This window comes from Chionomys nivalis, chromosome 5, assembly GCF_950005125.1.
Source record: "Chionomys nivalis chromosome 5, mChiNiv1.1, whole genome shotgun sequence".
Taxonomy (NCBI): Eukaryota; Metazoa; Chordata; class Mammalia; order Rodentia; family Cricetidae; genus Chionomys; species Chionomys nivalis.
Genome location: NC_080090.1, coordinates 5,665,073 through 5,737,161, shown reverse-complemented (window position 1 = coordinate 5,737,161; position 72,089 = coordinate 5,665,073). Strand labels below are relative to the sequence as shown.

Here is a 72,089-nt window from a genome sequence, read left to right as displayed (position 1 = left end):
AACAAACAATAGACTTTTGGCCTTGGGGAGAACAGTATAAGAATACTCCAAGAATATGGATGGGGTAGGAACATGTTAAATATTGACCTTGACATAAGAAAAAAAGAGTAGGAAATAGGGTTATGAAAGTTTCAAATGGATATGTTTTAAGTTCTGGGAAATGTTTAAGACAAAGTTTTATGGGATGGATGTGGTATTACAAACGTGGCCATGAAAAATGAGAAACAGCTTCTTCAGACTGCAACACCTGATTAAATAATCGTTAAGTCTGTGTTGGCAGATTCCAGGCTGGATTCTCTCCTGGGTCTCAATCGGTCAACAGCAACCACGTAAAGTGAGCAACGCAGCCAGCACGAATACCATTTTATCAGTGGAAATGCCGAGACTCAGAGATGCTTGTCTGAGTATAAGCTAGTAGCACCAACCTTAGGAAAGCTACACTAGGCATAGTTTTGAAATCTGAGGAATATTCTGGAAGATGATACCTGGAGCTTTCCCCTAAGGAGTATGTCAGAACAAAAATGCTTATTTTCAGACTGATCATTTTTTCTTAGAATGTTTTATTGTGATGTCAGTCTGAAGAAGAAATTGATAAACATGGATTGGATAAGGATACTCACTTTGGAAAGTTGGTCACAGCAGAACTATGAAGGCTGTGGTTACTGTAAGGCTGTCAATGTGCAATGTCCCCATGGGAATACAGGTTTAAACAATTTGACTTTTTTAGAAATATGAATTGGTTTTCTTGTACAATGCCTCTCATTTTAGCCTTGTTGGCTCATTTCAACATGGTGAGTGTGCAGAATATGACCTATGGGTTGTAATGGCCTTGGAAATTAGGAAGTTCATGCAGGATTTGTCTTTTGAAGAAGCTCAGTTTATTCACATAAACATTCCTTATAATATCATGTTAATATAAATGTTCCTTAATCAGGCTTGATTCCAATCAAAGGTAATCCAAAGGAGTGCAACTCCTGGGTCCCCTGTGGAGTTTGCTTCATGGAAGAAGGCATCTCCATATAAAGCTTTCAGAGATGTCTGGCCCTTGCATATAAGGGGCACATATATGGGACTATCACTTATTTTTGTGGCATACATAAATATGCTTGGAACCATTTCCAGGCATCTGGTGAATGGTGTGGGATATGACTCTGCACCCCACGCCAAAGAGGTTCTGATTGACATTCTGCAAACTGAGTTCTTAGAGTTTCTACCTTCTAGGAAAAGCTTCAGTGTAGTGGGGAGCTCCGGGCTGTGTTCCTAACGCCCCAGCTCCTGGTCGCCTGGCTAGCTCATGCCCCAAAATAACAACACACAAACTGTATTCTTTTAAACACTGCTTGGCCAATTACCTCTAGCCCTTACAGGCTAATTCTCATATCCCAATCAACCCATCTCTAATAATCTGTGTAGCACCAGTCTTACCAGGAAAGATTCAGCATGTCTGACCTGGCGGCTTGCTTCAACATGTCTGCCCTGGAGAGGAGTGGCATGGCATCTGAGCTAACTTCCTCTTCCTCCCAGCATTCTGTTCTGTTTACTCCACCCACCTATGTTCTAACCTATGAGGGCCAAGCAGTTTCTTTATTTTTTAACGAATGACCTTCCTCCATCATTTCCCCTTTTTCTATTTAAACAAAAAAAAAAAGGAAGGCTTTAACTTTAACATAGCAAAATTACATATAACAAAACAGTTAGAAAGCATGAATTACAGTTACAATATTTACATCTACTTTATCTTTTATCATAACAAAGGAAAACTATAACTATAACTAACTATCTATTCTTCAACTCCACCAAAAACTCCAGAAGGATATAATACTACCTAAGTAAACAGGAAATAAGCAACTTCTAAAACTCTAGAAATGACAGAGACATCTTGCTGCCTGGACAGTCACCCAAAGTTCCTCTATACCGTTGGGGCATCCATCTTCAGCCTACAGACCCTTAGTATCCAGAGACATTTCCATGAAGCAGGAAATTTCAAAGGCAGTTAAGTCACTATCTGCTGTGTCCTGCAGAATGTCTCACAGACTCCTTCATGAATCAGGAACCCCGAAAGATCATCTCAACTTTAGGCAAGTTCAGCAGTCCTCTCTCTGCAGGTTCTCTGTGTTCAGTTTATGCAATAGTCCAGGCAAGAGCAGTTTCTTGTCCAAATGGCTATCAAACTCCATAAGGTGCCTCTTTGATGCCCATCTTCCTCTTGAAGTAGATTGGTGCTGCCAGGAGCAGACGTGTCTCATTGTCATGAAAAACCCTAAGTTATTAAAACACTTAAAATGCCATATTTTATAATCTTTGAAAGATATGAAGAATGCCTATCTAAAATATATGTATGTACATCTAGAAAATCTAACTAACATGACTACAAACTTGACTATTATTAATGATTATCTATTAACAACCTATATACGTTACATTTTTAAATGAACTACACGATCACAATACCTTAATCAAGATCAGAAATACATACATACATATAACAAAATTGACCTTAAATCTCTATCAATTAAGCAAAATCTGTACTAATGCAAATTATTCATACCTATATCATATCCCCTTTAAATGTTAAAGAACATTTATAAACAATATTTGGGAATATGGACATAGTTATTTCTCTCCAAACTGCTTCCTGCTGAATGGGGGCACTGTTAATCAGGGCTTTCATGGTATAACCTGTCTGCTAGGTTCATCTCAGTAGGCAGTTGAGCAAAGTAATTTCTGAAGATGTTCACAGCAACCTTTCAGGAGGGCGTGGTCTATCATACCATATTGGGATAAAAGTAATCCACAGGGTTTCAACCTCTGTGAAAACAAAAGAGGAAACTCCTTTCCAAAGCATCATGTCCTTAGATCCAAATTTTAAAGTCAAGGTATTTTCAAAATATCTATGTTGGATTAGTTCAGTAGCATTTATAAACAAATATCTTTTAGTAGCTGTTGCTCCTTCCTCAGCATTCAAACAATTCAAACAGAGCATAATAGCATAAAGTATCAAGATTCTCATTGTATTTTCCATCTTTGTGCAGCTTTGTTTTAATCTCTATTTAGTTTATTTTTACTTTTATTTTTTGCTTTTTGAGACAGGTTCTCTGTATATTTTTGTCCTGGAATAACTCTGTAGACCAGGCTGTCCTTGAACTCTCAGAGATCCGTCTGTCTCTGCCTCCCAGGCATTGGGATTAAAGGCGTATGCTTCCACACCTTGAAGTCACAGAGGTCAATCTCCCTCTGCCTTCCAAGTGTTGGGATTAAAGGTGTGTCCTACCACACCCAACTACTCTCTTTCTTTTTTTTTTACTTTTAAGAACTTTAACTTTTAGCTTGCATATATTTTTAAACACACTGTAAATCATGTAAAGGTTTTCTTTGTCTTTGAATCTCTTTTTACTGTATATCTCTCTTTTTTCTGACCACACGAGCCTTTAAATTACTGAGCAATATGGGTAGGATTAAAGCCATGGCTTTGACGGCTGGATCATTCCTTAGCTTTCTGTGCCATTCCAGCCTTGTGGCTGAAGTACCCGCCAGAGTCCTGTTCATAGCCACAACTCTACAATGTTTCAAGGTCCTTGCCAGCAAGCAAGCTGCAACAGTATTAAGCAACACTCAAAAGCTCCAAAGTCAGGACCGCCTGCTTGAAAGTCAGAGTTTTCCCTGGCTGGACGGCCCAGAAAACCGGCATTTTTAAACGGCGCAGATTTTTTCCTGCTACGGCTGAAAACAAACAAGCATACAGCCAGCTTTTATCAATACCATTTAAGTGTTTCATGGCAGGACCTCTTAATGAGCTGCAGGGTTTTGCAGCTGAAGCTGAGTCAGGAAGCCTCTCTTAAATGAGAGCGCTTGCTTGCCTCTAGCAGGCAGAGCAGACCCAAGAAATTGCTGCTACCAAGAAAACATGCTGTACTCTATTCTTTCCCAAAATTTCTCAGGCTTTCTGTAGATTCAGTGCCCCATGTCTGGGCGCCAGACATGGCACCTGAGCTAACTTCCTCTTCCTCCCAGCATTCTGTTCTGTTTACTCCACCCACCTATGTTCTAACCTATGAGGGCCAAGCAGTTTCTTTATTTTTTAACCAATGACCTTCCTCCATCACTTCAGGACACACAGCTCATCAGGCCCACCCAGGTGACTTAGAAGGTTTCCAGGTGCGGTGTGTTCACCAGGAGTTCCGAGGGCAGGCAAGGGAATTGCCTTAGATATCAGTGTGTTCCTGTGAACGCATAAGAAAAATTCCATGGCAGGTCCTCCAGATAAATAAACCCAACAAGGACTCATTACTCAATAGATTCTGCCTTGCTAGCTCCTGGAACGCTGGTGGAACCTCAACATTCATTCACTCAGAGGGGTCTACAGGGAAAAGATCCAACGTTCCCTGTTCAATTACAATCCTACACTCAAAATGGTTGCCATTCGTTTTTATTTTATTTCGTTTTTCTTTTAAAATCATAGAAGTTCCGGAAAAAAAATAAATTTCGCAATTAAAATCTACAATGCAAGCCATAACATTTTATAGGTCCCCTTTATTTGCTGAAGGCCATCACATAATTTATATAAATAATGTATAAATATTTAGTGATTTCTTTTGGGAAATAAAGCTGACTTTATTTCATTTTTATTTTAAAATCATTGTTATCCAGACCTGGTGGGGCGCATCCTAAAATCTCAACACTTGAAAGATGGAAGCATTAGAATCTAGGGTTCACCTCCAAACCCAGTGCAGATTTGGGCATGGCCTCCAGAGCCCCCATATCTAGGCTGTTACTCCATGCTTCAGCACGCCTACAGTAACATACTTTCTTTAGACTCTGTTCGAATCCATAAGATCAAACACTTTGGCTTCTGTTTTCAGGGGAGGGCTTTTACAATCTAGGATTGCACGTATCAGTAGACAGATCAAAACTTCTCAGATGGAGTACAGAAATTTGGCCGAAGTCATCAACAGAAAAGATGCTAAAAGCCCTCAGCTGTTGCAGAAGGAAGTTAGGTTCCCGACGTTCTCTGCCATCCTGCTCCCTGGGTCTCCTCTCCCAGAGGGAGTGTATGAAAAGTGTTAAGAGCTAATAAAACTGTGTGAAGTGCCAGGCACCGACTCTGTTCAAAGCACCAGACGTCATGACTTCTTGTGCCATTCTCTTTGCCAGTCACTCAGAAGGAGAACATCGTGGGAAGAGGAGCCTGGGAAGACCACAGAGGAAGGATGGGGGTGGTGGTGTTCTTGCCTGGAGTAGTCTATTCCATTGCATGAAGGCAGCCAGGATGGCGGTTTTCGAATTTATTGTAGAAAAGAAACACACATAATGCAGAGGACTGTAATACTCGTCTTCTCCCTGTCTCGCTCATTTCATCTTGATCTTTCCAAGAAATACCACACTGTGCTCAGCCAAATATTCAGATCAAACTCAGCCTCCACGGATGTGGGAATGAGGCGAGAAGGGGTGGACTAGGAGAAGCTGAAAGGGGGGATGTTTGATGAGGAGAAGGCAGACCACCTCAAAGTTTCTCCAAGGCAACCCCGGCCCTGGAGAAAAGGCAGAAAATGAGTTGCAGCACAGACATTAATCTAGCTGGGTGAGAGAGGCAGCTTTTGGCAAAAGAACTGAGCATGCTTGTTTTATAAAGAGAGAGGGGTGATAAGGAGGGAGAGAGAAGAGGAGAGGAGAGGGGAGGGGAGGGGAAGAGAGGGTAGGGGAGGGGAGGAGGGGAGGGAAAGAGATGATGGGAGGGAGGGGAGGGGAAGAGAGGGGATGGGAGGGGAGGGGACAACGGAAGGGGAGGAGAGGAAAAGAGAGTGTGGGCTGCTCACAGGTGCACTTTACAAGTTTTTCCATTTCACAAGTTTTTAAAATATTATTACAACGGGACACTGGAGTCATTTGGACTTCTGTTTAAATTCCCTGGTTTTTCTACTAAAATATCCTTTTGCCAGAGGAAAATATGAGTCTCAGTAATTATGACCTTTAGTTTTCAGGGGTTAGCCAACAACAACAACAACAAAAATCAATGGCTTGTTTTTTAGGGATCTGGTTGTTATTTGTATAACTATGGCTGGTGAAATGGTTTAAATTTGTCGCATTTGTGTGATGTGTACTGTTTATTTACTACCATTTGAAGAACTAAATAAGAATTCTTTGGTAGGATATTTACAAGTATGTTAGAAATTCTTTTGATGTCAATGTAATAGGGTAACATTTTAATGATTTTAAATTAATTTTAAATTAATTACTAAGGGTATATAATTTCCCAGTATTTTCTTTTACTTCTAAGTATCTATCTATCTATCTATCTATCTATCTATCTATCTATCTATCATCTATCTATCTATCTATCAATCTATCTATCTATCTATCTATCTATCATCTATCTATCTATCATCTATCTATCTATCTATCTATCTATCTATCTATCTATCTATCTATCATCTATCTATCTATCATCTATCTATCTATCTATCTATCTATCTATCTATCATCTATCTATCTATCTATCTATCTATCATCTATCTATCTATCTATCCATCCATCTATCATCTATCTATCTATCTATCTATCTATCTATCTATCTATCTATCATCCATCCTATTAGTTCTTTGAGAATTTCACATAATGTACTTTGATACGTCTCAACTCCTTTCCAAACTTTTCCTAGACCCACCACCGCTTCTCTACACATATAATGTGTCGTTTTAAGTTGTTAACACATCAAGTGCAGTTTGTGCTGTATGTATATTCTCGGATGTGTGGCTATCCACTGGAGCATTGTCAGCTTCCTAGGGCTAGACAGGCTCTGAGAGAAAATGGACTTTCTCCATTCCAGCGGCTGTCAGTTGCCAGTAGCTCCTTGGCCAAGGATGGCACTTCATATCTGACTCCCCTCTCCATGCTTGGATTTGGGTTGGCTGGAGCTTGCGTGGGGCCTTGTATAGACTGTCACACCCACTGTGGGTTCATACATAGAGCTGCCCTGCTGTGTACAGAAGATACCGTTTCTGATAGTCATCCACCACCTCGGTTTCTGTACTTTTTCTGCTCCTTCTTCCTCAAAGACCAATGGGCCTTGGGAAGAGGAGGTGAGGTATAGATGTCCCATCTAAGGCCTGGCATTAGGCAGTCTTACCCTCTGAACTTTGGCCCATGATGGGTTTCTATGTTAATCACAAATAGGAACTTCTCTGATGAGGGTTGAACGCTGGAGTAGTCCATGGGGATAATGAGCCATTAGGAGTCGGTTTCATATAATGTCCACCTAGCAGAATAATGACAGCAAGTCCTTCCCTAGGCCCTGTGACTTGTCGGTCCACAGGTTTCATAGTTTCTTGACCCAATTATAGGGCCAAGTAAGGGTTTCACTTTGTGGGGAGAGCTGTAAATCCAGCCAGAAAGGGCTTGGTTACTCGCACGGATGCATGCGTCAGTGGGCGTGTCTTGCCAGGCCAGTCATTTCTGCATGCACAGGCATTCACATCTAGGTAAGATTGGTGGTGACTTTTCTCCTCCAGTAGCATGCAGAGCTTCTTTAAGTGTCATGAAAGCTAACTAGTCAGGATGAGGCTCTTACCAGCTTCATCTCTCAATGTTCTATGACCCAAGTATGTGATGCCTTCAGCAAGGGGGTCTCACTGTCAAGTTATGGAGGGTAACAGATAGCATTGAAAATAGCCTGTAATGGTTGGGAAGTCCGTGAGTCCTCACTAGCCAGCAGCTTCAAAAGAAGTAACACATTCCTGGCACTGGGATTGTTGGTTGTTAGCCTATGGTGTCTAGTAGGGAAAATTTCATCCTATTATACAGTAACGTAAACTTTTTTTGTATATGTTACACACACACACATACACACACATGCACATAATATTTTTTATATATGGAAGCTTCTACAGTGGTAAGTTTTTATATGAGTTTTACTACAGGTTTTTAATGTTAGCTATCCCTTCCCACGTTCTTTCCTCTACTTTGCCCTCCCCTCCCCACTGCAATTAAACACTTTGTGTTCTATTATTCCCCTGAGCTCATTTTCCTTCCATTGAAAGGTGCCTAGATGTCCAGAAACTGACAAATAGATATTGGAAAGGTGGTCATATATTTATTTACACAATGTAGTATTATTCAGCCATTAAGAAAAATGAAATTATGAAATTCACAGGTAAATGGACAGAACTGGAAGCAATCATTCTGAGTGAGGTAATCCAGACTCAGAAAGACAAATATGTTTTCTCTTATTTGTGAATATTAGCTACGACTGGGCAGATATATGTATATATTTCATTTGGAATACCCATTGAGACCAGGGAATTTTCCAGTGTTTTCTGTACCGTCCTTGTCACTTTCATCATGTGGGGAATTCTCACTGACCACTCTATCTCTAGTCAGAGAATCAAATCTTCCATACTCTCATCTTTTAGAAGGACTAAAGGAAGAAAACCAACCTATAGCTCTTAGGTGTTAAACGGTCCAAATTCATGGCAAAATGTATATTTGAAGGCTACGAATGTCTGGATTTGAGAGATTTCCTAAATATTGTTCAAATTTATAAAGATGAGCTTCTAAAGATGAAACATTTTTTTCCTGGCTTTTACCATATGAGGAAAAGGGAAAGAGGTAGAAAGTTAACAAACGAGCTAGAATTCAGAATAGGTTTCCCCGCTTCTGCTCCAGCAGCCCTCACTTTGGGGGACACGAGGATGAGGTTCAGGAACTGTCCACAGAAGAGTGTGGTTTCACCAGGAACAGTGTCTTCTGGGTGCACTAAAGGATGGGAGAATCGGCTAAGAACTCAGTAGTGAACCCTGTAGGTCCATGACTGGGCCTATCAGCCATCAACCATCTATGAAGACCGATGTTCTATCTGTCGGGATGCTGTGGACCCCAGCAAGAATCATCAGTCATTTACGAGGGTTACACATCAACCAGATGATGTACAAGCAAAATGAGTAAGTCCAGTTCTCTTAACGCAAGGGACCTGACAAACACAGTGATTTAGTTAGACATATTTATGCTTGTGCACCCAGTTGGAAGGAAAAGGTAAACACAATTGGATATTTCTTTTCTTTCCAGCTCTATCCTTAATCACTTGCCATTATTACTGAGACAAATGGCTTCTAAGATGAGTACTTACACGACAGATGTGTATACACTATGAGTTCCCTGATTCAGGAGTCCAGGATTTACTTCAAAGAATACTTCACTGCTTCCAAATGGGCTGACAAACACCCTTGCCCTTCACAGAGGTGGTAAGGCAGGGGGAAAATGGAAAAGGACACATTTTTTTTTCTTGAAAGGAGAAAACTACATGGGAAGAAAGTCAACAAATTATTAAGAATCTGTTCTTTGAATTTGGAAGAACACATAGTCAGCCTTCTATTGAAAATATCAGAAACTCACTTCATGCATGCGTTTTAATTCAAAACTAATTAAACTGAATTGAATGTATAGGAAAACTTGGTTAATATTATCTTAGAAATACATAATACAGGATGTCAATCTACAGCTGGAGGCAGAGGGCTCTAACACAGTCTGAAGGAGCCAGAAAGTCTTTTTAAAAATCATCTGGATCATTTTCCCTAAATTCTTTGTCATTCAGTAGCATGGAGGGAGAGCAGGATATAAACTTGCAATAATTTCTGGATTATTTAGCACTCTGAATACAAGAGTCATTGATACAAAAATGGAGTGGAAAGATTCTAGGTATCAGACACCCAGACATCTGCTGAAAGATAGTGTCTTCTACACATGACAAAGCGGTGTGTCCATGAAAATTTAGTGATGTGGTCACCTAAACAAGATCTGTATACCGACAACACCAGTTGGCACTCCAAAGTGGATGGGGGAAGTATTTCAAGGCTCTACTCTTAGCTTAAAATCTACAAGTAATTATTGGCTGCTGGAGGAAGGAGAATCAGCCTTTTCTAGGGATGAGCGGCCTGATAGATTATCCAACCCCAAATCAGTCTTAAACATATGAACCTATGAGCAACTAAATGGATTCAGTAGAACCTACACACACACACATGCATGTGCACACACACACACACATGCATGCTCACAAATGTAATAATAAAGAGGAGAGGCCATGAATTTGAGAAGGAGTGGGGGGCATGGAAGAGTGTTGGAGAGGGGAGAAGGTGGGGTGGAAGTGATTTAGACAAAGTATTCCTGTATGAAATTCTCAAAAACAATCTAAATATAAGTATTTTGATGGCTATAAAAGGGTTAAGACTGCAGGAGGATGCCTTGAGGGTAGATTATAGGAAAGTTTGTAAGACCTGACTTGTAAGAGGGGCCTGGGAGTCACCAGGAAGGCAGGCTCCTGGGCCATAATACAATCACGGCCTGAGACAGCCCTGACAGCCATAGACAATCTTCTGGGATTATTGAAAGCTGTTCCTGGAAGAAGAGAGTGAAACAGATCCCTAGAATGTCAGAACTTCCCAGAAAAAGGATTTAGTCTTTTACTGGATGAAAGCCAGTGACCTGGAGAACCAATGAAATCTTTTTCTGTCTTCAAAATCTGAGATTTATGAGGCAGTGACAAAAATTTCACAAATATGCACCAGGTTTGACAAATTTGCCGTCAGTGAAACCAGTCGATCCTCTCAACAAGCGAAAGCTGAACCACTTTCAGTGGCCCGAGATATTCATGTTTTTACTAAATGTGCCTTTGTAAGATTCCTTTGATTCTTAGCTCTAGCACTGTTTCGTTCTGGGATGCACTTTGATGGCAGAAAACCATAACAGACTGGAAACTTTGGATGCTGATGAAGCTTGGAAGCAAGCATATTTGGGAGGCAATGAGCTTCTTCTGCAACAAAAATTTACTTTGCCTTCTTAGAGGGTGGAGTGGGGATTCCTGGAGGTGTGTGGTCAGAAACCAGGACCCTTGTGGCAGTTGGAGGTCATCCTCAGGACAGAGAGAGCCAGACCTGAGATTTCAACATCTGCACGAGACCATCTTGGGTCTTGGTTATGTTTCTCTTTCTCTCTCTCTCTCTCTCTCTCTCTCTCTCTCTCTCTGTTTCTCTTTCCCACTCTCCCTCATCCTCTTTGTGTGTGTTTGCGTGTGTGTGTGTGTGTGTGTGTGTGTATGTGTGTGTGCACGTGTATGTGAAGGCCAAGGGTCAATAATGTATGTCTTCCTTAATCATCCTGCTCTATTTTCTTGAGATAGCGTCTTGCACAGCACACGAGCTTGCTGGCTTATCAAGAGTGTGAGCGAGCAGTAAGCGTTGTTTCTACTTCTGTTTCTGTTTCTCTAGGGTTGGCATTACAGGTATACCTTGCCCTACTCAGCTGCTTTCAGATGGATTCTAGGCATCCAGACTTAGATTCCCATGCTTACATGGCAAGTGCTACACAGACTGAGCTGCCTCTCAGCCTCATGGGTGCGTTTTTTAAAAGAACTCAGACTCTGGAGGTCCTCCTCAGGCCTCCAATCTCAATCTGTGGGGAGTTAAAGATACCATCAGTATTTAAAAAATTTTGGGAGATTATTTTGCATACCCTACATTTGTAAAGTAAATATACAGATTAAAATGATAACAGTCCACATTTTGTTTGTTTGTTTGTTTGTTTAGATTTTTGAGCCAGGGTTCAGTCTAGCCTGGAACTCACTATGAAGGTCATACTAGTTTTGAGCCCTCAAAGATCCTGGCACTTTAGCCTCTGTAGTGTTGGAATTACAGGCATGAGTCACTTCACTCAGGGTCCAGTGCACAGCGTGGTACTGTTCTACCACTGGACGACATACTCAGTGCAAGCAACATTTTATGTTTAATTCCCTGGTGGGGGGGGGGGTCTGGGAACTGGACTTGGGTTCTCTGCAAGAGCAACCTGCTCCTTGACTGCTGAGCCATCTCTCTGCCCACAGGTGACACCCAATTGAACAGTTCAGCCATGACAATTCTCTTTAATGTTTCATATCACACGGTAAACATTGAGAAGATGGCAAGGTCGCGGGTCTGAGCAGAGATGCAGAGTTGGCTCTGCGTGCTGCTGTGAGGAGTATGCAGTTTATTCCATCTTAGTAATTATCTGGAACACGTCTATTTGACAGCCTGTCCTTTTCTTTCTCTTCTTTTGCCTTTTCTTACTCATTCCCCTTTTTGGAGACTTTCAGAAATATTCAGTTTAAATCTCAAAGATGCATCCTTACACTTCACTGGTTTATTCAATACTTGTTCATACATGTTCAGTCCGTAAAGACAGCGTCTATTGTAAACAGGTGTGCAAGTGTGAGAACAAAGACCACTGAGCAGCGGAAGAAATGCTGCCGTCCGGAAGCACCGGGAAACTGTTGGCAGATATCCCCTGTATGTGAAGTGACTGTGGCTTCTAGAATCGATTTCAGAGAACTGGCTAATCTCATTATTTAGTCAGGGTAAACTCGGTATAGCACGGTTTCGAATTTACACGTGAGTATGCAATGGCAGCCACAATAAGCAGTTAGGGCTCACGTCCTCTGAGTGTCAGGTAGCTCAAACCAAGCTGCCCTGTCTAAGAGCCCTGTGAACATAGTAACTTCCTATAGCTGTCTTTTGGGATCCTCTTGTGAGTGGAAGAATCTTTCAGCCCTCTATTTGAAGAAGTTTCATCCCTGTCGGCATGTCGTAAGGCCCAAACTATCTGACTCCATCCATTCGTTTGGTCCGGTGACCAAGGCTCCACAATGAACCGCACCATGCAAACACTGTGTGGGCTAGCTAGCTGGGTGATCTTAAGATAAGGGGTGCTTGGTCATTCAGCTGTAGGAACACAGAGCACAATGGACAGTGGAGTTGCCGACCCATACTGATCACATCTAGTGCAGCAGATTCTTAGAGATAATAGGCCAGGCCTAAAGGAACAGATAACAGTGAGACAAAGAGACAAAGGCCACCTTTGCCCAAGTTCTGTGGAAGTCTGGGTATGGTTTTTCCAGACTCCACACACTAAATGTCTACAGTTAGAAAACTACATTTGTTATTTCTTCCAGCATTGTGTTGCAAACAACAACAAAACAACCAAACAGCAGCAACAACAAAAACCCCGACCTTCACGGTTAAAGCGTGCTTATCATCTGGCCTGCACTCCTTGTCCTGAGGCCTTTGTCTATACTCAGTTCTTCTAGCAGAGAGCTACAAACATCTTCATTCATAAAATCTCCTCTCTTGCAGACCCTACCACATTCCAAACTCTCACCTCACCTATTGAGTCTCCTTGCATATTTCCGTACAGAATTTGTACACCCTCCATCGTGTAGGCTCTCGATGTCAGCCTGGCATGCTTCTGTGGTGGACTCACGCTCTCTTTTTGATGTATTTACTCGTCTCTGCCTTCCGTACACATCCGCTCATCAATTCTGTCTTTCCACTCCCAGGGCCGCTGGGGAGAACGGCTTATAAACGAGCAAAAGAACTGAGGCTGGGAGCTCCAGGCCAAGGGCACTTAATCATGGGTCGGGAACGAGAGGGAAGTTAGAGAGTGTGACCTAGATTCTAAACTAAGAAACCAAGGTCATCTGGCAGCCGGGACAGCCGTCCTTGCAGATAGCTGCTTATGGTAGCAAATTTCCTTTTTAGGTTTGGGGCTCCTGAGGCAGTTATCGTTGGTCCACTGGCAAATATTTTCCCTATGGTAACTTGACCTTGGCTTGGGATGGACATCAGGAACTTTAACCTTACACCACAGAGCAGTAGGTCTCAACCTATGGGTCATGACCCCTTTGGGGTGGGTGAATGACCCTTCCACAGGGGTCACCTAGACCATCAGAAAACACACATATTGACATTATAGTTCATAACAGTAGCAAATTTACAGTTATGAAGTAGCAACGGGAATATTTGAATGGCTAGTGGTTGCCACAGCCTGGGGAACTGAATTAAAGGGCTGCAGCCTTAGGACGGTGTCCCATTCTACAGATGCATTCAAGGAGTTAAGCAAATTCCCAGAGTCACACAGTAAGTGGCAAGGATAATATATCCACAGCTCGGACAAATAATTATGCCGATAATTCCAAGTGCCAGGGCACTTTGGTGTTGGTATATATTGATGAGCTTACCTGCCTTCCAAAGTGCCATTACTGATAGAATCTGTGATGGTCTAGAGTTCTAACACAAAAGGACAGGGCAGGTAACCTGTTCATCTATGCAATTGTGAATCCTGTAGCTGGTCTGGGAGGTGACCCATGCACAAGCAGGAAGACCTGACTCCAATCTCCAAATCTCCTTGTAAAACCCCAGCAATACTGGTTTGCACTTGTAACCCCAGAGATGTAGATGCAGGGAGAGAGGGCTCCTGGTGCTCAATGGCCGGCTGCTCTAGCCATATCTATGAGCTTTGGGTCTCAGCGAGAGACCCTGTCTCAAAACACAAGATGAGTTTCACCCGAGGAATGACATCTGAGGTTGACCTCTGTGTTCCATACCTATACATGCACACACCCATCCCCACACATATTCACTTGCACATACCTGAATATGCACACACATAAAGAAGATCCTCTGGTCCTAGAGTAGTATATAAGTGTTTTTTCTTGGTGTGGGAAGATAAGAGCACAACAATAAACATCTATTGCTATAGAAAAGACAAAACATTGTGATTTGTATACTTAAATGTAAATATACGTGGGCAAATTTTTACTAAATCTCATATGAAATCTAGAAAGAAATGTATCACAAAGGTAAGTGGTTATCTGTAGGTATAGGGAGGAAAGTTTGTTTTTCATTTGTGTTTAAATGTGTTTTTCTAGGCTTAATAAAATCATCACAGATTGTTTGGTTTCTAAAATTATGTATGGTCTGAATACAGAGATTGTCTCTAAAAATAAATGTTTTTTTTTAAAGTGAGTTCTTTTGTGTTAAGATGACAGAAGGCTTAGTTATGAAATATTATGAAATATTGAACTAGCAACCATCAAGGAAAATACTCTTTGTGCCTGTGGGAAACCCTAGGGAAAGACCCAGGAGTTGGGTGATATCCCTGGATACAGTGCACTGTGCAGACTTGCTGGGCCCAGTATCGGAGCTAAGGCATTCCCTTTTCCTAGACATTCTATCTTGTAAGAGATGGAAACAATCGGTCTAAATTTAACTGATTGGAAAACAGGAAGAAACTTAGACAAGCCCATTGTATAAAGAAACTGTAACCTAGGAAAGACACAAAAGCCCATTTTCTTCTGGAATGCTCACAATGGAAACTTCTCAAGGCACAGAAAGTATCCCTGCCACTGAGCCTTTATATTACTCTGGGAAGGCTTTTGAATTCTCTCAACTGTAAAAGAATGAACCTGTTGCTTTTAGGCTTGGGTACTCATGGTGGGAGTAACGAACACCGTGGAAGGGGCCTTTAGGGTTGCGGGAGATGAAGGGGTGGTGATGAGCTCATCGTGGCTGTGGTGTTATCTGTTCCCTGCCTTCTTGTGGAACTCAGACAGCTGTGGATCCAAACCAACACTTACCTGAGATTACAGCATACGTAGGGATCTCTACTGAGTCCAACTCCATATCCTGTTACAGGTTTAAAGATGATTTCCAGAACCACCCTATTCCATTAAATTGCCTGGAGTACAACCATTCTGGATATCCTTTTATTGCCCCAAGTTTAACATGTCAGCATTTTCTAAGACCCTCTGCCCCTGCTCCCAGCCTTTAATTCCTATATTTTCTTTGGATTACATCTCTTGTAGCAAGAATAACAAATATATAATATATTATATATTATACATATATATTTAATATATGTTACCCCAAAGCTATTTGTGGAATGAATTACCACAACAATCTCCATGAAGACCTACCTCCTCTTGGACCATTACACCTATACAATGAGCTATCAAATCAATGTTGTTAATCCTAGGAAGATTGGGGAAGGCTACATGGAGGCAATGAGCAAAAGGATGGATTCTGCACAGGAGAACATGCCCAGGACATGGAACTCTCAGCTAAGGAAAGCTTTATCATCTGACACACAGGGAGAGACCGGAGGTTCTGTGTGCAGGAGTCATGTTAATAGGCAACATTGGTGGACGACATTTTTGTTTTTATTGCCGTTACAGTCCCTTTTCATAATTTTACATCTCCAAGCACCTGCCTGGCCAAGTGCTTCTTGACCGGCGCGTTGGCTCTTTCTCTCGCTCCTGCACACTAAGGTCAGGCCATGGAGGGCAAATCCTCACCTTGTCTGCTGGACTCACCTTGTTCTTTGTGGAGCACCACATTCTTCCTGACATTTACAGTGGGTTGCTCATTTGCATTTTTTTTTCATAACTTTGTCTTTGAGTTACAGTTCTAAATTCCTGGAGGAGACTGGGGTCAAGGCACGACACAGTACATGAGGCATCTTATTTCTGTTCAGAGTTGACCTGGCAGAACTCTCTCATATCTCTGCAATTGCATTTTTTTTTGGGAAATGAATGTCATAGCTAACATGTACTTCTCTCTCTCCTTCATGTGTGTGTGTGCACATGTGTGCACCTGCATGTGTATGTGCATGGTGCATTCTTGAGAGTATGCCCAATCATGAGGAAGTCAGAGAAGGGCGTCTTTTGTCTGCTACTCTCAACCTTGTTACCTTGAGACAGAGTGTCTCCCTGAATTGGAAGCTGGCACTGTTGTTAGACTGGCTGGAGAGACAGTTCCTGGGATCCACCTGTCTCTGTCTCCCCAAAATTGCAGTTGTAGGCATGGGCAACCATGCCAGGCTTTTTACATGGGTGCTGGTGATTCAAACTCTGATCCTCATTGGTAGGGCAGAGATTTGATTCCAAGTTGATACTTTCTTTAGTTGCTGTCTAGGGATATTGTTTACAATAGAAGATAGTCAAGGAATTGGGATATAGCCCCAGAAACTGGTTCGACATCAGTCCCCCACGAAGGATTTTGTCTGACATGGACAGAAGTGGTTTTCCTCTGCTGGTTGGTGGTGTCTGATAGGAGCATTGTCAACTGTGAGGTAAAAGAAGGGTAGTGGCAGAAGCATCCTCGCCCTCCTGTTGACATGTGTGATATGTTTGACCTTCTTTGGGTTGGAGATAATTATGATTTTAGTTCTTCACCATATCTCCACAGAAGATAGAAACAACAGCTTTCAGGACTGGAGAGATGGTGGTTACAGCACGTGTTAAGGTGGTCACTTCCTTCCTAGCGTCCATATCTGGCAGCTCCTAACTGCCCATGATTCCAGCTCCAGAGGACTAAAAATCCTCTTCTGTTTGCCACAGGCACCTGCACCTGGCTTGCAGGACACACACCACACACACACACACACACACACACACACACACACACACACACAAATAAAAAATAACAAATAATTTAGCATCCTTTCCAGTCTACCTCAGGCATCTGTACTTGGCATTTGGAGAACACACACAGACCCACATATATGCACACAAATGAGAAAACATAGAGATAAATCCTTTAAAAACTCTAACATTTAAAAGGAAAAGTACAAAGCCGGGCGGTGGTGGTGCACGCCTTTAATCCCAGCACTTGGGAGGCAGAAGCAGGCGGATCTCTATGAGTTCGAGACCAGCCTGGTCTACAAGAGCTAGTTCCAGGACAGGCTCCAAAACCACAGAGAAACCCTGTCTCGAAAAACCAAAAAAAAAAAAAAAAAAAAAAAAAAAGGAAAAGTACACTGAATAGTGGTATATAAATAGATTTTCTATAATACCCAAAGGAAAGAAATGCCAACTTGTTTACAACTCTGTTTCAATGTGAGACACAGTCCAAAATTGCAGAAAAGACAGCATTCATACATTGCCATAAGCAAGGATCTTTAAAGGAACAGCAGCCGTTTAATAATGGCATTTAAAACAATCCAAGGGAAGCAGAGTGTGACATGAGACTCCACACCCTTGGTTCCAAGTCTCAGGATCCACATGCACGAGGCAGGCACCTGTTTCGGCACACAGCTGAATATGCACCACCTTCCCTCTGCCTTTGGACTGACACTGATGAAGCTACAGGGCCAGCCCACCCTCCACTAGCTTTTCTACTTGTGCAGACTGTGGACTAATAAGCCCTACATCTTTTGGATGAGGGGGGGAATAGAGATATTTTTAAGGCTTGTACTTTCCACAGGAAGTCTCAATGCACCATGGACAGATGATTTTGATTTTGTGGGACGTGGTGGGCCTTTAATGTCTCCAGCTTTGGAGGATGTTAGATTCCAAGACTCCTTCACTATCCTAAAGAAACAGTAATAAAATATGCTTCAGGATTCAATTAGTGTAGTTTCAGAAGCAGAGCTGGATGAACTATGGGGGGGGGCAAGATATGACCCAAACTTTCACCTGAATAAAAGTGAATCCAAGCTGAACTTTTGTTAACGTTCATAATATGAAGGTGTAGAAACTTTCTTCCCAAAAAGATCTTCTAATTTCACATTTTCCATCACCTTCCTGCATCTGTGGGTAGGAAGAGGAGGTCTGAATTGAAATGGAAAGATTAGATTCCCTCTGTTCACCAGCACTGGTCATCAATAGACTCAAACAAGTGCTCCAGCCTACCTCTGAGGCCATAAACTGATGGAGGAGTTACTTTCATTTAATAAAGAAACTGCCTTGGCCCATTTATAGGCCAGCCCTTAGGTGGGTGGAGTAAACAGAGAGAATGCTGGGAGAAAGAAGCCAAGTGAGGAGTCGCCATGATTCTCCCACTCCAGACAGACGCAGGTTAAGATCTTTCCTGGTAAGCCAGCTCGTGGTACTACACAGAATATTAGAAATGGGTTAGATCAATATGTAAGAGCTAGCCAATAAGAGGCTGGAACTAATGGGCCAGGCAGTGATTAAAAGAATACAGTTTCCGTGTAATTATTTTGGTGCATAAGCTAGCCATGCGGGCAGCCGAGTGCCTAGGAACTTAGCCCTCCGCTCATATTACAACAGAGTGGCACCCAGCGTGGTAATGAACACCATGTAAAAGCTGAGAGGGCTTAAAAAGGACACAGAGAGAATTTAAGACAGCTTTTTGCTGTTTCTGGGTTGCGTGCCGCAAAGAAATTGTCCTGACTCAGCAACAGGAAAAAACTGGCTGTTTTAAAATGCCGGCTTTCTGGGCTGTGCTGCCATCGCGATCTCTGTCTGGCTCCTGCAGGAGACAGAGCTTTTGAATGGAGCATTTGGAGTAAAGTGCTACGATTTGTTTGATGGCAACTAGACTCACTGTGTGCCTAAAAGGAAGTCATTTTGTGCTGCGGCTCAGAGGCACAAGCAGCTCCACCATTCTACTGGTGCAATATGCAAGGATCAGAGGCACGAGCGGCTCCACCATGTTGGACTGGGCGGGGCAAGCAAGCAGTACCTGTTTTTGTTAGCGATTTAAAAGCACAAAACAAAGTGCTCCTGGATAGTAAAAAAATTACAGATTCACAATAGAACTGATTCAGACACTGTTGGATGAATGTACGTAGGCTTGAGAGAGAGAAAAAAATATATATAAAAAATAAAGTTAATGCCCTTAAAAAAAGGGGGATAAAGTCTTTAAAGAGACAGAGTACAGATAGTTATAGATTAAAAGAAATAAAGAAAAATAAGCCACGTAAAAATGGAAAATTCACAGAGAGTCTGGATTCTTTGTATTATTGTGTTTTCTTTAAAATTTTTGACTGTAAAGGAGCTAAGTGCAGAGAGACATTTCATTATATGGGCTGCCAAGCTAAACCAGAATGGATACAAAGGTATTATGATTTCAGAATATGGGTCTAAGGATATGATACTTTGGAGAGGGTCTTCTTTTGTTTTCACAGAGGACGAGACCCTGTTAATTGCTTCTATCCCAATATGGTATGATAGACCACGCCCTCCTGAAAGGTTACTGTGAACACCTTCAGAAAATTACTTCACTCAACTGCCGACTGAGATGACCCTGACACACAGGTTACACCATGAAAGATCTGAATACAGCGCCCCCATTCAGCAGGAAGCAGTTTGGAGAGAAAAAAACTGCGCCCATATTCCCAAATATTGTTTATGAATATTCTTTTACATTTAAAGGGGGATATGATATAGATATGAATAATTTGCATTGGTATAGATTTTAAGGTCAATTTTGTTATATGTATACGTATTTCTGATCTTGATTAAGGTATTGTGATTGTGTAGTTCATTTAAAAATGTAATGTATAATTAGGAAATATAGGTTGCTAATGGATAATCATAAATAATAGTCAAGCTTGTAGTCATGTTAGTTAGATTTTCTAGATGTGCATAGATATATTTCAGATAGGCATTCTTCATATCTTTCAAAGGCTACAGAATATGGCATTTAAGTGTTTTAATAACTTAGGGCTTTTCATGACAATGAGACACGTCTGCTCCTGGCAGCACCAATCTACTTCAAGAGGATGATGGGCATCGAAGAGGCTCCTTATGGAGTTTGATAGCCATTTGGGCAAGAAACTGCTCTTGCCTGGACTGTTGCATAAACTGGACACAGAGAACCCTCAGAGAGAGGACTACTGAACTTGCCTAAAGGTGAGATGGTCTTTCGGGGTTCCTGATTCATGAAAGAGTCTGCGAGACATTCTGCAGGACACAGCAGAAAGTGACTGAACTGTCTTTGGAATTTCCTGCTTCATGAAAATGTCTGCTGGATACTACGGGCCTGAAGGCTGAAGATGGATGCCCCAACAGTACAAAAGAACTTTGGGTGACTGTCCAGGCAGCAAGATGTCTCTGTCATTTCTAGAGTTTTGGATTTCTTGTTTACTTAGGTAATATTATATCCTTCTGGAGTCTTTGATGGAGTTGAAGAATGGATAGATAGTTATAGTTTTCCTTAGTTATGATAAGAGATAAAATAGATATAAATATTGTAACTGTAATTCTTGCTTGATAACCATTTTGTTATATGTAATTTTACTATGTTAAAGTTAAAGCCTTTCTTTTTTGTTTAAACAAAAAAAGGGGAAATGATGGAGGAGTTACTTTCATTTAATAAAGAAACTGCCTTGGCCCATTTATAGGCCAGCCCTTAGGTGGGTGGAGTAAACAGAGAGAATGCTGGGAGAAAGAAGCCAAGTGAGGAGTCGCCATGATTCTCCCACTCCAGACAGACGCAGGTTAAGATCTTTCCTGGTAAGCCAGCTCGTGGTACTACACAGAATATTAGAAATGGGTTAGATCAATATGTAAGAGCTAGCCAATAAGAGGCTGGAACTAATGGGCCAGGCAGTGATTAAAAGAATACAGTTTCCGTGTAATTATTTTGGTGCATAAGCTAGCCACGTGGGCGGCTGGGTGCTGGGGACACAGCCCCGCCGCTCTTATTACAACAATAAACTCTATTTAGTCATAAGAATTCATTTGGTTAATGAATCTCTATGGCAGTTTCTTCTTTAATGCCAAGGTCTTGCCCATCCTAAACAGACACTTGTCGCTGAAGTATGCCATCAGCCCAATCCTCTACCTCAACAATGTGTTCTGAATCAAACTTTCAAAATATTCACATACAGACACCCCTTAAAATTTCTTTTTGTCTGCAGAACAATTTTTCTTGTCCTTGGAACTGGCTGTATATGAACTGGAGTGAACCAGGTATATGCTGCTGTCTAGTGCATCAGTGAAACTCAGTGTGGATTTTCTCTTAAGGTTTCTGAATAGTAAGTGACTAATTTATTTTCATAATTCCTGTAGTTTTGTCTGTTGGCAGTAGACTGAGCTATAAGGCAACTTGCCTATGTTCTATGATCCTTCTGTGGCATTGGAATGCAGAGACTGTTACACACAGTTACAAGGGAATCTGTACATGCAATGATTTCGTTGAGATAAGGCCCATGGGATGGTCAGTTACAAAGGAAGCAAGGGATCACAGCAGAAGACATATCTGGTGACTTCCAGCCTAGAGGTAAGTTTCTGACAACATTTGTTTGAGCACATTATTTCTCTTTGTGGAAGCAAAAGGCGAGCCTCTTCATCCCTTTGTGAACTGCTGTCGCGTACAGTCAGTCACGGTGTATGTGAGCTGTGCCATGCTACATTCTGGTGGGCTAGGTGTGCCAGACACCGATGGAAATAAGAACTAGTTCCTCATCAGTTAGTGCATATTTTTGCCAGAAAACTCGAGATAATTCAAGGAAGACCTTGATTCTCTCGGGTGTTCGTTGATATCTATTTTTCTCTGTGCTTTGACAATAAAGAATCCAAGGTGTGATCAGAAATGGTAGAGATAAAAAAGAAAATAGAGCCAAGAAGTGAGAGAGAGACAGACCGTCTTCTGGGGACTGGCACTTTCATGACCACATGGTCTGTGGGGCACCATGGGAGGAGAGGACAACTGAGTATGACCTAAGCCAGAGAGGCTGAGGTTGTGTTCTCTGGCCGGCGTCAAGATGGGTGGTGATGTATCCCAACGCTTTAGTAGTCTTCATTGCAATGACTTTATTAAGCTTCAGGGAGGGTGTGGGCAAAGATGAGTGGTCCATTTGAAGTAAAGGAAGACAGTGCTTGATGGAGGAGGGACCAGAGAGATGGAACACTAGCATCTTACTCAAAGAACTAAGTTCCAGGAAGAGAACCACAGCAGATCTTTCTCTGCCTTCTCTTTGGAACACTGAGTGAGCATGTAGTAAATTTCATAGAAAATATATATGACAGACGTTACTCAACACAAACCTGTGTATTCTATGTTGTTTTATGTCTCTGATTGCTTAATTGCTTTTTAGGGCCTCCCTTGGCAGATGCTGGCCTGGAGTTCACTATGAAGCCTAGATTGGACTCATAATGCCTACCCCTGCCTACTAAGTGCTGCTGTTGTAGACACACACTACTATATCCAGCTTAAATTTTTATATATTCAAAAAATAGATTTATTTATTTATTTATTTTGTATACAATGTTCACCTGCAGGACAGAAGAGGGCATCAAATCTCATTGTAGATAGTTGTGAGCCACCATGTGGTCCTCGGAATTGAACTCAGGACCTTTGGAAGAACAGCCAGTGCTTTTAATCTGTGAGTCATATCTCCAGTCTTGAAAAACAAAAAACAAAAACAAAAAAAGAGTTTGCTTTGAAAAGCCTGTATCCATTCCACATCACACACTAGTGTTCTCTATCTCACTTCTCTTTGTTTCTTAAGACTCATCTTAAATCCATATTAGTTTTTCCTATTAAATACCAACTATGCTTGAAAATAAAACTGAAAGGTGTCTGTTCACTATCTGCGATCAATAACATCTTATAACTTGATGATAAATCTGCAAATGTAAATTTTAATGAGGCTCCACAGTGATTGGGGGATTCAATAAATTACTCTCTGTACTTTTTCTAAAATCTTGAAATAGTTCAGATGTTTAAATATGAAAAGGAAGAAGGGAAATTATGAGAAGAAAGGGCATACATGGTCTTACAAGTTCACAAAATCCCACTGGGGCAATATTTAAGCAATTGGTTTTGAGTAACATTGGCCTGAAAGCGAGGTCGGGCTGCCTTCCCCAGGAATCTCTGAACTGAGTGGGAACACAGGTGGTGTGATGGAAAACGTTAAGGACTTCACCCCCAGCGCTCTAGTCCTTTATTTCCCCTTGTTGACTTGAACAAAATAAATCTACAGGCCCGTAATTCCACAAAGCATCTGTTTCTTGTGGTTACACAAGGCCTAAAAATATATAACATATGTTGAAGTTGCAGGGAGAAACAGGCCCATAAAAAAACCTTGAGGGGCCCTCAGCTCTATCTATATGAAAGCCTGTGCCTGGGCGTGTGCTTGCCGTGTGCTTAGAAAGACAACGCTGGTGACAGATCTCATCAGTGTCATCATCTCTACCCTACTGCAGTCTTGTACGGTCTTCCCTGGTTTATTCAAAAGAATACCAAGGAGCCTACTGTCTAGACAGTCAGTGTGCTTCTCAAAAGGGTCCCTTCAACTATGATTTTATACTGCTTCAAGTTGCCGTTTGCAGAAAACACACAGCAACTTATCTACTGTCGTCCATACCTTTTTTTTTTCTTTAGCTCGGACCCTCTTAGTTCACCAGCCTCTGCACCTCATAAATGGTGTGTCACACTCTCCAGCAACTGAATCATCAAAAAAAGGAATAATGAAAACCACATCCCAGTGTGGGTTTGGATGCTGTTTAACTTTCTCATTGGTTGTAATTCTTACAGAGGTCATGGACCACACGTTCAGGAAGGGCCGAGTCTCCATCTATTCTGAATTAACATCCTTCTTTTATATCACAGCTGGATTTTACCTTTTCTGTGAAAAAAGTTTATTTTTATTTTATGTGTTTGAGTGTTTTGCCTACTTGTTATGTGTGTGTGTACCGCATATGTGCCTAGTACCCACATAGGCCAGAAAAGGCTGTTGGATTCCCTGGACCTGGAGTTATAGATAATTGTGAGTTGTCACATGGGTGCCAGGAACTGAGTCCAGGTCCTCTGCAAATGTAACAAGTGCTTTTAACCATGGAGCCATCTTTCTGCCCCCAAACAAATTTTCTAGTGAGTTGCTATACTGTGAAAGTCTCCCAGTTATATTTATCTTTTTTAGAAGTTATAACTTGATGAACAGTCGGGTACTTTCTCCAAAGAAAACCCTGGAAATGTGTTCTGTCAGAGTTTTCCCTGCTGAATGAATGAGACAGGGGATTAACTGGAATGTGTGTCCAGATTACATTGTTATATTCTTCCATGTTTTAGGTCTTAGGTTACACATCGATTTTAATAGTAGTTGTCTTTTATTGCATTCAAAGAAATAACACTATTTAATCTTTGTGGGTGTGGGTGTTTAACAATATATAAGTCAGATTTTTAGTTATTATCTGTTTTTATTAGATACTGAGTGAACTTTGATCTAGTTAATGAGCAAGTTTTGCTTAAGAGAGATTCGCATCGCTATGGTGGTGTATTTTGTCCTCCTCTCCATACCCCACCTCAAAATGTAGGTCTATTGATTTGTTTTTCATTCCATACAAGATTTGTATTTCTCAGGCTTGGGGAGCATGGTATTTTGTTGGTGACATAAGAAAGTGACCCAAATTCAGGCTGTTCAAATATTCCAAAATTCCTATATCCTAAATGTAGGTGACCTTGGTCATGAGCTCACAGTGCTGCAGTCGAGGCCTAGGCTTGCTGAGCTTTACCTTAGAGCTGTTGAGAAAGATTTGCTTCTCAGATAGTGGAGGTTGTCAAGTTCAGTCCTATGGTGTTGAAAGGCCAAGGACTCTATTTCCTCAGGGATTGTCTTGGAAGTATCTAGCCATGTATGGACTTGTGGTCCTTTCTGTGGGTCTTCAAATCTAGCAGCAGAGGATGGAGAGGCTTACTCCTATCTTACAAATGGTTCTCTGTCACCCTCCTTCTGTCTGCTCTGAACCCAGGTGGATAAAACTTCTCTGCTAGTAGAGAACCACATGATAATGGTGTTTGTGGTAGAGAGCTTTGTCACCTTAACACAACCTACAGTTACCTAGGAAGAGAGTCTTCATGAGAGATTGCCTACATGGAGTTGGCATGTGGTGTGTCTATAGAGGGAACTGCTTTGCTTCAGTTGACTGATGCAGGAAGACCCAGCCCACTGTGGACAGTACCATTCCCTAGGCAGGGTATCATATATGATGGGACTTCACTCCACTTCCCAACAATATTATGAGGCAATGTCAAAGGAATTTTTAATTTCCTCATGATGAAGTTGATACACCCAGAGGATCAAGGTCTTGTCTTAAAGTCACATGAATGTCAAATACAATTGGTCTGATTGACACTCAGCAACAAAATGGCCATGAAATCGCCTGCCATCCCCCACTGAGTAATATTAAAGTAGGAGCTTTATGTAAGATATCCTTGAGGATATTCTTTATCTCCTGTAATGTCAATGAGACAGGCAGGAAATTCCAGAAGGTACTCCACAAAATTCATTATTTTCTTAGGCACTTGTAAAGTTATGAGATTTTTTCCCTTCCACATACTGTAAGATATCGATTCCAGCTGAATTTTGTTACTGGGCACATTTGGGATGCTGGGGGTTAACATGCTTCTGCTTCTCTTGCCTGTACATCTTCCCTCACAACAGTGAGCACATGCATGCCCTTCCTCCAGGAGCCTTCTTCATCCCCCCTCCTCCCCCCTTCTCTCCCCTTCCTCCTCTCTGGAAAGAGTCTCAGCTGCAGAGATTAGGGAAGAGCTAAATGCTGGCTGATAGGCCAATGGGAGTGATAGCCTGTTGATTCCACAGAAGCTTGAAGATCTTGAAGATCTTTCTAACTTTTCCAGGCCGCACACAACTGAAGGGTGTGGGGGTGGGAGGTCATCTTGCGTTATACAAACAGATCAGTCCAGTAACTCCCACTTAGCCTGTGATTAGGAAGCTCGTCTTCCCAGAGGGAGGTGCCCCGTCTGTCTCCTTAAGCTTGCTATCTGGGGCCGCCTTTTCTAGTCAACCTAGTGGTTCTCCTATGTTTGTTTTGGTGGTTACACAACGGGTTCATTTCTGTCAGCCTGTTAGAAAATACCCCATTTCTCACAGAACTACGTGGGTGCTGTCTGTCCGTTTGAGGACGCTGCCTTCTGTTAATCTCTCTGGTTCTGTGGGCGCCCTGAGAAGAAGTGAGGAAGATGAAATCCAGTTCCTCTCCATGAAGGAAGATGCTGGACAGAAGAGACTTTGTAGAGACTTTTATGACAAGGGTTTTTCTCAGAAAACTATACTGTTTTATTTATTTATTTATCTATCTATTTCCTAGTTTTATTGGCTTGATGGTGTGGTGGTGGTGATGATAGAGGTGGTTGTATGGAATAAACAAAAGCTATAATATCTTTAATATACAAGAGAGAGTTTGAAGGAAGCCAAAGACATGAATTCCTTGTCGTCGTCGTCCCCCACTCCCCTCCCCCCGGCATTAGCAGTACCATGCCCAGAACAGAGAACTGACTGCTATCGCTAACCTTCCATAGTGGCTGCCAGCAGCATCTCTAAGAGAATGATAAAGCTGCGGGTGGGAATAGAAGCAACAGTCAAGCTGCACCCTAGCATGGCCAGGAGAAAGCACTGCCACTGGAACCCACTCCCACCCCAAGATTCTTCCTGGACCCCATCCCGACCCCAAGAGTCTTCCTGGACTCACTTATCTCTCAGCTATTCACCTCCACAGGAGTCCACTATTCTGAATAGAGAAGAGAAAAAATCCCTTCACAGGTTCTCTTGAATGTGGACAAGGTTTTGGAAAACCGGCTTTATCCAAACAAAAGCAAACACACGGATCTGAGCCAGGCAGAGCACCATGGAGGACCTGTCCAGTAGCCTGGGAGTCCTTCAAGATAAGCCGCGTGTGCGTGTTTACTGGGTGAAAACAGACTGGGGTTGTGATTCTGGGGGAGCAGCAGGGGATGTGGGAAGCCCGTGTGTGGAGCCTGCTCCGCTTGTCATCGGCTGTGGGATGCTGTTGCATCTTGTTAGCCATAAATAAGGCCCCATTGGTGAGTTAAAACATCTTAAAAGACCATTTTATTATCAAATTCCTCATGTAGCCCAATGTGAGGCTGAGGAGTCCCACCCAGAGCACCCAAAGTCACGTGACCCTCTTAGATTTCAGTGGCACCCACTTTCTTGAGTGGAAAGACTGTATGTGTTGGGATCAGGTGGGATTAGTTTGAATCTTGGTTCCCTCAGCCAATATGTATGTGTGCTGAGGTGAATTCTGTGACTCCCAGGAATCTATCTTCTCATATGTAACACTGAGAAAAATCCAATCTTATGGTTAATTTAAGGATATAGGATTTATTCTCGTCAAAATATTAAGACTCATCAGTAATCTGAGCCATGCAATACAAAGGTGTCTCAGTGCTGCCTGGGGCCAAGAGACAGCTTTGAAGGATGTTCACATGGCGGGCCTGCCATCTTCCCTTGCGTCTCTTCATGGCTTTCTCATTTTATGCCAGTGTTGCTCAGATCACAGCATCTGCTTCTAACTTCCTCTTGGAACAAAAGCACCCATCTCCACAAAGCTCTACCGCACTGCTGAGAATTGCTGCGTTGTTACTTAGTGGTTCCTAATCTCACATGTGTTTGCCCTTCCCTCTCTGTTGGGCTCAAACTCTACAGAGCTAGAGTCACTAGGGTCAGGAGGTTCCCTGAGGACTCTGAGTATTCCTGGTCACCACTGGTAACTCATACAATGAGCAGTCATTCCTAGCCTAGGTGTAGTCAGCAACCTCTCCTCGGGGATCACCAGGCGCAAGAGAGATAGTGACTAGAGGCGGGTTTTATGAATACCTCCACAACCAGGGCCTTGCCAGGTCATTTCACTTTATGTGCAGACCAAAAAGGGGAGGGACTAGTGCTTCCCAGTGAAGAGAACTGACTGCCTTATTAGCCCATGTATTACAGAAGAGTCCTCGTGGAGAGTGCTGTGTCCAAGGCTCTCCGGTGCATCTCATGGAGAATAAGCAAGGAGGGATAGTATGCTCTGGTCTTTCTTAGATGATACTACATGTCAACAAACAATGGCTTTAGGTGGGGAGCACAATCTAGTTTAGACATGAGAGCAGATTTTAAATACCTCAGAGACAGTCCTGTGTATGCCGGATACACAGGCCTACACAGAGAAAGCAGAGAGAGGAGGGGAGGCAGCTGAGGCAAACCATGCTCTGCTCTTCTACAGGTGTCTGCCTCTGAGGCAATGAAGCGCACAGGAGACAAAAATCCGTGACTGAATCCCAAGGAGGTCATCCTTAGTAGTGTTCTCACGGAATTGTCGAAGCTCCCCAGCCTCAGGTTTGCTCGTCTGTAAGAAAATGAAAACCTCCACTGGGTTAATGGAAAGGTTTAACAAAGGTGCCGTTTTCAGAGCCCTGTACAAGTTCTCACTGTGTCAGCTGATATCCTCTCTCCCTTCACCGTCATTTAATGCAGAAGTGGGCCGGCCATAGTCTACGTGAGAAGTGACTGGGTTGCTAGTGCAAAGCAACTCATCTCAGGGTCTTCTTCAAACAAACAGATGTACAACAGAGTGGGAAGTCTAAAGCCCAAAGGCTAAAAGTTCTAATGTAATGTATGGGTTTGAAGGCAAATGAAATAAAATAATAAAAGTGATGATGTTCTGTTGTTGACTTTGGAGGGCTACTTAAACCATCACGTCATCTCTATCGTTCTGTGTTGTTTCGGTTCATGGGGAAACCAGGGATGTGTCCGTAGGATCAAATTTTTCTTAATAATATTGAAAAAGGACCCGCCAGTACATTTTGCTAACACAGGCTGTTCAGCAGAGAAAGAATGCTAGTCTGTTGTAGGCACTTTTCAGAAACAGCCATGGAAGAGTTTGGATCCAAGAGAGCTTGCCCTCTAGACCTGAATACTGTTTTCTATAAGAGGGCTCTGCATCAAGTAATAATACGTATAAGGGAAAACCAGAGCCAAGGCCACCCTGGCCCCCCAACCCCCAAGCTGATACAGCAACTGGGATTAAAATGTAACTTAAACTCAGAGATCTTACAAATGAGATGAAAACTGCCATTTAAGGGTTTTCGATGGCACCGAGTGGATTAGATCTGCTCTGGAGACAGGCGTCTTTTGACAATCCCTGGAACCGTGTCTGTTTCCTTGAGGGCGGAGTGGATGCACGCAAAGTCAATTAAAGAGCTAACTGCCTAAAAGACGGTGACTTGACACGATCCATGCCACACACTTGCCAAGAGTCTCTGGCTCTATTTATTGGGATTTTTCCCTCAGAAGTAGCAGCGTGGATGATGATTTGAAGCTGAAATTTGAACATCAAGGGAGGGGGTGTGATAACTAGGCTAATGTCTGATGGCAGAGGGGCAGAGAAATTCTATATCTGCCGTGGATGCTTCTAAGAAAAATAATTCAGTCTGACATAATTATTTTTTTTAAAAAAATGAAACCCTACCTTTCCACTAACATGCGAGAACATGGGATAGAGACCGCATGTGTGATTGTGTGACATGCAGTGCATAGGTTGATAACCGTAGGTATTTCTCTGTACTCCCTTTCATGAATGCCAAGGAATGATAGATACCTTTGCTGTCAATGGAACCGGTGCTGGGAGAACCACACTGGCTTACAGAGTACAGCAATCAGAACAGAACGCTCTGAGTACAGATGACTTCTCCCTGAGGAATCAAGCCATATAAATCTTGTGAGACATCATAGATGTTCTACATATAAATTCATATATGTGCAAGTTCATGGACACGTATGGGACAAGGCTGAACTGTCACTCCTCAGTCACTGGCCACTTTGTTTGGTTTGGCTTTGTTTTAGAATCAGGGTCTCTTGTTGGCCTGGTACTTGCTAAGTAGACTAGTCTGGCTTGCTGGGGAGTCTCGTGAACCTTTAAAGGCGGTGTTAAGCAGAGCCTATGGCTAAGCAGCACTAATAACTTACCACGGAGCCACAGATAGTTACTAGGTGGGATGTTAAATGTTCTGTGCTTCTGATTGGTTTAATCTTCCTGGACCCCTAGGTCAGTACTTCCATGCACCGTGCAGCAGTCACTACTATCCCTTTGTGCTGGTTTGCTGCAGCTTGCAGGATACAGGGAAGAACAGCCGCAGGGACCGCACTCTAGAAGCCATCCTGTGCGTCCTTAAGCCAGCTTTAAACATCTCCTATGTGAGGCAATGTGTAGGCTTGGCATTTTACTCACACAACCTCTGCAGTTGGAAATGTCCTCCATGGCACAGAACTGCCCACCCGAGCCTTCCAATGGGATACAAAACAAAACAAAACAAAAGTGAGACTTAGAATATCTCATCACTTTGCACCAATTGATACAATGAGCTGTGAGAAGGGGCCGTCTAGATAAATGTTCCTGTCCCCTTTAACAGTGGTGACTGGCATTTGTCAGTAACGCTTCTGGCCCGCTATGCTCTGCCAACAGCTGCCAGTCACCCATTTCTGGCCTTGGTCTTCCTGAGACATGAGCACGGTCAGCATCCAGTCAACGAGTAAGTAACAGACCTTAGAGGATGCACATCTCGACTGAGGTTGCCCCTAGTGGGAAGGGCTAGCATTCTCACTGACCGGGTGACCCTAGAGGTGGGGAGCTTGAGGAGTGCTTCCTCCACTCACACTGACCTGCCCACAATTGGTTTTCAGGGCCCTGAGGACACTAACTTTGGTCCTAAACATCTCCCAAAGGCTCATGTACTCCAAAAAGGCTCATGGTTCTCTAGTCTGACACCATTGGAATGTGATAAAAAAAATCTTTAAGGACTTGGTGGAAAGTATTGTTAGTTCAGTAGGGGCGTGTTCTAGAAGTGGATGGGATGACACTGGTTTCTTCTCTCTTCCATATCCCGGGCATGAACTAAACTTTCCACAGCCCCACCACTTAGCTCCACCACGATGTGCCCCCCTGACTGCCCAAGGCCCAAAAGTGACAGGGTTGACCGTGGACTGGAACCTCCAACACTCAACACTGTGAACTCAGATGAACCTTTCCTCTTTGTAAGATGGTTCTCTCATGAATTTTGTTATAGTATGGGAAAGTTCATGAGCACACTGGGCATAAAGAAATAACCCTGATGCGGAACATACAGCAAACATGGACCAGGACCTGGATCCTTTAATCCATTAGTTTACATCTGTTGTATCAAGTTTCACAACCTTGACACAGAACTTGATAATATTGGGCCTGGAGCGATGGCTCAGTCTGTACAGTGCCTGCCAGCCAAGCAGTTCTATGTAAATCATCTAATAAACCTCCATTCTACAGGTTCTGTTCCTCTAGAGAACTCTAACATACACCCCAACTCCCCCGAACTGAAGGAAGTTCATGTTCCCATGGATCAGGAGTTACTTTCTCCCTTCTCCCGGAGCTGGTTACTTTTGTGATTGAGCAGACTTTCTTAGTCTTTTAGCTCATGGTCTCATGGTATGTTTGGAACATCTCAAAGAGGTTTCCAAGGTAGAAGCATGATCTTCAAGTCATTGTCAACATTGCAAAAAATCTGCCCTGTATCTTGGAAATTGAACTTTAGCATTGGGAAAGTTCATGCTGGCTAACTCACATGTGTGACAGACTTTCCTGAAGTGTTGGTCTTGTGGAGCAGGATGAAGGGCACATCGCTCATCACGGGGCATGAATAGGAGCCTCTTTCCAAAGCCATTTCTGATCTCTATTTAGATCCTACTCTATCGAGCCCATTCAGTCCATAGTCTCAGGGTTCCCAAGGCAGCACTTTCCAATATTGCCCCAAATTGCTGCTCTGTCATGAGCCCATCATATGCATGCCCCATCATTCCCAATTTTGTTTTTAATTCTGTGATGAATGTGCTTGTGGATTCGAGTTTTGGCTCCCCTGGGCATGCCAGGGATTTCTATTTGTGGAAACAGAAAGGCTTCTGTAATCCAATGGTTGGCAAAAAAAAAAAAGAAAAGAAAAAAATCTTGAGAAATGCACAAACTTCTACTCTGTGAATTTTCTGTAAGTGAGCAGTGTGACTCTGGCAGAAATGACCGAGCAGTTGTGTGCAAAGGGCTGCATAGTGCTCAAAGGGGTCTGGCATGTAGTGCGGTCTACTGATTAGCTGCACAAATCCCAGGTCCCAGCTCCACTGCACACCTGAGCAAGCTCCACCCGCAGCACGTGTTTGTCAAAACCGCAGCTCGGGACCTTCTCCCCTACAGCAGCCCTTTAGTTAAGGACAGAAGGAGCTAGTTCCAGGAGTCAGGAGTCAGACTCCTTAGTCGTCGGGGTAATAAAATGTTGTTAGCACAACTGAATTATTACTGTCAAATTTTTTTTTTTTTTTTTTCAAGACAGGGTTTCTCTGTGGTTTTGGTTCCTGTCTTGGAACTAGCTCTTGTAGACCAGGCTAGTCTCGAACTCACAGAGATCCGCCTGCCTCTGCCTCCCAAGTGCTGGGATTAAAGGCGCGCGCCACCACCGCCTGGCCTCAAATTTTCATCAATACTTTGCACAGTATCTCCCTTTCTCAGTTGTGGAAGTGGGGACAGAAAGAATGTGAGCACTGAGAACAGGAGGAGGGCTATGAAATGCCGACTTCCGGGCACGGCACGGCAAGCTCCTGTACTTAAGAACTCACAGAAGCTGTGGTCACCTGCATTAGACTTGTACAAAACCAGCCTGGTAGTGGCGGTGAATGCCTTTAATCCCAATATTTGGGAGGCAGAGGCAGGCAGAACTCTGTGAGTTCAGGGCCAGCCTTGTCTACAGAGCTAGAGCTGGTGCATAGAGAAACCCTGTCTCAAAATACCAAAAGAAAAAAGAAAAAAAGACTCATACAGGACCAAGTCAGTCAAAATTCTAGAATGGCTTCCAAGGCTCCACCCCTAGCTGAGGCGTTACTAGCAGTTGATAGCTGCTAAAAGACATTGCTTTTCCTGGGGGTGTGGTGCAAATCTAATTGGTCTTAGTAAAAATCCTGAGTCAGATATTCGGGGCTGAAAGCTCAAAGAAGAGAGAAGCAGAGCAGCAGCCACCACTTCTTCCCTCTATGAGATCCTCGGACTGAATGGGGTAGCCTGTCTCTTTAAGTCCTCAGACTGAATGCCCTGAGCTCCTATATCCCCCTGCCTTATATTCCTCTCTCTGCCCAACCATATCCCTTCTTGTCTCCACCTCCCTAGTTCTGGGGATGAAAGACATGTGATCCCAAGTACTGGGATTAAGGGTGTGAGCCATCACCACCTGGCTCTGTTTCTCTTTTAGATCAGATCAATCTCACTTAGCCCAGAGTGGCCTTGAACTCACAGAGACCCGCCTGCCTTTGCCACCCAAAGTACTGGGATTAAAGATGTGCACCACCACTGCCTGGCCTCTATGACTAACTAGCAGCTAGTTCTGCACTCTGATCTTCAGGTAAGTTTTATTTGTTAGATATACAAAGTATTGGGGTGTGGTGACTGGTAGGTTTCCCATGCCCATGTGGAAGGTCCCACATCTCCATACATATGTGCAAAATGAATTTGACAATTTTAAAAAGAAGACACGAATTGTTGGCTAGGTTTTTATCAACTTGACACAAGCTAGAGTCATTGGAGAAGAAGGAGCCTAATTGAGTAAGATACCTGAATAATATTGGCTTATAGGCAAGCCCATGGAGCATTTTATTTATTAAAGATTGATGTGGAAGGACCCTTCCCATTAGGAGTGATGATATCCCGCTCAGGTGGTCCTGGGGTGCATAAGAAAACAGGCTGAGCATGAGGAGCAAGCCAGTACGCAGACTCTTTCGTGGTCTCTGCTTCACCTTTTGCCTCTGAGCGTCTGCTCTGAGCTCCTCACTGACTTCCTCAGTGATAGGCTGTGACCTGAGAATTGTAGAATGAAATAAACCCTTTCTCCTTCCAGTTAATTCTGGCCCTGGTGTTTTATTGCAGTAATTGAAACCCTAACTAGCACTGTTGAAGTTAGTAGGGAGATGTACTGGAGGTGCAGGGGGTGAATATCAAGATTATGCTTATTTGTATTAAAGTTTTGAAGGATAAATAAATATATTATTGGGGGATGATTTATATTGTATGAGAATTTATTTGGGTATATTTTTTATTTGCTAGTCAGTTCTACATTCTTTTAAATATTTTTCTTTTTAAAATGTATTTACTTTTACATACAGACAACAGTTTCCCCTAACCTTCTCTCCTCCCAGCCCTTCCCCCCACCTCCCCTTGTCACCCCCTAATCCTCTCCTCCTCCATTTCTGTTCAGAAAAAGGCAGGCATCCCATGGATATCAACAGAACATACCTTATCAGTGGCAGTAGGAAGGACTAAGCACCTCCCCTTGAATCTAGGTTGGGCAAGGTAACCCAATATGAGGAATAGGAACCAAAAAAGCCATAATCCAAAGAAGGAAAATACACACACACACACACACACACACACACACACACACACACACACAGAGAGAGAGAGAGAGAGAGAGAGAGAGAGAGAGAGAGAGAGAGATCATCAACAACTACAAAAAAAATGACAGGAATGAACAGTCATTGGTTATTAATGTCTCTCAGTACCAATGGGCTCAATTCCCAATAAGAAGACACAAACTAACAGAATGGATGCAAAAAGACGATCCATCCTTGGACTGCATATAAGAAACACACCTCAAAATCAAAGATAGACATTAACTCAGAGTAAAGCATTGGAAAAAGATTTTCCAAGCAAATGGCTCCAAGAAGCAAACAGGTGTAGTTATTCTAATATCTAGAAAAATAGACTTCAAACCAAAATTAATCAAAAGAAATAAATGTATTATTAAAAATAGATCACATGGCTGGATGAACTGGGTGACTGGGAAAGAAAGGTTGGCTCTGAGGATGGCATGGTAATGTCAATATTGGGGTATTTATAAAAGTTGCTGTGAAGGTGGAGTCTCTAGGTGTGCCCAGGAGGAACTCTGGAAAAGGGGCTGTACTTGTCAGAGCTGTCTGCCCTCAACACCTTTCTCCCCATATTGCCTTATATCCCAAGGACTTGGATGGAAAGGCGGCTTATATATTCAGGTAGCTCCTGTGATCTCTGGAACAACAGTTAATGTTAAATAATAATTACCAGGCTGGCCTGGCAGTGGTGGCACACGCCTTTAATCCCAGCACCCAGGAGGCAGAGGCAGGTGGATCTCTGTGAGTTCAAGGCCAGATTAGTCTACAAGAGCTAGTTCCAGGACAGGCTCCAAAGCTACTGAGAAACCCTGTCTCAGAAAACAAAAACCAAACAAACAAAAAAACCAAAAAAAAAAAAAAAATAGCTACCAGGTTATTGTATCTCTGTCTTGTGTCAATCTAGGAAACAGAAAACTTTATTTCAGGATATTTTTTATTTGTATTTCTTTACAACTTTTGGAAAACTTAATTTTCATGGAAAATAGGATAACGTTCTACAAGGAAATTCATGCCATGTTTCAACCTTTAATTTTTTACTACCCTGTGCTCTTAATTGCAAATTGAGATTTTCTAAAGGAGTTAAATTGGGCAGCACAGAAAGGTGGTCAATGCTTTAAATGGAAACCAAATTATAATATAAGAAGTTAGACAGACTTATGGTTATGACAATTGTATACACATGTACAAACCATATCCAAATCAATGTGCAGAACATTTTAACCTTTCAGAAAGTTCCCGTACCTCATTCCAACTCCTCTGTAGATAAACGTGCTTGAAAGCCAAGGATCATTAATCTGCTTCTTCTCAAACTTCATGGAAACTCGATCATATACAGTGTGTATGTCTATAGGTGTCTATTTTTATGTACTTCTCTGCAAAAATGTTTTTGAGATTTATTCCTGTATTTATTTTTTATTGTTGTATAGTATTCCATTCTGTGTTTTCTTTACCTATTTTCCTGTTGGTGGTTGGCTTGGTCTGTTTTCTTTTTTTCCTCAGTTTTTTATGATGAGGGAAGCTCTTTATAAATACAAGTGTTAGCATGCAAACCTTCATTTGATTTCTGTAGGAGAAATTTCTGGCTCAGAGTACCTGTGCTTAGTAAACACAGCCGCAATGACCATTGCTTCATATATGATCCAACATTTGGTCTTTCCAACTGTTTACTGTCTTCATAGGTGTGAAGTGGCTTGCTGTTTTAAAGATTTATTATATTTTCAATTCTGTGCATATGTGTGTGGGCGTTTATGTGCAGATGTGGGGGAAGGTGCAGGTGAACGCAAGTAGAGGGCACCAGATCCCCCGCAACTGGAGTAACAAGAAGTCAGGAGCCTCTAGGTGCTGGGAACTGAACTCAGACTTGGCACTCACTCTGAACCGCTGAGCATCACCCCAGATCAGACAGGGTTTTTTGCTTTGTCTTTGTTTTCTTTTTTTCTTAACAGAGCTGAGGATCAAACCCTTGGCTTTCCACATGCTAGGTAAGGGCGTTACCACATGCTAGGCAAGGCTATTACCACTAAGCTACAATCCAAGCTTACTGAGGTCTGATTGTTGTTTTTTTTTTACATTTCCCGGTAATTCTGAGCCAGTTTCGTCACATATTTTACCTCTTGTCTTAAATATTTGTTACTTCTTAGCAATCAAACTTTTAATAGTTTCTGTTTTATATCTATCTATAAGCTATAGTTCAGATATATGCAATACAAATATCTATTTTCATCCTGCAGCCAGCATTTCTAGCTTAGTAATAATGTATGTATGTGCATGTGTGTGCCTGTGTGTACATGTGTGTGAGGTTAGTACGTGTTGGTTTAGGTACGTGTAAGTATGTGCATGCGCACATTGAGGTCAAATATTTTCTTCAGGATCTCCATCTTTTGTTTTGATTTAAGACCTTTTCACTGAATCTGGGACTCATTAATTTCCGTAAGCAGCTTGGTCAATGAGCTCCAGGGACCCACCTCTCTCTGCCTCCCCAGTGCTGGGAAAATAGATTCTCACTGCTATAATTAGATTTTTGGTGTGGGAGATCCTTGTGCCGTGTGTTGCTTTTATTGGTTAATGAATAAAGAACTGGCTTGGCCTATAACTTGGGAGAAAGAAGGGCTGAGTCAGGGGGACACCATGGATCTGCCCTTGAAGATAGACATGCTGAAGCTTTGCTGTTAGGTCACAACCTTGTGGTGATACACAGATTTATGGAGATGGGTTAAATTAAGATGTAAGAGTTAGCCAATAAGACGCTAGAGCTAATGGGCCAAGCAGTGATTTAATTAATACAATTTCTGTGTGATTATTATTTTGGGTCTAAAGTAGCTGGGTGGCAGGACGAACAAGTGGGCCCTCCTCCAACAGATTTTGTGTGTTTGTGTCTGTGTGTGTGTCTGTGTGTGTGTGTGTGAGAGAGAGAGAGAGAGCGAGAGAGCGCTAGGGGTCTTTATACCTGAGTGCATGGCAAGCATCTTACTGATTGACTTGTCTCCCCCGCCTCTTCATGATATTGTTTAGAAGTGCAGAAATCCTCATATTTTTGGCAAAGCTTACTTTATCAATCTGTAGAAAATTTTGAAATAAAGTCTAAAAATTACTCTGATTTTTTTTTAAAGAAACTTCTAGAAGCATATTAGTATCTGTAATTGAACATGTGACACCGGAAAATCAAGTCCTGCCTGTTGCATCTTCCAAAGGCCAGGGTCCCAAGGACAACACCCAGAGAGGACACTGAGGGCTCGGTGGCTCTGCGCTCCTGTGCATCATCGTCCCAGCATGACAAGTGTGAAGAGCTAGGAGGCCCTAATAGTGGTGTTGTTTTTGGAGATGACTTCAGTTTCTGCAGCTTTGGCTTTCTCTAGGATCAGAGCCACGCTCTGCCACGATGGCTGCCAAAGCAAACTTTTCCCTGGGTTTGAGAGCACGTGTTTACCCACGTGCAGCCCCAAGCCCCAGTGGCCTGCTGTAATTGCATCTGTAAAATCTCTTTCTCAAATATTGCTCTTTGCCTCTGTGGAAAAACAGCATCTTCAGCTGAAAGGACAAGCAGGCAAAGGCCTCCCCTGTCCCCCCACGCCACTGAGCGGTGGCGTTTAAAAATGGAAGCGGCTTGTGTAGCCTGCTTCTCTTTGGCTTTAAAATAACAGTTTGTAGATCTGCATTTGTTTTCAATTCTTGGCCTTGTGACCTTCTGCTCCTGTTTAACTTGATAAATTCCATCTCGCCTTCCACAGCCCGGGATTCAGGCCTGAACGCTTCCTGGCATATTTCATCGACCTGGTTTTAGGTAAGTCTCCAGTTCCCAAGACTGGGAGTTTTGAACTGCAAAGAAGAAAAGTACATGTCAGTAATATTTTACCACTTCCCTTTCTCATTTTAAATGGTTTTATGGGAGTTTAATGCAATTGCTACTCACAATTAGGCCATGGAGTGAATATAACATAAAGCAGACCCTCTGACAATTCCCAAACAGGGGGAACTCAACGACATTTTATTTTCTTGTGGTTGTTCCATTCCCAACTCCAAGTTAACACACGACAGAGACAAAATAAGTCTTCTGGCCAACCGTTTAATCTCTGCAGCAAACTCAGTGTGTATGAGCGCCTACATGACGCCTGCAGTTTATGATAGCTAATATAGAAAACTCATTGAAAACACAGAAATGGTTAGGTGAGCTGAGAATCATTGCAAAATAAACAGGGAGAACTTCATGCTATTTGCATTTATGGGCAAAGAAACAGATCTGTAGAAATACTTCTTATATCAGATGTGTGTGTGTGTGTGTGTATACACGTGCATGCAATGTCTTGCATATAGAAATCATGGGACACTTTTCAGAAGTCGAGTCAGTCTCTTCATGGTGTGTATCTTGGAGACTGGAATTAGGTTATCAGGTTTGGTAACAAGTACCTTTAGCCACTGATTCATCTCAATGTACCACATAGAAACATTGTAATAGTGTAACCAAGTGAAATAGATAGATTATGGTAGACATGACAATACATGGACTAAATAGTACAGACCCATCAACCCTGCTACTCAGGAAGCTGAGCAGGGGGATAACAAACTCTTTGAGCTACTGGGTAATGGAGTGAATTCAAGACCAACCTGTGCATGGACTGTGAATAATGTCTCTGCAGTGTCTTTAGTGACCTCTGTTGATGTATACAGCCTGGTGTTTCTTCTCCTTAGGTCTGTAGAAACAGGGCTCTGCTCTTGCCCTTAGTTACCCCTTAAAAGTCCAGCCTCCAAACGCATTCATATTGTAGGTTAGACTTTATATTACAGGTATAGACTTAGCCAATAGTTGTGAGAACACACACTCATCACTTGCTATAGTGTTTAGACTATCTAGTTTTCTTATTGGTCAGATTAACATCATCGCTCAAAATAAAATAATCCCAATTCTGTGAAGTTGGTTCACGTGCATCATGCAAATATATAACACAAAAGAAATGTCATGCATGTATTGAGGGAAAACACAGTTGCCTAAATACTTCCTTTCCAAGGAATCATTATCCACATCAAACAGATATCAGCATAGACAGATGCATGAAATCAGGACCAGATGACAGACAGATATGTAAATGACAGATAAACAGTAGTTAGTGAATAGACGGATGGATAGTTAGATGGATACATGATCAATTGATGACAAGATGATAGATTGATGGTAGATAGATGCTATATGATAGGTAGATCGATGGTAGATGATATACGGATATATGATAGATAATAAATAGACTATAAGTAAATAGAAGATAAAATGGTAGACAGGTGGATGATAGATGATACACAGAGATGGATAGATAGGTAGATAGACAGACAGATGGAAACAAATGGACAGATGATAGATGACATATGTTGACCACATTATAAACAAATGTACATACATGCTATTCTATTAGAACATTAAATTTGCTATTTCTAAACCTAATGAAAGAAGAAATGTAAAAACAAAGAAATTCTGAGAAGTTAGTTGCTAAATGGCCCTACACAGCCTGTGTTACAAGGTTCTGAAAAGCCTGGTGTCATAGCACACCCAAGTCAACCCAGATAACTGAAGCAGGAGGGTTGCAAGTTCCAGAACCACATGGGCTGCATATCAAAATTTTATATTCACCACCAGCCATTTACTAACTTTCTGAAACACTAGCTCTAATATTTTAAGCTGAAAGCCATTAACAAATGATGTTCATACTTAACTACACGTTTTAAGCTTAGTAGTGTGTATCAGTGTTTGTGAATGGAAGGAATGGAGGTCCACGTTTTTGGATCGCTGACACACTACCACATACACATAGTTATCACCTCTCTCCATTGCCAGTATTTATGATGCTGGCATAGGAATGCAAACTGCATTTCTCACATGCATGTAGGTTGCAGATACAGATACATATCCTGTAAGCAACAGGGGATATCAACCTACCTGGGATTTCTTCAATTTCTGAGAGATGACAGCATAATTGATGCCACTTACAGTGGAGTTACTTGTGTTCAGAGGAAAGGCACACGGATTTTCTGGCTTTTATTCTAAACTCCCAGCACACAGTACCACCGCTGGAGGCAGTCACAGACTTCCAGGTGTTAAGGGTTGAACTGAGGGATCCTGCTCGCCAAGCGCTCTACCACTGAGCTAGCTGGACTACTTGCTTATTTTAAGCCGTCCCTGTAAGTGTTTACAAGTCTGAGAAATCTTGTTTTACAGAAATTTGTTTTGAAATAGTTGACTGAGAAGCAGTCACACAGTAAACACACGAAGTCCTAAAGGTAGCTGCTGTTAATCACATCGGTGGCTTATTTGGTAGCTCTAATTTAAGGCACAAGTAACAGACAAGAATTCCTTACAGTTGTTCTTTCCAGCTGAGCACAAATATTATTCATATTTCTATCAACAGATTTATTTTAGGCAGCCATTTTCAAAGTTCCTGTGAATTTAGCAAATATTTATGGGCCTCTAACTCTGTCTGGGAAATTGCTTTGTCCTCCACTTTAATCTTTATAATCATAAGGTACAGAGGGACTGTTACCGTCTCTACCTCACACAAAAGAAAATGGAAGCTTGAGGCATTTATATAACTTTCCCATGGTTACTTAAATTATGGCAGAGCTGATTCAAACCCAAACCCTGACATTTTCCATCATACTTTGTGGTCTCTTGTTCTTAAGACACACACACACACACACACACACACACACACCTGGCAGCTAGACAAAGAACCCTTTCTGCTCCAGGTCTTGAGTTTCTAGAGGACCATGTCCACTCTTCCAGCCACAGCACTTATCATGATTCATTGTGTTTTCCTTTTATGGTCCCATTGTCCCAGGAGACCCGGGAGCTCTTGAAAGTGGGTTTCATGCCTTATTCATCTTTGTAACGTCTCTGGCACATATTGCCAGGCACATGGAGGAGTTTTGTAAAGGTTGGGTTGTGCTTAACTCTTAGCTGTCACTGTTGCATGTGTGAAAGGGAACAAGAGAGGCTGGGGGACCCCATGTCTGTCTTCCCACTCTCTGCCTTAGGTGCTAGCATGTGGAAGGGAAAAAAAAAAACCTACCGTGGTTTTATGATCACGATCGTGATGCACAAGAAATAAAGGCAAGGTTTTCCCTTCACAAGTCATAAAGTGGGAGCCACGGGTGCAGAGACAAAGGTGACATCTGAACCCCTAGACTACGAGAGGGGAATAAAAGTGGAGAGAAGGGTGGGGGCTAGAGATGAGCAGATCGTTCTTCCGTTTACAATTACCAGAGTCAAGGGGTGGAACTGGTGTGTGTACGTAGTGTGGTGTGTATGTGTGTGTGGTGTGAATGTGGTGTGTGTGTGGTGTGTGTGTGGTGTGTATGGTATCTGTGTGTATAGTGTGGTGTCTATAGTGTGTGTAGTGTGGTGTATATGTGTGTGTGGTGTGAGTGTATGTAGTATGTGTGTGTGTGGTATGTGTGGTATGTGTGTAGTGTGCTGTGTATTGTATATGTGTGTGTGATGTGAGTGTATGTGGTGTGTGTGTGTGGTGTATGTGTGTGGTGTGTGTGCAGTGTGGTGTTTGGTATCAGTAGTGTGGTATATATATACATATATATATGTGTGTGTGTGTAGTGTGGTGTGTATGTGTGTATGTATGGTGTGAGTGTATGTGGTATGTGTATGTATGGTGTGTGTTTGGTATCTAGTATGGTGTGTGGTTGTATATGTGTGTGTGGTATGTGTGTGTGTGTGTAGTATGTGTGTGATGTGTATGGTATCTGTGGTGTGTGTGTGTAGTGTGGTGTATTGTAAGTGAATGCATATTCGATCGATATGCTAAAATAACCAGACCAGCTCAAAACAACAGATATAATTTAATAATTGAAAAACGGGAAAACTCACACGACTGGAGTAAAAGGTCTGAAGTCCAAACAGGTCAGGCGAGCGCAGCTCAGAGAACCTGTGCACATATCTACCCCCATTTATCTACCTGACTCCAAGTGGCCACACCCAAGCCAGATGTGATTGGCTGAGCTTCCCCATCATCTCCCCCTTTTGTCTATACAAGATCGAACCAAACCCAGTACAACTATATACAATAGGAACAGATACCAAATATAAAATTATAAGCAATAAACAATATTAAGCAAGAAACACATAACAAAAGTTTTACTAAGCATTTTATTTCAAGGAGTCTAAATAATGTATTGAAATCATGAGAAGGATAACTACAATTATCTAATCTTTAACTCCATCAAAGATCTAAGAAGGAAAGTAATATTACTTGAGTAAACAGGAAGTACAATCAAGAAACTTCCAAAATGTGTAACAAATGACAAAGACAACTGGCTACCTGGGAAATCACCCAAGGTCTCAATTGCAATGTTGAGGCAACCAACTTTGGCATAAAAGCCAGAATATTATGGGGACCATGCATGTGGGTATTGCTGCTAATGTGTCTAAAGGTGTGCTTATCCCTGATTGTACATCTCACTTTACTAGTGAAGTAATGCTTTAACAGAATGGGGAAACATGCCATTTTAGGAAAACAGAGGATCAGGAGTCGTTAAAGAACACAACACACTCTGAAAACATTGAATCACTTAGGCAAAAAGAATACCAAAGCTGTAAAACAAAATAATGGCTTGGCTTTTGTATTTGAATCACCCAGGTCACAGGGAGCCAGCAATGATTTGACAGAGGCCTACAGATGAGGAACAAGTCCCCAGTTTCTACAGCTCATTCATTATCATAGCTGTTTCCTTTATGATAATGTGCGGTTTTCTAGCTTTTCTTCTGGACTCACATGTAAGTTGTGCTTGTCTATGAAGGAAAGCACTTTTGTGATCTGAACAGAGTGGTTACTAAGCTTGATTAAAATGTGCAGAAATCAATGTAAAAATGTCCATGAGTTCATGCCGCTTTAAGTAAATGAATTAACTTAAAAGTAGGTGCAGTTGTTTAAACAGGAATAACCCCCATAGACTCATGTGTTTGAATGCTTGGCCCATAGGGAGTGGCACTATTAGGAGGTGTGGACTTTTTGGAATAAGTGTGGCCTTGTTGGAGAAAGTGTGTCACTGTGGGGGTGGGCTTTGAGATCTCAGATGCTCAAGGTAGGCCTAGTGTAGCTCAGTTTCCTTCTGCTGCCTGCAGCTCAAGATGTAGAACCCTCAGTTTCTTCTCTAGCACCATGTCAGCCTGCATGCAGCCACATTTTCTTGCTCTGACAATAATGGATTGGTAATGCAGCACCAATGAGATGTTTTCCTTTATAAGAGTTGCCATGGTCATGGTGTCTCTTCCCAGCAATAGAAACCCTAGCAAAGCCAGGAGGTGAGACTAGATAGCTCTAGTCTCTAAGACTGGATTCCAAAGTGTGCATGCAGATATCCTGACCTCAACAATGTGGAGTGTACGCCAGACTCATCAGGCATGGAGGCACATGGGAACTTTCTCCCAGTGAGTAGACTATGGAAAGGGAAAAACACTATGTTTGCTTGGGGAAAACCAAGAGACACCATCTTAGCTGTGTGATCAAAGAGGTACTAGTAAAGATAAATGATGGAGGTGGGTCTTGTTGCTTTCATTGGTTAACTAATAAAGAAACTGCCTAGGCCCATTTGATAGGCCAACCCTTAGGTGGGTGGAGTAAACAGAACAGAATGCTGGGAGAAAGAAGCTGAGTCAGTGAGTCGCCATGATTCTCCCACTCCAGACAGACGCAGGTTAAGACCTTTCCTGGTAAGCCAGCTCATGGTGCTACACAGAATATTAGGAATGGGTTAGATCAATATGTAAGAGCTAGCCAATAAGAGGCTGAAACTAATGGGCCAGGCAGTGATTAAAAGAATACAGTTTCCGTGTAATTATTTTGGGGCATAAGCCATACGGGCGGCCGGGTGTCGGGGACGCAGCCCCGCCGCAGATATTACATCAGAGATAAACCATGACAAGAGTTTGTGTACCTGACATTATTTCATACAAATGGATTTTTTCCCTGAAGCATGGCCCTGTCGTTATAACCACAGCAGTTGTGTATGCTTGCCCTGGTCCACAGAAGTCAGCCCCTTCTAGCAAACAGCTACTGAAGGGGAAGGAAATCATGGATCCCTATCATGTTTTGCCGATCCATTGGCAATCAACAGATTCTGAGAATGGGGGTGGGGACATAGCTTCCAGTCACATACCTGCTGTTGAGCCAAGCAGGCCCTGATGGTTAGGTCCAAGCTTCAGGCACAAAAGATGGCCCCAGGGAAGCTCTGTGAAACACTGATGATGTAAATAGGCAGAAAAGATCGATCATGGGGTGTTGAGAGAGAAATGGTGGGGGTGAGGCCAGAATATATAAATTACATGTTGGAAACTGTGAAGTCATAAAATTAACTATGAAAGAATAAGGTAGAGATATTAAGGAAGGCATTGTCTGATCTACATACACAGCGCACATACACTTGTGCACACATTTATGAACAAAACACGTACACACAAAATGTATACAGATATCTCGGCTGGGACCTCCAATTGCCGATATCTCGGTGGAGACCTCCAATTGTCGCGCAACCGCGCCCCTGTATCTGCGCTCTATGCACTGGCACCCAGTTACCGAGCTTCTGGCAAGAGGCTGGAGGTTAAAATACACAGACACACACAAACAGAGAGACAACGACATGGGTCATCCTTGAATTCCCCAAGAATGCCCCCTTTATTGTGTTCAGGGGCAGATTATATAGAGATAGCCACGCCCCAGCCAAACCCACCAGAAACCACCCTCCTGCCATTGGAAACTCCTGAAGGTCTCGTGCTCAGAGCAGCTGTAGGCACTCAGATTTGGGGAAAACAAGTTGTTTACAAGAAATTCAGAATCTGGGGTCTCACTGCTCCCAACAGATGAACAGGCTCACACTCATCCTGTAGTTCTAGTTAGTTCTTGGAGAATCCAACTTTTAAATCAAATCTTCGGATATTTCATAATGAGGGCATGTATTTAAATCACCATTCATTATACTGGCAGATGCAGCTTTTTAAATATTTATTTTTCTATTATCCTAAATGGCCGTGTCAGCGACTTTCCCCTTCACACTGACAAAATAGCCAACAGGAACACCTTGAGAGAGGGAAGATTTGTATTGGCTCCTGGTTTGAGAGGGCACATTACACCACGGCAGAGTCAGTATGGTATGGGTCACAGTGATGCACATGTGTCAAGGACGCCCCAGATTGTTACACAGCAGGGAGTAGAGAGTGCAGGCCAGATGAAGGGCCTGTCTATAAGCCTCAAGTCCCTGCCGCTCCCACAGTGACCCATTTCCTCCATCAACGCCCCAAGTCCAAAATGTTCTATAACCACTCAAAACACCTCCTATTTGGGGACCAAGTGTTCAAACAAGTGACACTCTGGGGAGTGTTTCACATTTAAACCTTGTCAGTAACCATTCCTTCTCTACAATATATGCAGTTTTTTTTTTTGTCAGTTTCCTGCCTCCTCCTCCTCTCCCCATTTCTCTGCCATAACAATTTCTGCTGTTTCTGGCACCCCTTCCTTGTACACCAACATTTTGAGTGGTGACCAGAAAGCAAGAGAACATGCAGTGCCTATGCATTGTCTATATGCAGTATCTATGTTTCCCACCAATATCTACCGAGTCAGGTTCTAACGCAGCCTACTATAACCAGATGCTAGCCTACCTTTCCAGCCATGTCCCCGATTTCTCCCAAATATTGCCCTGTGTGTCACACAAAACCCTTGCTTATTTCCATGCCCATGACCACTGTATTTTATTTGTGGTTTCTTTCTTTTCACCCTAGTTCTTTCATTCATTTTCTGATGCCTTAATGCTATCCCCTACCTGGCAAGTTGCCATGCTATGCTTTCTTCCCACTGTTCACTGTGTAGGCAGCTCAAGAGCTATTATCAACTACAGAGACTTTCAAAAGGATGGATGTAGAGATTTCATGGCAAGCGAGTCTGTAATGTAGATATTTATGGGCTACAGTCGCACTGATAAAGGAAAAATAGACATAGAGTCAAGATATGGTTATCTGATAATGCTGGCAAAGGAAGATTTATAAACTGAGAAATCCCAAAACTGATAGAAACTTCCAATATTAGCTTCTATCACACAGATTTAGTCTTGGCAAAGTGTCCATACAATTAAGCACCCATCTCTCCTAGGTCCTCAGATAGTAACAGGATGAAAGCTTTGGCTCCTTTACCATATCCATCTAATGCTCATGTCTCCCCTGAGTCTGGCTGGTCATCTGGGGTCTCTGAACTCACACTGCTACACACAGTCATTGCACTCTCATGCCAGTGGAAGGGATGCTTGTCATCTCTATGGTCCTGTATTCCAGTTCTTGACTTCTTATGTCAGTCTCTCTCTGGTTACGCCCTCATTTGTTTAAGATCCCAAAGTCTGGAGGTCTGATTACTCAACAGGTGCTTGACTATGGTTCTATTCCTGAATTTCTGTGACCATAAAATGGAGATGATATTTCTATTCTAAAAGGTTGATGTGAATTCATAAAATATGTGGAGCATTTTGAAAAGCATATGGAAAAACAGGGAATGTATAAGGTGTGTCTGTCTATACTGTGGGATTGTCCTCCAAAATTTTCTGAAACTGAGACCTGTGAGCAATATTTTAAGTTGCTGCATTAGTTATTTTCCTAGTAGGCATGGCAATCAACTAGTTATCATAGTTAGTTATCATACCTAGGTAGTTATCATACCTAGTAAGCATGACAAACAACTAATTATCGTAGTTAGTTTTCATACCTAGATAGTTATCATACCTTGTATGGCAGGATACTGACATAAGCGACTTCAGGGAGAAAGGGTTTACTTGGGCTCACTGTTTAGAACATCTGGTGAAGAGAACAGTGAAAAGACTCCATCTGTGTTATATATAGCCTGTCCACATAGAGGGCCAGTTCCTTGAACTTTTCATTTCACTTGAAGTTACAGTCATTTCTAGTTTCATGAGCAAAGCCCACCTCTAGTTCAATAGTCCATGTCTGTGTAGGCTCTGAAGTTCATGTCCACTTCTAGTTCAATAGTCCATGCCTGTCTATGATGGAGGTCAGTCTTGTATCTTATCTGTTGTTTTTATTGGTTAACTAATAAAAAAAAAACTGCTTGGCCTGATAGGACAGAAAATTAGGTAGGCGGAGTAGACAGAACAAAATGCTGGGAGAAAGAAGCCGAGTCAAGCAGTTGCCATGATTTTCCCACTCCAGACAGACGCAGGTTAAGATCTTTCCTGGTAAGCCAGCTCGTGGTGCTACATAAAATATTAGAAATGGGTTAGATCAATATGTAAGAGTTAGCCAATAAGAGGCTAGAACTAATGGGCCAAGCAGTGTTTAAAAGAATACAGTTTGTGTGTTGTTATTTCGGGGCATAAGCTAGCCAGGCAGCCAGGAGCTGGGGCGGCAGGAACACAGCCCACTGCTCCACACTACAGAGTGGCACTCAACGTGATTAACTAATGCCACATAAAACCTGAGAGGACTTAAAGCTAGCCGTGTGGTGGGACGCAGCCCGCTGCTCCACACTACATATCTAGGCTCTGAAGTTCTTGGAGCTTCTGTTTTGCTCACTCTTTGATGAATCAGTTCTTTAAGAGGGGGATGCTTTATACTGTAGAACAACACATACACCTTGCAGAACTTGATCTAGAAGGCTCTACTTTAAGATTCTACAGAGTTGAAGTCTTGGCCAAGTCTAGAACTTGATCTGAAAACTCTGGGTTCAGGGAAAACTAGGCACAAAGACAGTTCCGGTAAAAGCCCTTTTGGAGACCTCTGAAATTTTTCAAAATATAGTTTATACCATCTGCAGCATGATTTTCTCTAATGTGCAGACTAAGCCACAGTTCAGAGGATCAAGTCCCCTTGACAAGACTCCAAGATTCCTTATTTACCTCTTCTGTCTCTGGTAATTCTACTACTTCCTTCAAAAGCTTCTCTGTGAAGCGGATGAACCTTTTGGTCGAGCTCTGGAGTATAAAGAGCACATACTCCTATGAAATGCAGTGCATCCAGGACCTGTCTGCTATGACGTCATTGGTTGAGGAGACCTGTAGCTGAGGCCCAGGCTTGCCTCCTTCCCATACCCCCTGGGATGCATTGGACTGGAAAGGGGAGATGCTGGGACCCAAGATGGCCAGCTGAAAGGAACTCAGCGACAGCAATGAAGCACTGAGCAGCAACTGTTTTTTCATGCGGTTATTGGTGAGGTGCAGGGGGCAGAGAGTGGGGAGCTGGGTCACCAAAGGGACAAAGTTGTTCTCTAGAAACACAGAAGAGAGGAAAAGAAGCCAGGAACTCAAGTTCCTTCTGGGAATGGGTTGGCCCATTTTTTGGCCTTTCTGAGGCCAAAGATTTAGCTCTCTAATCCTACTTTCCCAGCTTGGGAGCCCGAGGGATGGAAAATGGGAGAAATGGGATGGGATGCGTCTCCCATGCATTTCTCTCCCCTGAAAAGCAAAGAAGAAAGGAGCCAGGGTGCAGATATGGCCCGTTAGCCTTCTCCTCAATCCAGAGCCATCGAGTTTGTGGAAAATTATAGTGGAGCTGATGGCAGAAATGGGAAGCTCTAGCCACTGCCTCATGGGAAAATGATCACGTGGCTGCTCCATTTCTGAGGAGGGCACGGTCCTGTCTCCCACTCTGCCCATGGGGTCTGGGATCATCCAGAAAGGTCGTCTCTGGGGTGGGGATGAGTTAGTCTCTGACCCTAGGGCACCTGACTAAAGATTGCAGTTGTTGTGGAAGCTGGCTCCAGGGCCATCTTAGCCAGCAGTGATGCTGAAGACACAATGGAATCTGTTGTGCCAGTGACTGAAGAGGACTCCCAGAGATAGAGTAACAGGCAGGGGAGGCACATTTTTCTCCAGCATGACCTACACAACTATGACCAGGCCTCTAAACAACATATTGGAGCAGAAAGGTGGTAACCAAAGGAAAAAGTTGTATCTTGTAGCCTTGTATTTGCCTCAACTCCACTCCACCACTCCAACCTGAATCTGTCCATTTGTCCTATGGCAATAACTTGCATTGTCTCCACCTGACCCAACACTCAGTGTTCCTACCCAGTGTGTAGTAAGAGTCAAGCTAGCCCTTCCTCCACCTGGAACACAGAGACAAACCAGCTCTCCTTCCAGGACTGGGCAATGAGTGAGGCTCTGCAGGAAGTGATCAACCATGGGCACGGGTTCTCCAGTTAGGTCAGGATTTCCCAGGTCACAGTGATTGTGTCATCTTCTCCTCCCACTCCCCATCACTGCCACATCAGGACCTCTGCCTACTGTGTCTGGATGACAGCCTTATGTTACAATGGCTCTGCCAACAGAAGCAAAGCCTGGGCATTGAGATGAGCCCTGAGCTCTACATCCTCCACCACTGGGTGTCACTTTGGTGTGATTAAGATGACAGTCCCAGGAATTGGTCACATGGAAGTGATAGTCTGGCAAGACCAGGGCACCCGGGTGCCCATTTGCTGCCAAGGAGCTCGCACCCCCAGGATGTGTTAGGAATAGAGTCTTGCATAACATGCAGCTCATTGAAGAGCCCGGGCTTGAGCATTGCTTGTTCTCAGTGAGGGTTCTAGTGGAGTAAAGTACCAACTAGTGCCAGGCCCAGTGTGTTCCCCATTTTAGTTCAGAGGATGGAGAAGGGTCAGGGCTAGCCTGGGGAAGCACTCCATTGCTCCCTCTATCCTCCACACGTCCCACCCCCATCATCAGACTCTCTAGTCCCCAGAATTTCATATGGTTCAATGCTAAACTATCAAGGACATCCTGCTTCCTCCTCCCCCTAAGCCCAACTCCTCTTCATGACTTTTTATTAGTCACACATTAGCTTTGCAAGTATATAGTCTCATTTTCTGTCAGGTCATTCCAGTTTCATAGCTTGTTATTTGGTATACATTCTTGGAGGGTTATACATTGTTTTTACCTCTTCTATTAAATGTTTTTTTCTCCATCAATCATATTGTCAATAAGTTCTACCTTTCTAGTTCTCAGGATGCTCCTCTTTATTAAAGCTTCTACAGTTTCATTGGTCATACAATCTCTGTGTGTGGATGTACATGTGTGTACACAGCAACATATAGAAACACTAACAGACTCATAGATTTTTATGGTTTCATTTCACATTTATTTATTTATGTATTTATTTATTTAATATGCACAAGAACTTTGGTGGATATATGAAGGTCAGAAGAAAAACTGAAGAATTGATTTTCTTCTTCTGTCCTATAGGATCTGGAGATTGGACATTAACATGGCCATTGGCACCTCTGGAAATTAACCCATTTTGTGAAGTAAAGATGGCAAGCCCACCTGAAACGAATAAGGCTAAATTAATTGGAAAGGAGGCAAACAAAGCTTCTGGGTGATTTTAATGCTTTACACCTTTTCCCCTTTTTTTATTGATTTTTATTGAGCGTTACATTTTCTTTGCTCCCCTCCCTGCCTCTCCCCTCCCCTTCTACCTTCTCTCCTAGTCCCCATGCTGCCAATTTACTCAGAAGAGCTTGTCTTTTTCTACTTCCCATGTACATTAGATCCATGTATCAGGGCCCTCATTGTTGTCTAGGTCTCTGGGATTGTGATTTGTAGGCTTTCTTTGCTTTATGTTTAAAAACAACTTATGAGTGAGTACATATGACAATTGTCTTTCGGTATCTGGGTTACCTCACTCAAAATGATGTTTTCTAGCTCCATCCATTTGCCTGCAAATTTCAAGATGTCATCATTTTTTTCTGCTGTGTAGTACTCCATTGTGTAAATGTACCACATTTCCCTTATCCATTCTTCGGTTGAGGGGCATTTAGGTTGCTTCCAGGTTCTGGCTATGACAAACAATGCTGCTATGAACACAGTTGAGCACATGTCTTTGTGGCACAATTGAGCATCCTTTGGATATATACCAAAAAGTGGTATTACTGGTCTTGAGGAAGGTTGTTTCCTAATTTTCTGAGAAATCGCCATACTGATATCCAAAGGGGCCATACCACTTTGCACACCCACCAGCAACGCAGGAGTGTTCCCTTTACTCCACAACCTCTCCAGCATAAGTTGTCATCAGTGCTTTTGATCTTGGCCATTTTTACAGATGTAAGATGGAATCTCAGAGTTGTTTTGATTTGAATTTCTCTGAAGACTAAAGATGTTGAGCATTTCCTTAAGTGTCTTTCGGCCATTTTAGATTCCCCTAATGAGAGTTCTCTGTTTAGGTCTGTACTCTATTTTTTTATTGGATTATTTGTTCTTTTGATGACCAATTTCTTGAGTTCTTTGTATATTTTGAAGCTCAGACCTCTGTCTGATGTGGGGTTGGTGAAGATCTTTTCCCATTCTGTAGGCTGTCATTTTGTTTTGTTGACCATGTCCTGAAGCTTTTCAGTTTCAGGGGGTCCCATTTATTAATTGTTTTTCTCAGTGTCTGTGCTACTGGGGTTATATTTAGAAAGTGGTCTTTTGTGCCAGTGCTTTCAAGTGTACTTCCCACTTTCTCTTCTATAAGGTTCAGTGTAGCTGGCTTTATGTTGAGGTCTTTGATCCATTGGACTTAAGTTTTGTGCATGGTGATAGATATGGACCTATTTTCATTTTTCTACATGTTGATATCCAGTTATGCAGGCACCATTTGTTAAATATACTTTTATTTTTCCATTTGATATTTTTTACTCCTTTGTCAAAAATCAGGTGTTTGAACATGTATGGATTAATATCTGGGTCTTCAACTCAGTTCCCTTGGTCTTCCTGTCTGTTTTTCTGCCAATACCTGGCTGTTTTCAGTACTGTAGCTCTGTAGTAGTTTGAAGTCAGGGATTGTGATGCCTCCAGATGTTCTTTTATTGTATAGGATTGTTTTGGCTACCCTGGGTTTTTGCTTTTCCATATGAAGTTGAGTAGCATTCTTTTGAGGTCTGTGAAGAATTTTGCTGGGATTATGATTGTCATTGCATTGAATCTGTACATTGCTTTTGGTAAGATTGCCATTTTTACTGTTAATCTACCCAAGAGCTTTGATGTGGGAGTGTCATATCAATCTGTTGCTTTCATTGGTTAATTAATAAGGAAACTGCTTGGCCTGATAGTTTAGAACATAGGTGGGTGGAGTAAACAGAACAGAATGTTGGGAGGAAGAGGAAGTGAGCTCAGACTCCATAGCTCTCCTCTCAGAGGCAGATGCGATGAAGCTCTGACCCAAGATGGACATAGGCTAGAATCTCCCTGGTAAGTCACCACCTGCTGGTGCTACACATATTAATAGAAATGGGACAAGCAGTGTTTATATAAATACAGTTTGTGTGTTGTTATTTTGGGGCATAAGCTAGCCAGGCGGCCGCGAGCTGGGTGGCAGGAATGCAGCCTGCAACTCCTTCTACAGAGCTTGGGCGATCTTTCCACTTTCTGGTGATGTTTGTAAATCACACCTCACATTACCGAGGTGTTTTATGAAGGGCGTTCTTCGCTACGATGGGACAATCTAGCATTATTATTTTCGGGGACAGCGTCATCAATTGAGAGGACTCTAACGTTGGTAACCATTGGTCTATTCTTCTGGGCAATCTTCTCTGCTCCCACACTGTCCAGCCTCTGCAAGAGCAAGCATTACCAGCTTGCTCTTGCCAAAAAGATGAGGAATTGATTGCTTACTAGTCTTTAGTAGGCTTCCACATAACCTCTAATTTGGTTTGTGGCTCCTGGAGCCCATAATAACTTAGTTCCTCACCTTAGAGAGTTGGTCACATAATCTCTCACCTCACTGTAGAGGACATATGCCTCTTGGCTATGTGGAATTGAGGAAGGAATGAAGAAATGTGTTGTTCTAATTGTTTTTCTGAATCTAAACCAATGTAAATCTCTGCAGGTATGTTACATCCAATATTGAATGTTTCCTATTTTCTTGTTTGCATCCCTGCCTGAATGACATTACACATCAACTTGGCTGTACTTTTGGTTTTATCACGTACACCCTTGCCTTTTGTTGTGATGTTTGGTTATGGACCACTTGTTCCCCTGCTTTCTAGCTTGTAAAATGTTCTTGCTATATCTCATTTGCTTTTCTCTTCTTGGCTATTCTAGTTTTTGTTACTGTGGCTTTCTTCTAAGCCATCTTGTTGCTGTTTCCATAAAATTGGAGGCCTGTTCCTTTTCAGTTTGCCCTGCCTGACAAGAAACTCTGATTCTAGTTTTATCTTTTCTCTTGGTTCTGCAATCACACTGTCCCAACATTCCATGATCACACCCAGCGTGGGGACTTCCAATTCTCAACTTCTATCAGTGACCTTCCCAGAGTCTGTAAATTTGAGTTTTCTCTGCCTCCAGCAGGCCTTCATGTGAGTGGCCCAAGCTCACCTTGACCAACACAGAACTCTTTAACACACTTCCCACTTTGTAGACTGAAAGAAATTCTCTCCCCCAGATGCTTCATTGCTTCTCATTTTACTTCATCACTGAATTCTGATAATTCTGCTTCTAGGATTTCTAGGAAATTGACCCCTTTCCACTCCTGTTGGTCTGTTTGTAATCTGGGCTATCAAAATGCCCCCCAAAAGCCTCTATGCTATTCAAGCTTCATCTACCATGCTGTGATTATATCATCATAAGAATCCCTTAGCATAGTCTTTATGGGAACAAAACTTGCTCGTTCTCCTCATTCTCTATGGCTTTCCCTTCACAGCTCGTCCATAGCTTCTGTCAGCTTTCTGTGATGCCCCCTTGATGGAGACTCCTCAGTTCTATTTGCCTTTGAATAATTCTAATTAAACTCTTAGGGGTGGGGATTGAAGAGACAGCATTTTCACAAACATATGCAACATCATCTGCAGAGAATTTCCCAAGCTGATTGGACAACAAAGGTTTAATTTGCACTTGAGCTCAAAGTTTTGAATTTTGAGTAACATGAGGAGCATGGCTTACAAGGTGATTGGTCATTGACTAGCAAAGGAGTCTATGACCCATGCAGATGGCATTTCTTTACAGCAAGGTAAAGCCAGCACCTCTATCCTAGGGATAATGAGTCACCAGGACTACCCCAATGCCAAACTAGAAATATTCATCTCTGAGTGGGATGAGACATTCTTTGAGAATAATCAAAACACAATTGGAAAACACCATCTCACAAACTCAGTATCATGATGACTTTATAATTCTTTCTTGCTATAAACTATTTAACGTTCTTCAAAAAAAAAATCGGAAAGGACCAAAGAACACTTAATTTTCTTTGGGAAAAAAAGGATCCTGGCTTACACACAGTAAAAGGTTTGTGTGGGTTTAAAAGGGGCAACATAGACACTATTTTTTGCTATTATTGGCTTGCTTTCAACATTGGTGTCCAAAACAAATGAATCTGGGTGGAAGTAGTTAAGGGCTGAAATGAGCTAGGCCAATTCTTCTAAAGATACTATTGCTGCACTTTCCCTCCCCCACTTCAAATCTGTGTTGGAAGATAGAAACCACTTCAGCTCAATGAGTCACTTTGACGTCCTTGCCAGGACAATTAAACTTCTAGTATAAAACATGACCTGAAGCCTGCCCTTCACCACACCATCACACCTCAACCTCCCCACCCCACGGGGTCAGCTCTTGACATTTAACAGCTTACAATTGCAATTGCTTGCCCCAACAAAGCAAATTTAATGTTTTAACAGATGATTTGTTTTCTTTAGCCTATTGAGCGATATAGAAAATGTGGTGTTGGTTCCTTTGCTGCTCTGAGTACCATGCCACGTGCCTCTTGATCATGATGGAGACAGTCTTTGTGACACGGGGAAAGGCAAGTCAGTTCTCCATCCATTCCTCCTCTTCTTTCTGCCCCTGACCCTTGAAGGAAAGAAGAGAAGAAGAATTCCAGTAAACACAGCCAAGAAAAAGATGCATAGCCTGGGCAGCCCTATCATAGATGTCTGCACGATGTCTTGGGGATTAAGCTCCTTGAACTACCAGTTACCAAAACAGTTAACACATCTTGCAAATTTGTGGCTGCCTTATTGCTAACAGTGGAGAAACTTTTCCTCCTCCTCTCAACCGCTATTGATGTCTTGCCATATTTTGAATATAATCCCTTCAACAGCATTATCTCATTTTTTTTTTCTAAACTACACTCTTGCAGATTAGCTCATCTGGGTTATCCTCTTTGGTGAATTGCTGTTGAGTGTTGACTGCGTCTTTATTTTTCTATTCAAAGGCATCTCTAACCATAACAGGTGCTTAATGAGTTTGGCTTCCTTTGACACCATCTGGTCCACCTGTGTATGAGGAGGGATTGGTATTGGTAGCAGGCTGGCTGATGTGTTAAAAGAGAAGGCATTTCAGGTTGGTTTCTTTCTCAATTGTTTGTGACACCCCCTTAGAGGGATATTTATTCAGCATGATTGGGATGGAGATTCCATCTTATATGAAGATGTGATGAGATTCTCAAGCTCTTGATCAAAAAAGAGCTTTTCATTTGTTGAAGATTCTTTTTTTTTTTTTTTTTTGTGTGTGTGTGTGTGTGTATACTTAAAAAATATACAGTCTATACCTCCCAGGACACAGAACTCAATTTAAATAAAATAACCTGAAGTATAATGGAACTTCACTATCATCTGTTCCAAGTCCTGGTGTACCAGGCAGTTTCATTGCGAATCTAATTAACTTGACTTTCCCCCACACTCATCTAAATTACAGCCCTCAGAGTAAACACATGCACAAAGGTCCTATGCACTCTGTCCCTGAGGTTTTTTTTCCTTCAGTAAGTGAAACAAACAAAACCCAGTTCTGTCTCTGTCTCCTTCCTCCATACCCGTCTCTCTACTGCCACCTTTGTCTCTTCTATCTCCATATTTATCTCTTTCCCTCTTCCTCCCTTGCCCTGTGCATAGACCTACATATTCTCATCTCTATCCTGAGCCCTATTCCCACTCCTATCCCTACCTTTATTTTTACCCCAGGTCCCTCCCTTACCTGGATCTACACTCCACCCCCTCTCCTTGTTCTTGGCACTCTCAGTGTCTCTGTCGTTGTTTATCTAAAACAACTCACATGATAAGAACCCTGCTCTCCACGCTTCTACCAGGAACAAAATTGAACAAAAGTGATTGAGAGGTTCACCCCTTTCTATGGCTGAGCATGGGAGGACTAAGAGCCTAAAGAGATTCATTTCAATAACAACTCCATAGAGTGGGAGTGGGAATAAACAGGAAGGTGTGGAAGCCGCTGGGAGAGACTGACGACCTCTTTCGTGAACTGAGTTAGCTTTCAAAGAGTGGGAGAGGCCTTCTGCACATGAGTAGGCGTTAGCAAGACAGAAACGAGGTGGTGGCATGAGACAGATGAACAGTATGTGCAAGGGTGTTCCGAGTTAAGTGTGGGGTGTGTTTAGGGAATGGCAAACAAGCCAGTGTGGCTGGGGTTTGGGTTGTGTGGGAAGGAATGGCAGCAACCCAGGGTACAGAGATGGAAAAGACCCATTATCTCATAGTCCCTCTCTCCATCTCTTCCTTCTGTATCTCACAGCCAATGTGTCGTTGATGTTCTCATCCTTGTCTGGCCCAGGGAAGTTGATTTAATCTCTTTGAACTCAAAGGAAGGAGGTCAGGAATGGAGACAGGCTAGAAGCCAGGTCGCAACCTTTCTTCTCAATGGCCAAAATGCTTTGGTTTTACATGTGAATCTCTCTGTCTTTATAAATCTGAGTTACTCAGCATTTAGGTAATGTTCTATTTTTAATCGGTTTACTCAGATCAGTATTTGAGACATTCTTCATCCTTAGATCCAATAAAGGATAAATGATCGTTTGATGTGCCTTCATGAAATTACAGCTGGCTGTTGTTTGAAATTCAGGTCTGGTTTTGAGATGAATGACAAAAGAAATTATTTACTGAGTCTTTCATGCCCCCCCCCCCACCCAGTCAAAATGCTTTTACCTCCCGAGAGCATCCAAACAATCTGTAATATATCTATCTCCTTGTGGGAAAAGATCATTTGGCTCCTCCTTGCATTTATCACTGGCACAGCTGCATGGCTATTAACGACAAAGCTCTTTCATGGCAGTGCTGGAGTTAAGTTACACAATGGCAGCTCCACGTGCTACGCAGTAGCTCTCACATTTAGCAAAACACTGACACCGCGCTCCAGGAGACTGCGTGAGATTAGTTCCCAAAACTGTTCTCCCAAGAGTACCAGAAAGCCTGAAGAGCCACGGCACTGCAGTTTTCCACTTGCAGCTATCATGTTAACCATTAAACAAGCACTTACTGTGGTTTCTGAGATATCAGACAGAGAGAGAAGGCCAAGTTGCCCTTGAGAATTAAATTAGAATGTGAGACCGGAGTTGAAAGGTACATCAAACAGTTATCTAGCATCTAGCAATCTACGTGGAGACAAAAAACCAAACCAAACCAAAATCAAACAAGAAACAATCCAATTGGGGTAATTTTAACTTGAGAAGGCTGGTTGAAATAGCAAGAAGACTAAATGAAGTCCTGCACACATGATGCGAAACAAAAATCCTCTTATTAAGCCATGATGCTGGCCAAATACAATGACAAATAAAAACTCACAGAGTTTATAAGTACAAAGAAGACTACAAGTTTTAATTGAAAATATCTTTATTTAAGTGTAGTTAGTTGCTTAAAGGGTTCATTGACAAATGCTTTAATAAACAGCTAGTAGAGAGGACTTTGAGTGTTTCCAACAGAGGGAAGTGAGTCGTCATTTGAAATGAGTGTGGCTGTGCCTTTAGTTGGCCACTCATCACACATTGTATGTATGTATTTTAATATCACACTGTGCTCCACAAATAAACATAATAACTCTGTCAATTACAATTGCTAAGCAATGAACTGCCCAAAGAAGTATAAATAATTATAGCTTTAAAATGGTGATATAAATTCTTGTATTAAGTTCATCTTTTGAGTCATCCTACGTCACTGACTACATTTACAATGCTGTGACATATACAGTACAATTCAACATTATTATTCAGATGTAAATTGTACTCCATTCTGCCTTATTTTAGTCATCCCTGCATGTATTTTTCCTTTAGATATTTTATCTAACATTGCAATCCAGAGGCAGCAGTTACCTGTATAAGATCTATATTAGACCAAGTTAAAATTCCTCCCCAGATAGGGGAGGGGACCCCAAGGTCCCATCCCTAGCCAAGGAATTACTGGAAATTTAAAGTTATGGACAGAGGGATAGTTACTTTTCTTTGGGAATGTGACCACTAGTAGGATCCAGTAAATGACACACCCTTGGGCATATGTGCAGCACTAACTATTCTCAGAGATTCCCCTCTCTATACTGTGATTACCATTACATCAATTTTACATGAATAAAGAAAACTGGCTTGGCCTGATAGGGTAGAACGGAGCTAGGTGGGGAAAACTAAACTGAATGCTGGGAGAAAGAAGGGAGGGGTCAGAGAGAAGCCATGAAGCCACCGCTGGAGACAGATGTGCTGAAACATTCCTGGTAGGCCACAACCTCATGGTGATACACAGATTAATGGAGATGGGTTAAATTCAGATGTAAGAGTTAACTAATAAGAAGCTAGAGCTAATGAACCAAGCAGTGATTTAATTAATACAGTATCCGTGTAGTTATTTTGGGTCTAAGCTAGCTGGGTAGCCAGAAATCAACAAGCTGCCTCTCACTACAATAAATAAAATAGAAATGAGGACATGAAGTTGGGAAGGATACAGGGAGATACTAGAAGCTAGAAGGAGGTAACGTTGGGTGGGTGTGAACAAAATACATTGTATAACTATATGAAAATTTCAGAGTAAGAGCAATAAGATTAATAATAAAGAAGCAAAGAATAGCAATTATAATTTCCTTATTAGCCCCTCACAAAGATCATGAGGTTTAGCCTATGTTTGTATGTAATAGATTGCAATTCATAGAAAAGTCCTTCTGGGTCAGGTGTTTATACAGTTGTACACATCCAATGCAAGTCCTCCAGCAGCTCTAGGAGATAGCCCACCTTAATTCCTTAATTTTTCAGAAGAGAACAATGAGCCAGAGTTCAAGGAACTGGTGGGCAGTAAAGTCCAGCTCCGACATATCTGCTAAGGTTGACTGATTTGACTGATACCAGGCTTTTTTTTTTTTTTTTTTTTTTTTTTGACAAGGTTTCTCTGTAGCTTTGGTGCCTGTCCTGAAACTAGCTCTTGTAGACCAGGCTGGCCTCGAACTCCCGAGAGATCTGCCTACCTCTGCCTCCTGAGTGCTGGTATTAAAGGCATGTGCCACCACTGCCTGGCGACACCAGGCTTTTAACCACAGCTGCGGATTACCCAGTAGGCACATAGGGTCACACTCAAATCCTTGGTGGACACACAACGTGGTTGTGATTTATTATTTTTTAGTTAAAAATAAAATGATTAGTAATTAAATGAGTTATCAAAAATAGAGAGCAGTACAGAGAGAAACAAAGGAACTCTCAACCCAATGGTCTCTAAATAGAGAGATTTCCTGTTCGTGATTATTTCTGTGGAAAGGCAAAGCTGCATTTTTCAAATCTACCTCATCAAAGCCACGCTGACTGTCATTTGAACACAACTTCCTTTTCTTTGTATCATTTTTCTCTAAGGCGAACCATAATTGCTGCAGCCTACTAACAATTCTGCTTGACTTCATTCTAACCCTGTGGTCATTCTTAAAGTTTTTGCTCAATAATTTTGAGTTGATATTGTCATCTTTGAGATCAAGATCACAGACGCTAGAGTCAGACAAGTCTTCAAAAGAACTCGCGGATGCTACATTTTCTAATTCATGCTTCAGAGCTTTAAAATAATAGCCACCTTGATCAAAACGCTTTCACGGTAGAGTAGACACCCCCTCCAGAATGATAGTATTTGAGCGCAGCTGAGTGCTTCCTTGATTCAGAGCCATTGCAGTGTTGTTGCAGTGGCCTGAGATGGTTAGGAGTGGGCATTTCTCACTTTTGGACAAGCCTAGAATTCTGTTCTTTGGAAACTGAAGATCCTCACTCTTTCACTGTGCTTCTCCACTGCTAAGCTGTAGACATTCTGTCCTCTTGTCACTGACAGATGGACAGCTGCTTTCCTGCCTCCTAAAACTCTGCTTACCCGCCTTTTCTGTTCATGCCCTCAAGTCAGGAGGAATGGAAAGGCACCCTGGATGCTATGCTAGCTGCAGCACATCTTTAGTCCATCTGGGAGACAGAAGCTATTAGCTCTGATGCTCAGAAGAGCAAATTCAGACTGAGGTGCCCGAAGGCACACATGTTCTCATTTGTGAGTGGCTAGGATGATGGCCAGTGAGTGCACGAGTCGACCTCATACGTCAATGGCCAAGTGCAGCCAGTATTCAACCTGGGACACCAGCTTCACACCCTTCGTCCTTCTGTTATAGTCTGGCTTGTCCATGCAGATGCCCGTACAGTCGGTTCCTCTCCAGTGCGGAATATGCATGCCAACAACCACCTCCGCTTTATCAAATAGGTCCCTTTGTGAGAAGATAGGTGGACATTCAAAATGTAGGGTCCTTTCGTAAAGGGATTACCAACAAAATGGTTCTGGATGAGAAGCAAAGTTCCAAGATGTCTTGAACTGTAGATAAAACAGACACTATACGAATCACTGAAAAAGTCAAAAAGGAACTTGTTGGAAGGAATGTGCAGGAAGAGGCCATAGAAAAGGAGGCTATTCTGTTTAAGGCATGGGTTACAAACAGAGAATTTCCCAGTAAGCACAGGTCATATGGCCAACCTGAGGAGGAAGGATGCAGGGGAAGTGGGCTGGGAGGACCACATGCTACCCCTTCATGTTTAGCTGCAGCCAGCTCCTCTGTTATACAGTCACCCTGTTTCTGTCATTATTTGGCACAAAATGTTAACACAGTGGGGAACAAATGAGAATAGCCAGATTTCCACAGTATCTTGAAAATTTCCCATAATGCATCACTAATTTGTCAGAAGCATTTGCTAAGTGATGCTACAGCACTGTCAAAAGCAAATAAGATGGTATTGTCTTTTTTTTTTTTTTTTTTTAACAAGAACTAGCAGTATAACTTAGGACCACTACGCATACACAGACACATACACACACGTACACGCTGCCTCACACAGTGTGTCTAGTAAGACCATGGTTAGAATATGTATAAGGAGGCTGAAGAGATGGTTTAAAGAGTAAAAATGTCATGGCAAAGTCCCGAGCACCTGTGCTGGAGAGATGGTGGTTCAGGGGTTGAATGCATTGGGTGCTCTTGCAGAGATTCTGAGTTCAATTCACTCTACCTACAGTGTGGCTCAAATCTTTCTGTGGCTCCAGTTCCAGGGATCTGACACCTCTTTTGGCCTTGGAAGGTACCAGGCACACATATGGTGCACAAACATATATGAAGGAAACACACACACACACACACTAATTTTAAAAAGCATGAGCACCCAACAGCAGATCCCAGAAGCCACACTGAAAGCCTGGCTTGGTTGTAAGCACCTGTTACCCTAATGCTATAGCATAGTAGGTACAGGAGATACCCTGGGGCTTGCTGATTGCCTGCACAGCTCCAGGTTCAGTGTAAGACCCAATGCTGTAGCGTGGTCAGTACAGGAGATACCCTGGGGCTTGCTGGCTGACGGCACAGCTGCAGGTTCAGTATGAGACCCTGCTCAAGGGAGTAAACTGCAAAGCAGGACACTTGAGGTCATTCTCTTGCCTCTGTAAGTGTGCACAAGCACACATACACACACCACTCACATGCCAAAGCACACACAGAATTTTAAAAAAGAAGAATTTTAGACTACCATTGTAAACAAATTATTCTAGACTTATTACCTACTTATTCTTGCTTTCCTTATCTGTCATGTATAGAATAAGAATTTTCTATAACCACTCAACTCTTCTTCCTGCCTCCCTTCCCCTTCCTTCCTACTTTTCTTGCCCCCTCTTCCTTTCTTTCTTTTGTGCTGAGACTTGAACTCAGGGCTTTGATCATGCCAAGTTCTCAGTCTACTACTCACCTACCCACAAGACACAGACCACAAGATCGCAACTACACACACCTTCAATGAAGGAAGGTCTGGCATCGTTTACTGGATACCTATTACATTTTTTTACAGTGACTAAATTGAGATAATTCAATATTGTTTAAAAGTTCAAACCAAGTTCATCAGTTGAATCAAACATTCCAAGTTAACTTTAGGATAAAAGAAAAAAATGGGATGTCTAATGAATAAATCAAGATACTTTAGGATACGCTGGCTCTCCCATGAAGGAGTTACTTCCTCAGGTCCCTGAGAAGCACCTCGCCTGCTGTGGCTATCTTGTGCATAGTAGACCACATGTTGGAGCAGAGTTGATTAAGAATTCCATGAATGATTTCACCTTTAATTTTCCTTGGGGGGGGGGGGTGGAGCAAGTAAATGTTCTAAAAGGAACACAGGACTCAACAAGTCGAGATTCAGATTTCTTCCCAGTATCACTTGGATTTCCAAGAATTTTTGGAAGTCTTGCCTTTCGGCCACAAGACTCCTTGGCTTTATGAGTTCTTTGCCAAATTCATTTCAAGCTCTTAAATTTACAGTTAAAGGAGAAATAAAAAAGTCTTTCATTTGTTCCTAAGCTGTTTATTTTGCTTGTAAAACCAATCATACCGTCTACCCAATAAAACGAGAAATGCATGAAGAGTTATAATTCTAGAAAAGTTAACTGTGGAAATCTGAAAAGCCCCTAGGCAAAGCCAGACGTCATTTTAATGAGACAGAAGTTTCTCTTTGAACTTGGGAGGGTACGAGCAATAGGCTTGCTGGGGAAAATGGCTCTTTGTCCTTTTCTAGAATTTTCTCCTTCAAGACAGAATGTTGCTAAGCTTGAGGCTGAACTTGCTGGTGTTGAAGGCCCAGCACGATCAGGCAAGAAGCTGGCCACCATTCTCCGTGATGCCACAGCACAAGGAAAGGGGCTCAAAGAGCAAGCTGATGCGAAAGAGGCGTGGTGTGATTCCCATGACACATCTAACACAGGGGTGTGACCTGGATGTGGTCTTTGCCCTTGCCCTTCTGTATTAGCTACATCTAACATCATCAAAAACCTGTCAGAGAGGAGACTTAAGAGTGGAAGTATTTACTTTGGCTCAGGGTTTGAGGGCATTGAGGGGATATAGTCCACTACAGGGGAGGGGCACAGAAGCAGGTGGCATGAGACTGGTACTGTCAATCCTGTCACAGCTTGGCAGGATACAGCTTGCCCACCCCCAGATTCACCTCTCCCTACCAGGCTCCACTTTCCAAATGTTCTAGAGCCTTCCAGAATGTACCATAAGCTCAGAGAATGTACCAAGTGCTCAGAGACATGCACCTACTGGGGACATTTCACACCCCAACTATAGCACCCTCTTTTACCTGCCCCTTACTGTTACATAAAGGCCACTCTTGCATGCATGCGTGCATGTGTGTGCACATGTGCGCACATACCTACATAGCTAGGCTGGATGTCTGCACATCTACCAGTTTAGAACTATACTTCCAAAAGTATTAAAATGGGCATCCATTCCCACCTCTGAGCCGATATTAGGAGGAAGACTGGATGCCAAAATTGTACAAAATGCAGGACAGTAAAATAACAGGGACTAAAAAGATATCATCCAGTTTGCATCAAGCCTACCAAGACCAGAAGGGACCATATGTGCTCTGTTCTACTAGAAATCTGGGCACCTATCAAGGGTTTTGTTTCCCTGGGTTTAAAAACTTTTCATCACTTTTTCCTTGTAGAATGAAAATACAGCCCTAACTACTTTACCAGAGAGCTAAGAGTGTTTGAAAAATCATTTCACCCCTGCCTAGTGCCTGCGATTGAGATCAGTGTCATTCCCGATTTGTTCCTGGCTCCCAGACTATTTTTTTGCTCGATGGGAATTCTGCCCATGGGAACACTAATATCCGTGGCACAAATATGCAAACAAACATAAATAACTTGGTGTGTGGATGCAATGCTCTGGTGGCTTGCTTTCCCACCAGATCCTAGTCTATGGGGTAACTCCATAAACGGCAGCTCGGTGGCCAGCCTCTCTAAGAGGAGGCAAAGAGAATACTGTGATTTCATAAGACAATGATCATTTAGTTCATTCTCTTCTTTAAATTTTCCTCCCTTAACTCTTCTTGTGCGGAGATCCCTATTTTTGCTACTTAACCCACTTCTCTGTAGTTATCTTTACTAACTACCTGCCACTTGCCTTGGCTTGCACATACTGAAACCAAAGTATCAACTTTCAAACAAAACAAAACATGGAAACTCAAAACAAAGCGAGTTCTTGGGATGCGTCAAGGTCCAATCTTTAATTCAGTAAGGACCACGTGCCCCTTTTCTCTAAGGGGTCGAAAGTGGGGTTTTCTCGGTGTGTCAGAATGGCTGGAATTCAAATACACTCCTGGAGTGATCAAGAAACTTTTTTAAAACATTAGCAGAAATGCTCAGTATCAAAATTTAGTGTAGCCCTTACTCATAAGTGTCCTTAAGTACATGCCTAAGCTTCCATCTGTCATAGTTCCCTCAGGCTAAAAAATAGACACAAAGACAGTTCACATCCATATGCTGGTTGGAAGAGCTGGAGTGGTTGATTTTGTGGAAGATCACACATGACAGTCACAAAGTCCAGCAGGTTGAAGCTGTGCTTGGACATTGGAGTTGGATATTGGTATCTTTGGCAGGATAAGGCTGAAGTGCTGATGCATGCTTTCACATCTTTGTTCTAGGCGGTGGGATAGAGCAGGCTGCCAGCACTTGGTAGCAATCAGAATATCATAAGCTAATCCCTACAAATGAATGCTTTTTTTCTGTCTCTGTCTGCCTCTCTCTGCCTCTCTCTCTCTCTCTCTCTCTCTCTCTCTCTCTCTCTTTCTCTTTCATACACACACACACAATATTTAGATTCTCAGGGGAAAAAAAGGAACAATTAGAAAATGCCTCTCTATTTCTCTGAGAACTCTGACACATTTTATTGGTCTCTTCAGTTCTAGTGAATTTGGAAAACTATTGCTCATTTGCTGTATCTGCATATATAAATTTTAAATCAATGTTTTATAAAATTAAGACAAAAGCAGGTGAATTTGTCATAGCACAAGAACACTTCCAGAGATTAAACACATTGAGAAATTGATGAGTAACACAGAAGTGGTTGTTTTCCTTCTCGTGCATTCTTTAATAAGTAAGAATATAGATGTTCACCCTGACTAAGTAAGGTGCCATAGTATCCATAAAATGTGATTTATCTGATAATTTATAACCGGAAATAATATAATAATCATTTTAATAGAATAGAGCTTTGGGAAACAGAATAGAGGTCACAGAGGGTCCATTTCACAAACGCTAGGGGATGGAAAGTGCATAGATTGCAAAGAATAGTCTTAAGAGCTCTGGGTAGGAACACTAAGTTGACTTGCAATGCCGCTGTATTCACGTTGGCTTAGTGACTTGTATAGCTAGGAAAAACTAGCATGTCATTCTAAAAGATTGCAAAACCCATGCTGTCTACGTAGGAAATTGGATGTTCATTCTGTCATCAGGATCTCAGGCTTAGTGGGACTTATGTGGCTTGAATTAATAGCTAACTTCATCCCTTTCTTCTTTTAGCTCATCACAAAGCTATGTCTCCATCAAATAGCATTGTCTTTCTTATCAGTTGAGCGATCAATTGAGCAATCGACGGATACCATTGTGAGTCTTTGAGTCACTCAGCAGTCATCTGTGGAAGCTGCAGTTCAAAAGCTCTGGCACGTTGTCTTGAAATTCCAATTTTCTTCCCCTAATATAGTTTAGCACTCAAAATCCTTTCTCTCCCCCCTCTCACAGTCATAAATAAAAGATCACAATCAGGTCAGAATAGTCACTCTGCTACTGGAGGGAATTTCTTGGCATTAGTCACACTCTGGTTCTTGGGAGACACAGTGATGCAACCCATAGTCACTCTCTTCTCAGAGAAGGAAGGGTGGGTGGCAGTGGCTCAGGTAACATTCTTTGAAGACTGAGGAAAGTAAGAGACCACTTGGAGGCAGACAAGCAAGAACCTCAAGTAGTCAGTTTCCACAGAAGCTGATGTGTGATATAACCGGCTAGGGTTGGTTAAACAACAGACTACATTTTAAGTGACCTAAGCAATAGAAATTTGTTTTCTGAGATATGTGGGGAATAGAGGTGTCGGAAGGACTGGTAGGATTGACTCTTGCTAAAAGTCTCTGTCCTTGGCTTATGAAGATCTTTAACACCCTGTGTCCAGATTTGCTCTTTCTCCCAAGAGTATCAACCCTGCTTCCTTAGGACATGTTCTTACAACCTTGCTGTAACTTAATCTCCTCTTTTTGGACCCAGAGATTGAACACAGTTCTATTTTGAGGCACTAGGTATTCAGATTTTAGCCTATGCTGAGAGTGAGGCAGTTTTCAGGCCTATGTGGCTTGAGCATAGTTTGAGTGCTTTCAAAGGCTGGACACCAGGCTAAGTGTGTGGAGCTGATGGAATATTTACGATATACAGTTTAGTGGAATATAGTTGGACTCTTAGAGTATCACCTTTGAAAAGTATCAGTGCATTACTCATAGGAAGCAGTTGGATCCTATATACGCAAGTGGTTGTAAAACTAATTAATGAATGCTAATGACCAATTCACCTCTCTGTTTGTCCACCAGCTTCCTGGTTTTAGGACCCAAAGCCTCCTGGAACAACTCTAAGTCATAGGCTAGGAAGTAGAGTTGTTCTTCCTAGTAGGGGTCAGAAGACGGTGGAGATAGTAGTCCTTGTGAGAGGAAGTAAAGTGACTTTATTTGGGAACTAGAAATGCAGGACTAGGCAGCCAATGAGTTTAAAGTATGGCAGCAAGCCTGACTCAAGACTCCAACTCAATATCAGCTTCTATTGGTGTACTCTTTTCAGTTGACGTAAGCAGAGGTGGGGGTGAGGTAGTGGTGATAGGTAATAAGAAACTCTGTTTTTTTTTTTTTTTGCCACATGCTAAGTATTTCTGAGACATTATGATTGGAATTCCCCATGGGAAGTGAAAATGTAGTTTGGAGTTATAAGAATACATCCAGGATAGATATGTAACTTTATGAGTCATTGAATTGTGGGTATTCGTTGAATAATTTGGAAGGGATTATTCTGAAGTGAAATGTACACTGGGTAGTGAGTGAGTGCAATGTTGTAAGAAGTTTCTAGGTTTAAGGACATCCATAAGTAAAAGTTCCTCCCAAGACTATGAAAAAACTCTGCTCAAAATACTAGGGAGATTACAAAGAGAAATTGTAGATTTGAAGTCCTCTGTGATTATTATCTATGTCTTTTAAAGTTTTAGTTGATTGCTAACAATATTGAATAATGAAAAACAAAAAAGGCAAAGACAGAAAGTAGGGAAAGAGGGCACTGAAATGTAACTTGGTAGGTGGAGCGTTTGGCAAGCATTCATGAAGCGCCCTGAGCTCCCCCTCCACAACTGCATTAGCCCAACACAGTGGCAGATGCCTGTAATCCTGGCCCCCAGGAGGCAGAAGCAGTAGGATCAGAAAGTTTCAAAGTCTATAAAAGCACATTCAATTCCATAAGACTCTGTTGCAAAGAAAAAAATAAAGGACCTGGGGATACAAGTATGGTGTTTGTCATGCCGGGACAACAGTAGATCAGAGTATAGTAGCATAAATCTCTCATTCAAGTGTTCCTATGATGAGACAGGAGGCAGAGACAGGGCATCCTCTAAAGCTCAGCTGCCAGTTTGACTGATGGATGCAAGAGTGAAACAAGAGATTCTGTCTTGAACAAGGTGGAAGACAAGGACCAACACTTAAGATTCTTTTCGGGACCCCCCAAAGCATGCCATGCTCATGTGCCCATGCACATTCCCACGTGAATAGACACACATATACACAAATAGGCTAAATACATAAATAAGTGAATACATAGAAAGAGGAGGAAAGGAAAAGGAAAGGACGAAATAGCATTTCTTGAAGCCAGTCATAAACCAGTCATTTGGAAAAAAAGTTTTTATTAAGCATTGAGAAGTTAATAAGCTGGCTGAATACAGAATCTATCTAGAAGTCAATAAGATAAAGTTACATAAACAGCAAGGGCTTGAAATGTTTATGGGGAGAAGCACCCACAATAGCAACAGTGAGTTGCCAATGAGTGTTCACATGCTGGCCCCTCCTTCGAGAGCCTCCCAGGACTGACCCCACATTCCCACCGCAAGACCACAGACATCCACCTGAACACGCAGAGGCAGCGAGAGGGCTGAGGCCTTTGTTCCCATGAGGTGTAGTTTCTTGAAGAGACAAAAGTTGTAAGGAATTACACAGTAATATCCTTAATAAAAACAATTGAAATCTATTAAGAAGGAAGCGTGAATGTGCTAGCAGTGGGGGAGGCAGCTTTATAAAAATAGAAAAGCAGATCAAGTTCTTAGACAGGAAAAGTTAACAACATAAAAGATAAATTCCCTCCAAATTCATCTGTATGTAAAACTTGATTCCAATAAAAACAAGAAATGGGTGTCTCCGCAAAACTACTTTCCAGCTTCATATGGAAACTTTAAAGAGGAAAATAGAGAGGAGTCTGGAGGGCTAGCTGTTCAAATATTTAAAATGCTCAACAAGCAAAACGAAGCGGAGTTAGGGCATGAGTAGATGGGCAAATAAATGGAACAGAATGCAGTCTAGACAGAGACTGAAGCTCTTGGGAATTACTCTGTAATATGTGTGACATTATATCATATATCATATAGTTGAGGAAAAATAGATGGTTTAGTGTGTGATACAGAGTGGCAAAGCCATCTGGACAAACAGATTTATATCACTCCATTCAAGCATAATACAAGAAGGTTGATGAGTTCATTGTAAGAAAATGATATTAGGAAGAAAGGAAAAATAATCTTATAATCTCAACATATGAAAGCCCTTTGTCCTTATGACATAAATACAACAGCCATGGATATTGTATCAATAAATCAACTTCAAAATAATTAATATGTGTTATTCCTGGGAAACTACCATAAAGAAAATCAGAAGTTAAACAATAACTTTGGAAAATAAAAATACTCATAAACGTTCTACTTTATTTTAAAATAACTATAAACTTTTTTTTAAAAGGAATACATAAATGACACAAGCTGAGAGAATACAAAACAAGAAACACAGATTGTTTTTAAATAGATGAAGGTTCTCACTTTTAACCTCAATACAAGAAGTGGAGATTAAACCACACCAAGTTCTCAGCCACCAAAGGAGCCAAGATGAGGATGAGGTAAGAGAGTACCCTCTATATCATTGAGTACATGTCAGTTTAGACTATGAAAATTATTAATTTACCTGTCTTTAAAAAGGAATGGAAGTCATTGATTCATTCTGTCTGCCAAAAATAAAACTGTTCAAAATTGAATTGAAAGCATCATAAAATATCTCAAGAGGCCAAATAAAGAAACATTAACCTGCAGATAAGAAAGTCTAATAAATATTAAGCTGCCTCCTTCAAAGAGCATTTAGGAAACCAAGTCAGATTAATTTTAATTTTGACAGGCTTCTCAAAAGAGGACAGAAATAAAATCAAAAGACAGACCCCCATAATATGCAAAATATCCAAAGTCTATAATCTTAAAGCAAGGCTAATTCAACACTCCCCTAGGGGACTGTTTGGGCATTTTGAATACTTTTGACCTTGGTTTTAGATGATTCCAAACTGTAGGACACTGGTGTGTATCACAGTGATAATCTTCATGTCCTGTGGATCTCAAAAGTCATTTTGATAAGTTAGCATCACATCTAAAATATTGAGCACACAGGGAATTATACTCACAGAGTGAGGACTATTCTTTAAATACATATAAATACATATAAAAATAGACTCAGCTATTAAAATTTCCAGATATATACAGAAGTTTTTAAAGAACTGAATATATCTGCAAGGAGCTGAGACTATAAAAATGATTTTTTAAAACAGACCTGAAGAAATAATCGAATTTCCAGAAATTAAATTGTACAGTTCAAATTGAAAACCAAATAGATAGGATTAGTGGAAGAATAGATAGCAAAAGAGAGAATTAGTAACTGGAAATGAGGAATGATGAACATTTTCAGAAAAAAAATTACTAAAACCAATAGGGAACTCCAAACAGACTGGAACAGATAAAGTGTTCCAGAAGTGGGTAAAGCTTGAAGGCATTCATCACAGTTCCTGATCTGAAAACATACTACAAAGTTACAGTTTATAAGACATCGTGGTACTATCATTAGAACAGACATTTAGGCTACTGGAGCAGAATAAAGAAGCCAAAAGTTGGGGTTGGAGAGATGCCTCAATCAATAAACTCTTTTTCCTGCAAGTACGTGAAGACCCGAGTCAGGTCCCTGGTACCCATGTAAAGATCTGTGTGGTCCCATCAAGGATAGAAAGAGGAAGGTCCCTCTAGGACATCCATGGTGAGCTAGTTAACTTGGTAAAAGTCTACCAGTGGATAGTGGGCACTAGACAGTAAGAAGGTGGAAATAAGTGAAGAGGGAATTCCAGGGACTGAGGAGGGTCCTGAAAAGGAGGAGGTAGGACAGAGCCTGGGCGGACATGAATGTACTCAGCGCACAATGTGCCTCTGTATGGAAAAACAAAAATGCATTGGAATGCTAAACCCAGAAAAATTTAAAAGTGAAAGAAGAAAGGAAAAAAACCTTAGCAGAATCCACAGAAAAGTTCTATTGGGAGCAGTGAGACCTCAGAACCTGAAGTTCTTGTAATCCCCTGATCTGAGTGTCTACAGCTGCTCTGAGCACGAGACCTTCAGGAGTTCCTGATGGCAGGAGAGTGGTTTCTGGTGGGATTGGCTGGGGCATGGCTATCTCTATATAATCTGCCCCTGAACACAATAAAGGGGGCATTCTTGGGGAATTCAAGGATAACCCGTGTCACTGTCTCTCTGTCTGTGTGTGTCTGTGTATTTTAACCTCCAGCCCCTTGTCCGAAGTTCGGTAACTGGGTTTAAGCGCACTGAGCACAGACACGGGGGTGCGGTGCGTGGCAAAGTTCTAGTGTAATAACAACTCCAAAGGCATGATATTCTGTTCACATAATGGCTGAAAATGTTTCAGAACTTAGGGAGAATGAGGATCGATAGATAAGTAAATTCTAAGAATAAAAAAATAACAATTACACATCTAAGCCTGACTTTCTGAAATTCTAGGAAATTGGAGCCAATGAAAACACCAAAGTCTAGGAGCTGGGTAGAAGGCTCAGCAGTTAAGAACACTTGCTACCCTTGCGGAAGATCAGAGTTCAGTTTCCAGAAGCCATGTGGGACATCTCATAGCATAGTCAAAGTCCACCTCCAAACAAGCAGCCAAAGGAGACAGA

General features: G+C 42.1%; 1 pseudogene; it reads right to left on the bottom strand.

The window, feature by feature from the left end:
• Window positions 1-49,542: 49,542 nt before the first annotated feature.
• LOC130874106 (mitochondrial import receptor subunit TOM40B-like) lies at window positions 49,543-50,404 on the bottom strand (annotated as a pseudogene).
• Window positions 50,405-72,089: the final 21,685 nt, after the last annotated feature.